The sequence below is a fragment of the Anolis carolinensis genome, chromosome 4 (genome assembly GCF_035594765.1).
Source record: "Anolis carolinensis isolate JA03-04 chromosome 4, rAnoCar3.1.pri, whole genome shotgun sequence".
In the NCBI taxonomy this organism is placed as follows: domain Eukaryota; kingdom Metazoa; phylum Chordata; class Lepidosauria; order Squamata; family Dactyloidae; genus Anolis; species Anolis carolinensis.
In genome coordinates, this window is record NC_085844.1 from 128,385,994 (window position 1) to 128,458,082 (window position 72,089).

Below are 72,089 nucleotides of genomic sequence, written 5' to 3' on the forward strand. Positions count from 1 at the left end.
GATAGATAGAGTGGGTGCTCTCCTTGTTTCCTTTATTTCTATGCTGTTCCCTTTCTCTGCTCCGATCCTGAGCTCGCTGATAAGAACACACTGGTCAGAAAGGAGGGTAAATATAACCGGATCAATGGTCTTTCTCTCCCTTTTGCTCTTGGCCTTCCGGGCAGAGAGGGAGGGCTCTTGACCTTGGCGTTCCTTCGCTTCCCTTCCCTCCCTCCTTCCTTCGTTCTATCCGTCCCAGCCTTTCCTGCCTGCGGAGCCATGGAACTGGGTCAGTGGGTTGGATGGCAGGGAAAGGGAGAAGGAAGAGGCCTCTAATTGAAATGCATGGACTCCATGTCATGGGGTGCTGGGATTTGTAGTTTGCATCCAGTCCAACCCCTTTCTTTCTTTTTGTCATGGAGGAAGACCCCACCCAAACCCCTCAGACAAATGGCCATCCGGTTTAGTTGTGTTGTTTTAGTCACGATGCATTGTTGTGAGTTTTGTGGGTCCGGATTGTGGTTTTGTGGTGTGGTTGTGTTGTTATAACCGGGAGGCAAGGCTTTTGCGTTGTGTTGCCAAGTTTCATATTTCTGGGACATTTAGTTTTGTTGTTATAGTCACTGTGCAAACAACTTTATCCTTTTATATATATAGATGGCATCATTTAGGTTACTTTATGGATTAAAAAATATCATAATATCAACATCCCCAGCGATGTAAGGTCAGCCTCCTCCCTTTTGGCCTTCAGAAGGAAAATGAAGACCTGGCTTTGAGATCAAGCTTTTGGATAACTGCGCAGTGCAAGAATGGATGTCTAATATGTATAATGACCTCGGAATGGCTTTAGACCACGATTTTTTTGGTTGGCGTGATTTTTAACTGTTGTAATGTTTAAATTTTTATGTTTTTCATTTTTAAATATTGTATACTTTAAGCTTTGATTTTATATGTGTTTTGGAGCATCAAATTGTGCCATGTGTAAGCTGCCTTGAGTCCCCTTCGGGGTGAGAAAGGCGGAGTATAAATGGGGCAAATAATAATAATAAATAATTTCAAGCTATGGAAGGTTGAATCTGTGAATGCAGAACCCACGAAAGGTAAGGTCAACTGTGCCAGAGAATTCAGTTGTTTTCTGACTCATTCCTGCACCATTCGTGTGCAAGAATGGGTCAGAAAATAGCACAATATGGCCTGAGCAATACACAATGGTGATTTACTGTTGTGAATGAATTCTCTATCCTGAACTGGATCACATTACATTGCAACTCTCTGTAGTAGGTCTCAAATTGTTTCTTCTTATTTCTAATATTCATTTGTGAGAGTGGTTACATAGATAAAGCAGAATCAACAACATACAAGGGAAGATATATTGGAGTGGGGGAAACAATATTTTGCAAAATTCCAAACAAATTGAGGGCCCATCTACACTGCCATATAAAATCCAGATTGTCTGCTTTGAACTGGATTAAATGGCAGTGTAGACTCATATAATCCAGTTCAAAGCAAATAATGTGGATTATCTGCTTTGATAATCTAGATTATATGGCAGTGTAGAAAGGCCTGAGAGAAAGCATCCCTAAAGGGACAACCAGAAAAAAACAACAATTTAGACTATGCCTTGGTCGCTGACTATAAGTGGGGAAGAGACCTGGATGGAAGAGGAAATGGAATGGAATATTTTGGAAGGAGACAATGGCTGGCTGGTTGACAGTAAGACATCAGAGCATACTGCATGTTGCTGCAGATCCCATTTGTCTTCAAGTCCCAATTCCACTAAAATAATATCCACACTTTGATGATCTCCTGGAGCATCCAATTTTGTCCCACAGTTTCTTTAAATATGTAGTATATTCAGTAGAATTTCACTGAACAGCCAAAGTGGTAAGATGGAAAACTCTAAAAACGAAGGGAAAGTTTTTGATCCCCCTAAACCTCATGTTTGTATTCCTTCTATTCACTTTTCTTAAAAAACTAGCATAACTCAAAATAAAATGCCTTGGATTAGGGCCACTGAGATCTGCTCTTAGCTGCCTTACTTGGTTTATTTCCCATGGCTCAGTAGCAGAATGTTTACACCATTTAGTGCTGAGTGAAAACTTCAAAATTTCAATTTCTGCTTTGTGATTAGAGATTCGAGAGCAATATTAGACAGCTGGCAAGGGAACTGTCCTTGCACAGAGCTCTAGTCTGGCTTTGTTTTTTGCCATCAAATTGGCTTAGATTTATGGGAAAACTATGAATGAAAGACTGCCAAGATCCTCACCTTGATATGGTTTTCCAGATTCAGGGCCATAGGCATCCTTGATGGAATTACTCCACCTGTAATGTGATCTTCTGATTTTCCGTTTCCTATTGACAACCATTATCATCTTTTCCAATGAACCATGTCATTTCACTATATGTCCAAAATACAACTTCTAATGAGAATTCAGACTTTATTTGCTCTAATAATTATCCACTTATCTTCTTAGAAGTCAATGGTTCCAATAGAATACATTTCCAGTACATTTCAAACTCCAGTCTGATGTTCTCAAAAATATCAGATAGAAGGCAATAAGCAGATGTGTGTATTTCACTGTTTCTTGCATGTGTCTACATCAGTGTTTCCCTGATGTAGGCACAGGGCCTTTCCGCACAGCCCTATATTCCAGAATATCAAGGCAGAAAATACCAAATTATCTGAGTGTGGACTGAGATAATCCAGTTCAAAGCAGATATTGTGGGATTTTCTGCCTTGATATTCTAGGTTATATGGTTGTGTGGAATGGCCCACATACAAAAGATTATGTCCATGCTTTTAGTGCATTTTAATTTCTCATATACTGTTTATTACAATCAGATCAAATAGCAGGAATATAAACCAATCAAGCAAAGGCAGCCACAGCAAAGAGATATCATCTACAAATGAGACATTCCTATTATTCTAATTTTACATGGGTGTCTATGTTTGAGTAAGAGTGTCTGGCTGAGTACAACAGGCATTTGATCCGCTTGTACACCTCAGAAAGATGTGCTCAGCTGTGCTCTGCGTGCAGCCGTGTGTGAATTTAGCCTGCTATGACACCAAAATGATGAGTACAGCATAAACGAAATGAGCAGAGAGAAAGATTACATTAACCCACCATCTCAACCCATTGTGTTGCTTGAATGGTGAGTCAATTTTTAAAACTGTTTTCCTAGCCTCAGGGCAGCCAGCCTTATGAATTAGCAATCAACAATCTTCCCTTAAAATGTGTCTGGCACAAATGAATACGGTTGGCAAACACTGCTAATCAGTTACTCTATTATTGTTAATCCCCCACTCCATTTTTATTTTTATTCTTTGGCTTTTTTATTTTTCTGTGTTTTGCACTTTTATTCTTTGGCTTTTTTATTTTTCTCTGTTTTGCACTGCCGAATTGGTGTTTTTGCTCTGCATCCAAAAAAAGCGGCTATTTTTGGCCCATTGGCGACAATGGGGAACTTACGAGGCTCCCCCTTCCCCTGGGAGCCTTTCCTGATATATTTGCACTTTTAGCACTTTGGCCTAGTTCCTTTGAACCCAAGCCATGATTTTAACTCTTTATCTTGTATGTGGTTTTTTATGACTTGCTATTATTGTCTGATTGATTGGTTTTATCGTTTTGTTTTTATATTGTTCTGTTCGGGCTTGGCCCCATGTAAGCCGCCCCGAGTCCCTTCGGGGAGATGGGGCGGGGTATAAGAATAAAATTATTATTATTATTATTATTATTATTATTATTATTATTATTATTATTATTCCTTTCCTCCCTTCAAGGGAGCTTGGGTATCAGCAACAGGGTTAAGAAAGTACCTTATTTATAAAATTCGAGAACCTAGTGACTCGCTTCACTTCTGCCTGCTTATATCTTCAGCCTTTGCTGCATTTTAGTTGAATTTTAAATTGAGGGTTTTTTTATATGTTGTTTTATGTAAATTGGGTAAACTGACATTGTTATTGATTTTTATTTTTATGTACGTGCTGTAATTTTGTATATTGTTGCACTAAAGTTGCTTTTTAGGAGCTGCCCCAAGTCCCTTTGGGGAGATGGTGGTGGGATACAAATAAAGTTTTATTATATTAAGAAAGCACCCTATCCAGCCCATTATGGGGGGGGATTTCCCAAAGGCTCCCCTTCCATATCCTGCGTTAGGACCTAGATTTTAAAAAGCATCAGAATTAAGATACAACTCTTTCTGGATCCTTTCCCTTCTGTTTGTAGAGGAGACCAGGTTTAATGCTTCTTAAATCTGTTTCTGTTCTAGAGGAAGCCCAGGGAAGGAAGAGTGATTACATGGAGATACATTCTCTACACTACCTTAAAAAATCCCCCTCTGTTTTCTCTACTGTCTGAAATCTCTTTTCTGCTTAGATTTAATGCTTCCTTGGAGCTTCCTTAGGCATTCCTTAGGCATTCGGTTTAATGTTTCCGTAGAGCTGTTTCTACTTTTTACTCTAGAGGAGAGGTAGGCTTCTCTTTTTATTTGATGGCATTATTAATATTATTAATAATTATTATCTTTTAGAAGTATATTCTAAAGGAGAGGAAGGGAAGGAGAAAAAGAAGGCTAAGTAAAAGGGTGACTCTCAAAGCCTGCAAATGCATGCACACGTACCATACCCACCGTCCCCCAACTCCCAGTCAGTCCCACTAAATAAAAAGAATCAGGAGAATAAAGGAAAATCAAAAAGATTCAACTGTAATGCCAAATAGGGGAGGCTCCGAGCCATGATCGGCTGCCATGTAGTTCCTTTTCAGATGGGAATCCATGACGGCCGAACCCTTGTCATTTCAGGCACCTGAACAAAATGGATTGACTGAAGGAACAGCTAAAATGTATCCAGGCTCAAGTCTATTCTAGAGCAACATTAGACAGTTTGTGATTTCACTTGTGGTTTCACTTTCATCTGATTTTCAATTGATTATGGTCCATATGAATAGGGGTGGGGAGTTTATAGTTTAAAGCTGCCTGGTGTAGGTTATGAAGCAAAAAAGGACTTAAAATGTGAAACATGTTTGTGGGGTGATTTGAAGATCCAAAGAAAGAGTTGCACTTTCCATGACCTGTAATAATCTACTGTATATAGAGAGAAATGAAATATCTCCTATTTTAAAAAAATCTGGAATTAAGTAGTAGTAGGAGAGCTATTGGATTTCTGTGGGGAAATTGTGATACCATAAACCATTTTTTTCTTGATCTTCCACTCCCATCGGAGCTGATGCTTTCCTGCCGGAGATAGAGCAGCAAATGACACTCCTCTTCATTCCTTAAGGCAGGAGTTCTCAAACCTTTTCAGCTGCAGAGCCCTTTTTGAAGCAAAAGTTTTTTGTGGCATCCCAATAAATGTTTGCATATTATATTATATTATATTATATTATATTATATTATATTATATTATATTATATTAGGAACCCCGGTGGCGAAGTGTGTTAAAGCACTGAGCTGCTGAACTTGCAGACCGAACGGTCCCAGGTTCAAACCCCAGGCAGAAGCTGTTAGCTCCAGCTTCTGCCAACCTAGCAGTTCGAAAACATGCCAATGTGAGTAGATCAATAGGTACCACTCCAGTGAGAAGGTTACGGCCCTCCATGCAGTCATGCCGGCCACATGACCTTGTAGGTGTTTACGGACAATGCCGGCTCTTTGGCTTAGAAATGGAGATGAGCACCAACCCCCAGAGTCAGACATGACTGGACTTAGCGTCAGGGGAAAACCTGATGTTATATAATGTATATATATCAGACATGGGTTGGGCCAGTGCCAGATGGATGGAGAGTGTTTGTGTGAACTAATTGATACACTGCAAAAAAAGAAAGAAAGAACAATACAACATTTAAAACGAAGAACAATTTTAACCATCATAAACTTAACAGTATTTCAATGGAAGACTCCAGGGCCTATCCTGTCCTGCCATACAGGAAAATCACAATGAAAGCACCCCCAACAGATGGCCACCCAATAATAATAATAATAATAATAATAATAATAATAATAATAATAGCAGAAACCCCAAGGGCTATACAATCCAACCCCCTATTGCCATGCAGGAAAAACACAATCAAAGAACCCCCTGAGTGATGGGAGTTAATTAGGATTTTGGAAGCAGAGAAAGAAGAGGGGGAAGGGTCTGGATGGCGGGGAAAAAGATTCTGGGCAGCAAGGATATGGGGAAGAAATGGTCTGTGCCTCAGGGGGATGCTGCTGCTGCTGTTGTTTCTGGCAGCTGAAAACTTTAATTTCCCTGCATTTATCAGGAGAAGGAAAGAGGAGGAGGAGGAAATAGTATGGCTTTGCAGAGTCCCTCACTATTACCCGGGGAGCCCCAAGGGCTCTGTGGAGCACAGTTTGAAAACCCCTGCCTTAAGGGGCACAGGGATCTGAAGAGAAGGGCCTCATCTATATATGGAGACTCTCTGTGCAACCAAGAACCTTTCAAAAGCAATGAAATCCTGTATGAGGATTTCCCATACAGGAAGGGCAATGGCATAGGGAAGTGAGGCTATTGTTCTGCCTTCTTCATGTGTTAAAAGCACATGACATGATGTCTAAATAGGGGCCTAGAGAAGCATTTATTTGATTCATATATTCCTGATACGAAATTTTCATCAATTTTAAAATATACAGCAGCTTTGTGAAGTGAAATGACAAATTACAAGGTATGCTGATTATGAAGATATTGGATATCTTCTATTCCAGCCTTCTTCAGCCATGTGCCCTTCAGCTGTATTGGACTTAGAAATGTGAAATTGTAAAATCTTGTAAAATTGGTACTCTATCAAGACTGAAAGTTTATTTATTACTTTATTGTTATATACCTTCAAGTTATTTCTGACTTATGGTGATTTTAAGACGAACCTGTCTCGGGGCATCCTTGCCAGAATTTGTTCATGAGGCAGTTGTTGTCAAGGACAGAACGCCACAAGATTCAAAGTAACAGAGTTTATTAGATTACAGAACTCAAAAATGCCCGTAAAAACACAAGGGCCAGGCAGTTTTTGCCTTTAAGCGCAAAAAGGGACAAAAGTAAATGTTCAAAAGATAAACCGGATTAAACCGGAGTTTAATCCGGGTAAAAACAAACTGCTTGCTTCAGCCTAGGTATTAACAGAACGAAAGCCAAGGAACAAAAGATACAAAGAATGCAACTAATTGGCAGCAGATTCCTCTCTGCTGCCAGCACTGTGCTTAGAGTAACTTGCGTCGCTCCCACACACACACAGTAGACAGGATCTCCAACACGAGCAATTCAGCCAAGGATTGTAGAAGTAGAGTAGACCAGTTCCGTTCCGTAGATCAAAGCCAGAAGCAGACGTTTGTAGTTTTTCCAAGTCCAAGAAGGGGGGGAAGACAAGCCGTGGTCAGTTCAGTCCGGGTTCTCAAAGCAGGAGATGGCGTCCGTCAGAAAGACGACGGAAGGTCAAGCTAATAAGAGTAAACACAGGTTTGCACAAACAAATGCCCACACAATCCCTCCCGCCGTCTGACCTTGGATTCCAATCAACTTACGTCTCAGCACAGGAAAGCACACAAGTCTTCAGGGAAGCGTCCCACACACACACGGATCCCAAGCGTTTGCCCAGATTACCTTGCCCGACGCAATTTGCAATTGCTCCCAAGCCCCATTTTATGCCAGTTACAAATCTTCATCACTGTCAGCTGTCCTCCTTAACCCGGGCGTTTCCTCATCACTTTCCTCGTCAGAGCTGGAACACCTCTGACTACGCCCAACAGCATCTCCAGCTGTGGATCCCGTCCCATCCCTCCAGCTAAGCCATGGGTCTAATCCTGAAGGTCCCCATTCATCTTCTGTCCCATCATGGCCAGTGGCCCCCAATTCCTCCCTTACCCGAGTCCAATCCATCTCATCCTCCTCTGAGCTAACCAGCCCCTCCTCCATTCTCTCCGTAAACCCTTCGAAAGATTCTTCGTCAGATGGTGCTGCAAATATGTCTCGCAGTCTTTTTCTCTCTCGCTCCTCGAGAGTATCTGACTCCCGAGGAGTCTTACGCCCACGTCTGTCAGTAACAGAGCCATGAGGCTCAATCATAACAGTTGTCCTTGCCTTCCTTTCAAGCTAAGTCACCCTATGGGTTTTCCATGGCCTAGCAAGGATTTGAACCTGGTCTCCGAGCATCCTAGACCAACACTGAAACCACTACATCATGCTGGGTCTTTCATAAAAAGTTATATATAATTCAGCAGCACGTTCTCATATGTAGAATATTAAAAGTGCAGTTTCTTCAGTCAATAGATACAAATTGAATTTTCTTTTAAAAATGTTTAGTTTTTGTTGACAATTGAGCTTTAAGGTCCTGAACCTGAACTGTAAAAAAACCTCTTTGCTTTTGTCAATTTATGAGTAGCAGCCAAAAAACCCCACTAAAATCAGAGGAAACCATCAACACTAGCAAAACAAAGGAAATTGTTTTGCCCTTTCAGTCCTTCATAGCATCAAGCGGACATAAGCACCATCCCATAAAACGACTTGAGAAAAGGCAATCAAGGCCAGGAATGCTCATGACTTGATCTTGAACATAGTCTTACATAAAAGTATTCCTAGTACATGGTCTTTTAGAAATAATTTTGGGAGACTTTATATATTGGTTTGGAAAATGTATTAATTTTCTAAAATAATATACAGTATTTGTAATCAACTTCTGCATTTTTTTCAGGAAAATTATTCAGAAAAAAACCAAGTGAATGGATACCCCCTGTCGTGCCCCATGAAGAGCCTCACTGTTTACCCCTAGTTAAGCCCTTTTTTAGTTAGAGGGATTCATATTTTATGTACAATTTCTGGGGGGTCAGTCTAGACAGCTTCTTTGCATTTGAAGCCTCTGTCGCCCTGCCCCTTTAAGAATCCCCTCAGGGGCAGAGACTCAGGCAAGGCACTTTTGGTTCTTGGAAGAGTCAGTTTCTTTCATGACTGGAAGGTGAAGAGAGAGGAAGGCCGGAAGGTCTACAAAATAGCTTGTCCAGTTGGAGCTGTATTCAAGTCCAATCAGAGCTGTATTCAAGTTCAGTCATATCTATATTTAAGTCCAGTCAGAGTTAAATATTAAGACCATTGAACACAAATGGTTTAACACCATATAAGAAAGAGACAATAAGAAGAAATAAAGATTCAAGAGCTTCAGGTCAGCCAGAACTGTGTCTATCTCTGAAAGACTACCTCTCATCAAAAAGACTTTGTAGTGAGACTCAGGAATAGAGAAAGTCTAAAATTCTTGTCAGTTAATAAATTCTTGTTTGATTCAACTATATAGTCTCCGATTGTTCCCTGTGCAGCCAGTTCACCTTCCAAGTAGTTAAGATAGCGTGGGGGCAGAACACCCCTATTTCCAGATAGTTTTGGTCCTTCATGTTTCTAGTTAGACTATGGCACCCATTGGCTATTTTGTCTGAAGGTAAGAGGAGTTGTAGTTCAGCATCCCTAGAGAATGCCAGATTGGGTAAGGCTGATTTACTTGAGTAAATATAATAGCCCAACTTAACAAGGAAGGGTGGCAACAACGCTGGCTAAAAGACTGTTTCTCTTCTTTCAGTGAAAGACTGCCTTGAAAATATCTGTTCACAGTTTTTTTTCCCTCTTCTCCTCTTCCTTATCTCTTCTTCCTACCATATTATCTGTGTTCTTGAGAACAGCTGCTGTTTTACCTGGATTGATCTTCATATTCCAGCTGTTTCATTCCCAAGTTGACAACTAGTGTTTAAAGATTGGACATGCTGGCCAAATACCAGACAGCTGGAAGTGCTGCCAAACAGAATATGGAGGGTGTTGTCCAGATGTTCTGCCTTTCCTTTATAGCTATGTAATTTGAAAGTATTTCTTTAAAAAGCATGCACATGCTAATAACAAATCTTGAACTATATGTTAAATTCCTATATTTCATGCTATCCTTAAGTATTTCATTTAACAAATCCTTACATAATTAAGGATAACCATCCCAGTAATCATCTGGAGGCCAGATAACCTCAGAGAAGAATTCCATTGTAAATTAGCACCTGCATTTTTGTAAGTATAATTTACTAAAAGAAATGAAATAATTTGTCCTCTTTTTAGAAATCCCACACCAGCTCCTGATTGGCTGAAAACCAGCCCAACTAGGATCCGTACTCCCCTTGGCTGACAGCTTCGTGGACTGGCTCCAGTGATTGCCTTTCCTAGTGGCAGGAAATCCAGTAATGTAATTTGTTGATTTGAAGTGTCAACCCTTTTAATGATCTGCCCCCTAGATGAATGTGGTATGGCAATATGCAAGAGTCTATGGTGGACCTAATGGTTCAGTCAAAGCGAGCACAATAGAGTAAGACCAGTATGTTTTTGTTGATTCGTTTAGTAACTTCTGACTCTTTGTGACCTCATGGACCAGCCCATGCCAGAGCTCCCTGTCGGCCATTGCCACCCCCAGCTCCTTCAAGGTCAAGCCAGTCACTTCAAGGTTACCATCCATCCATCTTGCCCTTGGTCGGCCCCTCTTCTTCCTTCCATTTTCCACAACATCATTGTCTTCTCCAAGCTTTCCTGTCTTCTCATGATGTAACCAAAGTACTTTATCTTTGCCTCTAATATCCTTCCCTCAAGTGAGCAGTCGGGCATTATTTCCTTGAGTATGGACTGGTTGGATCTTCTTGCGATCCAAGGCACTCTCATATTTTTTTTCAGTGAGAACAGGAAACTTCTCAATGTGGTCTGGAGATCTGTTAATGGCAGCTAGAGATTTCCAATGGGACCAGGAGATTTCTCAATGAGAGCAGGAGGCACTCTGGCATACATTCATCGAATGGCTTCCCCTCCTTTTCCCAACCCATTGTAAAAAGGATTGTGGAGATTTTGTTGGGTGTGTCAGAACAACATTCCAAAGATGATTCTATGGAAAAGATATAAGAAAGACAAAGGAACAGCCATTTATTAAGTCATTTATTGAAATCGGGTAAAACACAATGAAGAATTTGCATGTTAAAAAGTTGAAACTTAACCCAATAGGCTCAGAATTGGTCCCCACCACTGAGAAAGTGATGACAACTCATCTTGTTCTTCCTAGCTTTGTTTTCCTCTGTGTTTACTCTTTTAAAGGAACAGTACGCAACAAGTGATGCAGTCTGCTACCCTGTCCAAGCCCAATTTCAACTATATTACTATTTGACAAAAATACATGTGAATGACAAATTCCATGGTAATTTGACTATTTTCTCTAAATTTGAATCTCTGCATGGAAACTGTATGCTAAACAGATCCCTCTTTTGGGTTGGTTCATTTCATCCTTTTGTTTGGAAGCATGCCCAGCGCCTGCCAAACAGAACACCAGAGCATGCAGGATTGGTAAATGTACATACCAGTTGTATACGGAAATAATGGTAGTAACTAGAAATTCTTGATAGGATTCACAGTTTGTCTGGTTATGCTGGTTTGTGATGACAACTACTGTACAGTATATAATAAATGTTTATTTTTTTGTTCAACAATAAATGTGAATTCTTCTTCATGGAAAAATAAGACAGCCCCTGAAAATAAGACCTAGCAAATCTTTGGGAACATAAATTAATATAAGACATTGTCTTATTTTTGGGGAAACACGGTAGGTACACACACACACACACACACTGTTTTGCTTCCATGAAAGACAACACATATAAATAATTCCCTGTAAACCAAAAACAAGGCAAGCACATATCTTGGAGCATAGGAGACAATCAAATTTGGGGAACATCCATCTTGCAATCCTGTGACCCTTTGGTTTGATCAGGCTCAGTATGTACCGGCTTTTCTCTAAATAGAATTATAAATGTGGGGAAGGAATTTGTTTTGTTAAAAGAAGATCAGCAGGTAGGCTCGATCTTCATAAAAATTTCATATACAATAGAGTAATTTGAATGTTACAAGTAATGGGGAAATGAGTGAAATTTGAATATGATTATTCTTCACTCATTTTGTAAACTTGCAAACTGTTTCCCCATATCGTTTGTATGATCTTTGTTATTGAACTTTGTTGTTTGAGAATTGGCTTCTTGCTTTCTGTCTTGCCATTTCATTGCCCATTTCACCAAAGTTCGATATGATGCCTTTCGATGTCTTCTCTCAATTCCTTGCCCTCGGTGGATGGGCACACTGTGTATTCTGAGTTAGTTTTCCATGTTGTTATTGCTAACTGAGAAGTCCAAAATTATAGCCTATTGAAGTGTTTGGGCCTGAAGTGCTGAATGAGATTCTATAAATCTTTGGCCCAATACTAAAGCTTTGACTGTTTAGCCAATAGACTGCTAAATGGTCTGCTGAACAAAATTGCGGTGTCTTTTATTCTGCAGAGCTGTCTTGATGAACACGAGCTGTTGACCTGGCCCATGCCCTCTGGGAAATGGCTCCACTTTTGCACAGAGGAGCAGGCAGGAGACCTTTCTGGATAGCGACTGAACTAGCGATTACCCTATTAGGGTCTACTAGTATTTATCTACCAATTTCTGTTCTGCCAAATACTAAAAGCTGTTTAATGATCAAGGGACTTAGAGAAAAGCACTTTAATGTTCTCTCCACTTAACACGCATATATCTTTCTGCCACCACTCCTTTCACACTTGAGTGAAGGTTTTTTTGTTTTAGAGAAAAATAAAATCTATTTGACCAGAATCTCCTTTGGCACGAAAATGTATGTCTTTGTGGTTTCTGATTACCAGAATTCACAGGACAGAAGAATCGATATCTGTGTGAAGCAAGTTGTAGCTCTTGATCTTATATGCAACAAATCTCTCTTTTTGCTGCTGCTTTGCAAGACTTAGCTGAAATAGTTTTGGAACTTTCTTCAACAGTGTTTTAAAAAGCTCTTTTTCAACATATGGTCAGCACTCCACTGCCTGTTTATTGAACTGTCCTCATTTGTGTTTTGGTAAAGCAGTGATCTTATGCTCAGATACCACTTCCCACGGGATTCTTTCTGCATCAACTCAAGAGTCAAGTTTCTTCCCCATTGTTTCTGTCTTGTGCTCTCATTTCTGGGACTCTTCCACACAAACATATAACTCAGAATAGCAAGGCAGAAAATCCCACAATATATGCTTTGTACTGGGTTATCTGAGTCTACACTAACATATATTCTAGTTCAAAGCAGATAATGTGGGATTTTATTCAGCTGTGTGGAAGGGGCCCTGGAGAGTTACTTGGTTAGATTACTGTATATACTCGAGTATGAACCTAGTTTTTCAGCCCTTTTTTTAAGACTGAAAAAGCCCCCCTTGGCTTATACTTGGGTGAGGGTCCTGGTTGGCTTATATTTGGGTCAGCTTATACTCGAGAATATATGGTATATTTATTATTTTTCTCTATTATTATTGGTACTATTACATGTATTATTTTTCTCTGTTATTGTTGCTACTATTACATTTATTTAACTCTATTTTTATTATTATAATACATTTATTATTTCATTCTGATCTTACTATTATTATTGCATTTATTATTTTACTCTATTTATTATTACTTGTATTATTTTCCTGTATTTATTATTATTATTATTACATGTATTATTTCACTCTATTATTATTAAAAGGATACATAAGCACATTTACATTGAAGATGAGAATAATATTTGATCAGCGTTGGACAGTCTTATCTTAAATTTGAGCTTTATGTAAATATTCAAAAACATTTAACCTACTGATGCCTCAATTAATGTAATTTTATTGGTATCTATTTTTATTTCTGAAATTTACCACCCTCGGCTTATACTGGAGTCAATGTTTTCCCAGTTTTTTTTGTGGTAAAATTAGGTGCCTCGGCTTATATTCGGGTTGAGTATATGCGGTAATAGTTTTTTATAGGATCTTGTAAAATTACTTTCTTTTGAGTACCGTTTGTAGTAATATTCCATAATCAAAGGCTTGGCCCACATGGGGTGAGGTGAATGATGGAGAAAAGAAAGGAAGAAATGGAGGTAACAACCCAGCTTTGCTAAATTCCAAAGACACATTTTACACTTTACATCTCTTACTCATGGGTGCTTTAGAACAGGGGTTCTCAAAGTGTGTTCCTTGGAGACCTTGGGGCTCTGCAAAGCATACTGAGGGCTTTGCGCTTCCCTCTTCCTCCCTCCTCCTCCCTGCCCTCCAAGCTTTTTCTCCTTTTTCCTGCTCCCACCCTTCCCCTGCTTCCCTTGCTCCCAAAAACCTTTATTTCATCACCTCCTTCACTGCCCAGCTCTTGTTCCCCTCGCCTTCCTTGCTTCCAAAATCCTATTTTTCCTCCACTGCTCAGGGGGTGCTTGATTGTGTTTTTCCTGCATGATAAAATGAGGTTGAACTGGGTGACCCCTGGGATTGCTCCTATTATTATTACTTCTACAAAGGCTGGGTGGTCATCTGCTGGGGGTGCTTTGGTTGTACTTTTCCTGCAAAGCAGAAGGGGGTTGGACTGGATGGCCTCTGGGATATTCCACTAAAACACTGTTAAATCCATGAGAAACTTTTGCTTCATAAAGGAAGCAAAATGTTTGCAGACCCCTGCCCTAGGGCATAGCTTCTGAAACTGTGAATTGTGACCACATTTGTGGTATTCTTATTTAATTTGATAGGGGCCATGGTGGCAAAGAGGGTTAAACTGTTAAGCTGCAGAACTTGCTGATCAGAAGGCTGGCGGTTCAAATCCACAGATAGAGTGAGCTCCCAATGTTAGCTCCAGCTTCTGCCAACCTAGCAATTCGAAAACGTGCAAATGTGAGTAGATCAATAGGTACCGCTTCAGCAGGAATGTAATGGCGCTTCATTCAGTCATGCCAGCTACATGACCTAGGATGCATCTACGGACAAGGCTGGCTCTTCGACTTAGAAATGGAGATGAGCACCACCCTCCAGAGTCAGACTCGATTAGACTTAATGTCAAGAAGAAACATTTACCTTTAACTGAATTAGAGTATCACAAAAAATTGTGTAGCTTGCCTCCTAGTGGCTGTTTCAGACATTGATTTGAATCTGTTACAAATTACATGCAGCAAATGCTTAAGCTGCTACTTGAGGCTGTAAACCAGTGGTTCTCAATGTGTGGATCCCCAGATGTTTTGGCCTTCAATGCTCAGAAATCCTAACAGCTGGTAAACTAGCTGGGATTTCTGGAAGTTGTAGAATGTAACAGAATGGGCCTACCTTGCCAGGCTAGTGTGTAGGAAAAGTTCTAGGCGTATCTGCATAATAGTCATCATTCTTTAAGTCAGAGTTTCCCTTCATTTGTGAGTGGCTCTGTGAACTGACTCTAGTGGTCAGTGGGCCAGTGGGACAGGGAAGAGTGAATAGTGTGGTCATAGACCAATACAATTAGTTTGGTGGCAGCAAGGTTATATTGTGATGTAACCGGGTGGTCGGCATTTGGGATCAACCGTTGTATAGGCCAAAACACCTGGGAGCCCACAGGTTGAGAATCACTGTTGTAAACCAAGCATGCCAGCATGGCATGAAAAATATTGAAGATTCAGTATCAAATATAGATATAGATAAAGTGAAAAAATGTATGCAAAATGTATCCAAACAGACTTGATAGATCTTGACCAAATTTGGTACACATACCAACCCCAGGTTGGACAGCAGAGGGTATGTGTACCAAGTTTGGTCTAGATTCATCAAATGTAGGAGATTTTGAGATACATACATATGTATGTGCATACATATTTTTTTTACTTTTATATATAGATTGTGGTTGTGCAAAAATGTATTGGGTAAAAAGGAGTCATAGATGGAAAAGACTAAGAAGCCCTACTCTAGAAAGGTTGGAACATACTCTTTGCTCTGAAGGAATCACTTCTGGAGGACAAGAAAGAGCAGAAAGAGTTTAAGCAAATGGGGAAGATGTATTATGCCCTCATTCCATATCTGGCTATACTTGGCTCATTTTTTTTTTTTTTTTACAAAGAACCGATATCTGAGCTCTGCCTTGACCACCAGTGTTATGATCTATCTAGTCTACTTTTAAAGTGTATTTCATTCAAAATATCTGAATATTACTTTTTGAAGACTGCTTCTTCCAGAATCCCCCACCACTGACTGTACTTACTAAGGTGTCATGAGAGTTATAATTTTTTTAAAAAATGTTTTCTAAACTTTCTGCTGGCTTTTACACCATTGCCTGTTTGCTACATCTTGTGGACATCTTGTGGTTTGTGGACAACAGCCTGATGTGAGCTGGGAGTGAGATACCATGAAGTCAGGATCAAAAGACAAACCAGCAGGGAAGATAGAGAAGCTAACAAGAAGATCAAAATAAATAGCAAGTCAGAAGCTAAGGAAAAACAGTCAAAGTCGGAACATTCCAGAGTTTCAGAAGAATTCTTAACTAGAACCAGAACTGTATTGTCAAAGGCTTTTGTGGTTGGAATCATTGGGTTGCTGTGAGTCTTTCGGACTGTATGGACATGATTCAGAATATTTCTCTCCTGACGTTTCACCCACATCTGTGGCAGGCATCCTCAGAGGTTGTGAGATACCTCACAACCTCTGAGGATGCCAGCCACAGTTGTGGGCAAAACGTCAGGAGAGACAGCTTCTGGAACATGGCCATACAGCCCAAAAGACTCACAGCAACCCAGTGGAACCAGAAAGCTTCTTATTACTTTTCCTACCTAGAGTGTTTCAATGACTTTGGGTGAACTAATTCTAGAAGCAAAACATACTATACACCTATCCAAAGGTTCCCAGGTTTGCCCTACCACCTCCTAACATTTTTTGTGTGTTGGGGTGGGGGTGGCTTATCTATTAGTTTTTCTTGACTTCAAATTTCCCCATGCTTCTTCCTACATGAGATCCAAGGCCACATCATGAGAACAATGAGAAAGTCAAATGCCCATGTACGGCTTGCAATTGTGTGTGTTTTTTTGTCTGATGATTCTTTATTTCTTTTGAGAAAGAACTGCAGTTTTGAAAATCTCTTTTATTGTACAATAATAAAATAAAATAAAATAGTAGCTCCTCATCCTCCCTCAAGAATGCTGTTGCTATGGCAACCAAAAATGTGGGTGCAAGAATGCAACCATTACAAGAGGATGTGAGTTTCAATTCGAAAGATTGCTGGAGGGATAAAAGGATACTTTGGGAGAATGCCACCGTAATGAGGCCATTGCAGCTTAATTGATGTCTGTTTGTCTAGTTCAGCACTTAGAGAAGAAATGGAATAAAACACCACTGGAAAGAAGCTTGGATGATTTTCGCTGTTATGTATTCCATAACAGCAGATCAATTGATGATGTGTGTTTTATGGATGAAAAACATTCATTTGCCAACCTCTAAACCACAGTTTCTCGGCAAAGAAATAATAATAATAACCTGCTATTGAAAAGGAACAGCCATTTTAGCTGTTGAAACTTCTTGTGGATGAGTGTGCGGAGGTGTTGTTTTCTTCCCCTGCATTCTGGTGATGCACAACTTGAGCCATCTGTATATGTTGTTATTGATGTTTCAGGAGACTGTGGGACAGACACCAGGAGCTGAGAAGTGGTGACATCATATAGGAGCTGCGAAAGCATAAAGTGGTTGAGGTAGGCTGGAAACTCACAGCGAAGTAAAAAAAAACTGATTGAACTTGAAAGTTGGGGTTTGGTGGAAATTGGTATCCTATAAAGAGGACAGAAATATGTGTTCTGAGACCAGAGACAATGAAAACTGCTTTTTGTTGTTTGCCTTCAAGTAATTTTTTCACTTATGGTGACCTTAACTGATATTCTTGGCAAGATTTGTTCAGAGAGTGTGCATATTGCCTTTCCCGCCAGGCTAAGAGAAACGGTGACCTGCCCAAGATCACACCTTTTTACAGCTAAATTAGGCATTCCACTCCATCACATTGGCTCTGCATTTTGGACTATAAGAATCTCATAGATACCATATTATGGAGGATTCTGGAAACTGTAGTCCAAAACTAACATTTGTTTCAAATTCTAACTTAGAACCTAATCACATGGAGGTCTTAATCACATGGAGGTCTACTCCCATTTTTAAGGAGCTCCACTGGCTGCCATTCACCTTCCGGACCCAATTCAAGGTGCAGGTGTTGACCTACAAAGCCCTGAATGATTTGGGACCCACTTACCTTTCTGACCGCATCTCCCCCTATGAACCCGCACGATCTCTTCGTTCGTCGGGGGAGGCCCTCCTCTCGCTTCCGCCTCTGTCACAAGTGCGGTTGGTGGGGACGAGGGAGAGGGCCTTCTCCGTGGCGGCCCCCCGGCTCTGGAACGCGCTCCCCAGGGAAATTAGGCAAGCTGCCACCTTGGAAGTGTTCAGGAAGAGCCTGAAAACCTGGCTCTTCAAACAGGCCTTTGAAGAAGTACCGCTCACTGTTTGCTAAACCCTGGTACCAGCAGGTTCTTCTGATCAGTTGTACCTGTTGGTTAACTCCTTGACATAGCCTCAGAGTTCACCCCAGTTTAAGGCTCTTCCCATGACCTTGTAGCACCTTAACTTCCTTCTTGTTCAGTGCACTTTGCCCAGCTCATTTTATGTTTTTATTGCTGTGTTTTTCATGTGTTTTATAATGATTGTGATTTTTAATGCCTTTTAAATTTATTTGTGTGTTTTTGTAAAACTGTATACTGTATGCTGGTTTTATATCTATAAGCCGCCCCGAGTTCCTCTGGGGAGATGGTGGCGGGGTACAAAAATAAAATTATTATTATTATTATTAGTATTAAGCCAAAACACAGCAGGAACATCCTTGGGGTAGTATGGTAAATCCATCGGGTAGCAGGGTAAATCATTGGGCAATGCCCCGCATCATCCTCTTACCATCCCATGCTGAAATCCGTCTGGCCCTGGCTTGATCCCACACTGTCCCTGACTTGGTGAATGAGAACACAGGTAGTCGCCCATGGCTGTCACTTAGCACACTGCTGAGACATCGTGCACACTGAGTAGCCCTGAGTCATATGATGGGTTTCAGCAGGCTCCATCCTGGCTGTTTTTCGGCAGCATTCTAGAATGGGGCTGAAAGCCCATGCAATGAAGTTCTAAGACTATAGGAATTAAGAAAGATTTCCTCTTAAGGCAAAATTGATTGGCTTAGCTAGAGATTAGCTTCTCACTGTAACAAAAAGGACTATCTATCTATCTATCTACAGTAGATTCTCGCTTATCCAACGTAAACGTGCTGGCAGAACGTTGGATAAGCGAATATGATGGATAATAAGGAGAGATTAAGGAAAAGCCTATTAAACATCAAATTCGGTTATGATTTTACAAATTAAGCACCAAAACATTATGTTATACAACAAATTTGACAGAAAAGGTAGTTCAATACACAGTAATACTATGTAGTAATTACTGTATTTACGAATTTAGCACCAAAATATCATGATGTATTGAAAACACTGACTACAAAAATGCGTTGGATAATCCAGAACGTTGGATAAGCAAGTGTTGGATAAGTTAGACTCTACTGTATATATAGGTTTTGTACTGGCTTTTTGGATTGAATATGTGCCAGTGTATTATTAAAACAAATAACAGGAAATGCATATTGTCCTCCTAGTGTCAGTTGGGATGGGGGAGGGGGGCAGAGTTTAATGGACAAGTCTCAGTCATGTATCAAAAACACCAAGTTGTTCCTTTTCCATCGATTAAAGATATATTAAAAAAATCCAGGAAACATATTTTATACACTTAGGGCTTCATCCCACGAGAGTAGAAAAGCAGGCAGGAGTGGGGGGATAGGGTACTTCAGGATGCCCCATTGTGAAATTAAACAAATGTTTATCCTTATCCCCATCACACATTTTTTGTCCATTCCGCTTCCTTTAGAAATTAGCATAATTTCAAAATTGTTCAATTTAGGAAATGGTAAGAACATAAATTACCAATCCTTCTTCTGTGGTGTTCAAATGGTAATAGCAGAAGCAAAGGAGCATTACTGGGCATCCCAGGACTGCTCACACGAAGACATCATCATCATGATTGCAATTGGACAAATAGGATTCCCACTCCATTGTCATTTGCCATTTTAAAGCATCTCTACCTGGGGAAACAAAAATAAAATCACTTGCCTTTCAAGTTCAGAATCATTTGGCTTCAGAAACAGGGACTGACTTGGACCCCAATAAATGACCATACATCATCCGATGGGCTCTGTGGATGGTTGTTTCTTAATTGGCAGAGAAAACAATGTGTGAAGAGGTCATTATTTACTATTTTTTAATGTTTTTTTTAGCCCAATCCATTGTCAGTCTGGTTCATATTTCTAAAATCATAGAAGGGAAGACTTGATAAACGAAGACAGAACATGGCCAGGTGCTAAAACAGATGAATCCATTAAATGTTTGACCTCTATCACACAGACCACTGGCCCCTGTAAAAATGACTTTAAACCTTTTTGAAAAAAACACACAGTACAGATTGAAGGTATATTTTCCAGTTTCAACAGTAGCAAAAATTGTTGAAGGTCTTACAGAGGAGCTTCCCAGCATGTATAACACTAGGGCTTGGGAAAGTTATTTTTGGACCATTGAATCCCCAGTGATCACTTTGGCTGGGAGACATTGAAAGATGAAGCCCAAAATTAACTTTCCAAAGCACTGTGAAGATCACATGGGTAGGAAACCACAAAGGTATTGTGTGAATCAAACCTTTCCAGTAGAAAGAAATCACATTTTGTGTAAGGAAAAGGACATGAAGGAGGAGTCCGTCTTAACTACGCGTCTAGTCAGTGCAATTCCAGAGTTGGCAGGCTCATTTGATTCTGTGTTTTTCTAAGAGGGGGATAAGAAGACTTTGAAAAGCAGAGAAAGATTGAAAGTAAAACAAAGCCTCACTTTTAGACCAATCAGCTGAGCTCCTTTTGAAATATTAGGCTTATTCCCCATTGTGTCATGCAGTGTAGTTCCCGCTTGCCCTGTCCTGCCTATCAGAGTATTCCTTAATCTTCTCATACTCCCAAATTTCTTCCTCCAAGATATGAGAAACCAGAGAAACCCAGTAACAGTAGGTGGGCCCGATGGGTGAACTCCGCTCAGCTTGATTTGGAATCAACTCATTAATTAGGAAATTTCCTAGGGAGCATTTGGCAGAGATGTTGCATGTGTTTTTTATTCATCTGAACTTTAATGAAGTCTGTCATGTACCAGCTTTATCAAAAAAAAAACCCCCACTTCGTAATCCAACCATCCTTCATTACTAAACCAACACACTCAGATACTGTATGTAGGGCAACATTTAAAAAATGACTCAAGCTGAGTAAATTCTGCTTAGAAAATGACTCCTTTTAAAGAGAATATGCTTCTGGGCTTGATAATATCAGTACATGATTCAGAGCATTATAATTATATCTATAAATATAATGGAATTTCATGAAAAGTAAGGCTGTACTGTTTGTAAAATGCATGTATACCTAAAAACTATTTTGCGGTGCCATTCATGCCATTTCTCAGCAGCTAGTGATAGCTATAGCAAAAGTAAACACTTAAATGTTTGTGCTTGTACCTCCAGAGCAACTGGACACAGATGATGAGACCAAAACATTTTGTGCTGTGACCTGTGCGGAGGAACATTTTAGGAGAATTGCTACTCAGTTGATAATACAGCTGAGCATTAATAGCCACACAACGTCATACTCCAAATCAGGGTAATTATCTACTCTGGCAACATCTCACTACATCGCACCAGAAGAACTAATTATAACTATAGCTGAAATTGATCTCAGAGGTTATGAGGCTCAACTGCTAACACAGTGCCAAAGCATACCATACTAAAGGTACTTCTGACAGACTCCTCTCAAGCCTTTTGTTTCTGCCTTTCCAAGGAAGGAAGCTCTGGCCTTCTTGAAATATTTGCATATACTCTTATAATATCTAGATGAAGCTACTGTAGTTTTTTCTTTCTATGATGGAAAATTGCTCTTCTATTTTCATGGCATATGCATTATAAAGAACTTATATCATCTTTGAAACAAAAGATTGCAGTAATTTGCTTTTGCATCAGCTAGCTGGGGGCCCTTCTACACTGTCCTATATCCCAGGATCTGATCCCAGATTATCTACTTATTCCAGATTATATGGCAGCAGAGACTCATATAATCCAGTTCAAAGCAGATAATCTGGGATCATATCCTGGGGTAACGGGCAGTGTAAAATCAGCCTGGGAGGGATTATAGCTTGTCTTTCTCCTTCCTGCTATTGTGCTAATGGAGTGCAATCTACTTTGAAAGTTGAACTCATGCTGTCATTGAAGGAGACTGAAGAAAAAGGAAAAACCAGCTGACATAGAAATGCAGGGTAGCTGAAATTAATAATGATGTATCTAGAGCCTTGAATAGTGGAAAGAATTAACCAAATATTTTTAGGAATCAAAATAATCTTTAACTAGCCAATAGGGTTGTGCTTTCAGGGTAAACCTTGACCCGTTTCATGTTCTGGCTTTCAGTGGAGGCCCCGATTTCTTAGAGCCACCTGAAATTGGGAGGTCAGATATCTGTTTTTGCTCTGGGGTGCTGAAAGATCCCATTACCCATCCATTATGGGGGGAGGGGTCTTCACAGGTTCCCTTTCTGGTCATTTTAGACATTGAAGCTGTTTTACTCTAGAGAAGAGATGCTCAGATGCAGGCAGGCGCTCGCTTTAAGAAGGTTTCTTACTTGTTTCTACTCTAGAGGAGGTGCTCGGCTGCAGGCAGGTGTGTCTGCTTTCGGGCCTGCACACCACACACCCTCTCTCTCTTTCCAAGACAAAGAAGCAAGTTCTCATTCTTATTCTAGAAGAGGTGCCTGGCTGCAGGCAGGCATGTGGGCTTTTGGGCCTGCATGCCATACACACACACACACACACACACACACACACACACACACACACACTCTTTCCAAGACAAGGCGGAAAGTTCTCATTCTTACTCTGGAAGAGTTGCTTGACTGCAGGCAGGTGTGTGGGCTTTCTGGGCCTGCATGCCATACACACACACACAAACTCTTTCCAAGGCAAGGAGGCAAGTTCTTATTCTTACTCTAGAAGAGGCGCTTGGCTGCAAGCAGACGAGCATGCATTTTGGGCCTGCATGCCACACACACACACACACACACACTTTTCAAGGCAAGGAGGCATGGAGCTCCACATGTTCACGAAAAGCAGGTGAGGAGCCAGGATCAGCACCCGCTTGCTTTCGTGGCGAGCTGATTTTCATATAGGGAGGGATCTTCCCATTATGTGCACCCGAAGGTAACTAAAGTAACAAAATAATGGATGAAACGAAGGAAACTGGTTCTGCACAGTTTTGTTAATGCCCCCCCCCCCCCCCCCCCGATTGTATCTGACACTACTGACACTTTCTTTGGCCCAGTTCCTTTTAGGAGCCAACCCAGGATTTTATCAAAGTATGTCTATTTTATGTGATCTCATTAGTTTTATGATTTGTTTTATTGTTGATTGATTTGTTTTATTGTTGTGTTTTGTATTGCCTGTTTGGCCTGGGCTTGGCCCCATGTAAGACGCCCTGCGTCCCTTCGGGGAGACGGGGTGGGATATAAAAATAAAATTATTATTATTATTATTTTATTATGTCACAGCAAACAAGATAGATATGCTGGATTTCGTATCACAAAATCACAAGTCGAACACTTCCCAAGTGTCTAGGACTGTGTGATGTATTTTCGGATGATGCGTGCAGATCCCAGTAGGGTGGCCTTTTGCAGTTGGCAGATCGTGATTTTGTCAATGTCTATTGTTTCCAAATGCCGGCTGAGATCTCTTGGCATGGCACCCAATGTGCCCATCACCACCGGGACCACCTGCGCTGGTTTCTGCCAGAGTCTTTGAAGTTCAATTTTGAGGTCTTGATAGCAGCTGAGTTTTTCCTGTTGTTTTTCGTCAATGCGACTGTCACCTGGGATGGCAACATCAATGATCCAAACCTTTTTCTTCTCCACAACTGTGATATCTGGTGTGTTGTGTTCCAGAACTTTGTCAGTCTGGATTCGGAAGTCCCACAGTATCTTTGCGTGCTCATTTTCCAATACTTTTGCAGGTTTGTGATCCCACCAGTTCTTTACTGCTGGGAGGTGGTACTTGAGGCATAAGTTCCAATGAATCATTTGGGCCACATATTTGTGCCTATTTGCAGGGCCGTAGCCAGAAAAAAATTTCGGGAGGGGTTTTGAAAATTTCGGGGGGGGGGGGGGTTTAACCCCTAGCACACACCCCTCCCCGCTACAAACCTGTCAATATCTGCTTGAAATAGTGCCTGGAGGGACTCTTAATGTTTTGTGTCTCATAGACTTAGCATGGGGATTTGGTTAACCAGTTAAAATTCATGAGTAAACCAGGTTTTTTTTATAACCTGAAAAATTTCGGGGGGGGGGGGGGTGTGTTTGAACCCCTAACCCCCCCCCCCCCCCCCCCCCGCTACAGGCCTGCCTGTTTGTAGTCTGTCTGTGTGATTTTCTTACAGCAGCTGAGGATATGATCAATGGTTTCGTCAGCTTCCTTGCACAGCCTGCATTTTGGGTCATCAGCTGATTTTTCGATCTTGGCCTTAATTGCATTTGTTCTGATGGCTTGCTCTTGGGCTGCAAGGATCACACCTTCTGTTTCCTTCTTCAGTGTCCCATTCGTGAGCCATAGCCAGGTCTTCTCCTTATCAGCTTTTCCTTCAATTTTGTCAAGGAACTTTCCATGCAATGTTTTGTTGTGCCAGCTGTCAGCTCTAGTTTGTAGTGCGGTTTTCTTGTACTGTTTCTTTGTCTGCTGTGTTTTGAGGAGTTTCTGATTTTTGACTTCAATCAAAGCAGGTTCTTCTCTTTGCTTTACATATTCTGCCAGGGCATGTTATTCTTCTTGGACTGCTTGTTTTACTTGTAAGAGTCCTCTGCCCACAGGTGCCACCTTGACGTGGTGGTGGTGGTGGGGGGAGGGGGGGCTTAACTGCTCCAATGATGACTGACGGCTGTGCTGGTGGTAGTGTAACTACCAGCAGGTCCAACCAAGTCAGAGAGACCTCAGCTGAGGAGCAGAACTAAGGGCACCTAACCCATTAGCATTATGGAGAATCAAACCAAAACGAAGTCTATACTGGCTCAGTCATCGCCCAGGATAAAAAGGACCACGGTGGATGCTGCTGATTCTGGACATCCATCGACAAGTGCGCTACGTAATCAAAATACAAATGAACAGTCATAGAAGCGGCAGAAATATACAATGCCAGAAAACTGCACTATGATGATGATGATGATGATGATGATGATGATGATGATGATTATTATTATTATTATTAGCCAACTTTAAATCTCTGTGATGCAGGAATAATCATTCTACCAAGATTCATAGTTTTACCTGCTTCCAAAAATCTTAAAGCTGATTATTGTGCAGCTTTCACAAAGTACTGTTCCAAAGAAACAAACAAGTTTAGATACAACAAAATCCCAGATCCTCTAGAAAATGATACCTTTATTGGCCAACCAAAATACACAAAATGCATAATGCAGGAGTTTGAAGTTCCACTGGTTTCTTCATTAGGCAAAAGATGTTAAAAACATATAAGAGAAGAAACGTAATAATTATAGTAGAGTCACAGGCCTAAATTTTATATCAGATTCAGTTTGTCTGGAGCAGGGCTCCCCAAACTAAGATCCACAGGCCAGATGAGGCCCTCCAAAGTAATTTACCTGGTCTCCGCCCTAAATTTTATACTTAGGGTTATCCTAAGTCTGAAACGACTTGAAGGCACACAACATCAATCCTAACTAACTTGACTCTCAGATCAGCCAAAAGCAGGCCCACACTTCTCACAAATACTGGAAAGTTTATCTTGGTAAAAATTGTTCTTAATTTTAAATATTGTATTGTTCTTTCGTGGGATTTTTTGCACTGTAATAAGATATGTGTAGTGTGCGTAGAAATTCATTCATGTTTTTTCGAACTATAGTCTGCCCCCCAACAGTCTGAGGGACTGTGAACCATCCTTTTGCTTTAAAAGTTTGAGGACCCCTGGTCTGGAGGGATCCCAATGCAAACACATGCAATTCCTCTTCTTGGCCATAGAGGAATTAGAAGACAGTAATATTTAAACTCCATTAGAGCAGTAAAGGAAATTAAATTATTTTAAAAGCCTCAAGTTAATAACAGTTAATTAAAAAGGGAATTTTAACACACTCTGTTACTTTTTGGTACAGCTATACCTTAGCATAAAATAATATTTAATTCAATTAAAGTATCTTAAAAATTTATAACAAGCATGGATTTTGAGCTCATAGCCAGTCTAGAAAGTGGAGCAGTATTTTTTTATTTTAAGTACTGCTCTACTGAGTTGAAATGAACAGTGTTTCTCTTTTGGGAGAAGACTTGGGCAAAGAAGGTGTTGAGCAGCTCTACCTTTCTCTGTCCCCTATGAGCATCAGTTTTACACAGCGGCCCAACCATTTCCTTGTTTTTCCTTTTGCTATGGGCATAACCTTGAAAGCCCTTTTTATTGTTTTTAACCCCTGGCCTCAACACAGTTGACCTGCCCAAAATTGCAAATATCATTTTCAAACTTCCTGAACTAAGGTTTTTATATCACATTTTTCAAAAATGAAACACTTAAAAAAAACATTTGATAGTTATCATCACCAGTGCTCTTCTCAATTCTTTCCTGTCTCACAGAGCCCTTCCACACATCCATATAACCCAGAATATCAAGGTAGTTTGCCCCCCCCCCCGGTTCTTTTTTAAGGAAGAGTCCAGGGATTGGGGGGCATTGTTGTAGCCTGATCAGATTCTGACTGCTCAGAAAATGAGGAAGGGGATGCTGGGATAGATTCAGAGAGCTCAGAAGAGATAGAAGTGGCCCAGAGAGAGTTGTTTTGGAATCTCTTGGTAGTTCCCACGAGACTGAAAAAAGCAATATCAATTTTCATGGAAACCTGCCAGAAGTGTAGGTTGAGAGAAATGTGGGAGATGAATGCTTGTCTAGGTCAGGGGTCCCCAAACTAAGGCCCGGGGGCTGGATGCGGCCCTCCAAGGTCATTTACCTGGCCCCCGCTCTTAGTTTTAGACTTCACCTCACCCAAAGTCTGAAATGACTTGAAGGCACACAATACCAACAATCCTACTTAACTTGACTATTTCATTGGCCAGAAGCAGGCCCACACTTCCTATTGAAATCCTGATAGGTTTATGTTGGTTAAAATTGTTTTTATTTTTAAATATTGTATTGTTCTTTCATTTACTAATACTGTGCTATGGTAATAATTGAATATATTGTGTATACATATAATATTGATACTAATATTATAATTAATACAATATAATACTAATAATTATATAATATAATAATATTAATTATATATTATATATTAAATGTAATGTTACTAATAATATTACGGTATAGTGGTATAGGACAATATAGTAATATATAATGCTAACATTGTGCTATGCCAATAATATAATATATTGTATGTACCTACATACTCTGAGTTCCCTTCGGGGTGAGAGAGGGTGGGGTATAAATGTAGTAAATAAATAAATAGGGGTGTTTTTTTTTTTTTTTTTTGCACTACAAATAAGACATGTGCAGTGTGCATAGGAATTTGTTCGTATTTTTTTTCAAATGATAATTCGGCCTCTCAACAGCCTGAGGGACCATGAACCGGCCCTCCACTTAAAAAGTTTGAGGACCCCTGGTCTAGGTCAAGGTGATTAGAATTGCGGAGGCAGAACATGCAAGAAAGGCAGACTTGCCTTTCCCAGAAAATTAGAGATAAGGAGAGGAAAAGCAGGTGTGTGAGAAATAATGTTATGGGCAGGAACAAGGCCTTTTAAAGTGGTTCCTGCTGGTACAATCCTTTGTGAGAGCAATGTTGTATACAGGTGAACAGTTCTTGGTTTTTGATCCTATGCTTTTGGAATTCATGTATTCAAGTTTCTAAGTGTGTTCTTGCTTCTAGTTCATATGTGGCATAGGTTGCCTGCCTTGGATTCATGCTATTTTGTTTATGTAGATGTGTGTATGTGTGCGTGTGTATACACATATATATACAGAGCCGGCCCTAGGTATTTTTCAAGTGTAGGCGGACAGAATTTTGCCCCCCCCCCCCAACCAAACCAATCACTGAAAAATAAAAGCATTGGATAAGCGAAAATGTTGGATAATAAGGAGGGATTAAGGAAAAGCCTATTAAACATCAAACTACATTAAGATTTTACAAATTAAGCACCAAAACATCATGTTTTACAACAAATCAACAGAAAAAGCAGTCTCAAAGCAGACCGCTTAATTCGCCTCATTATTGGACCGGCTCTGTATGTATGTGTGTGTGTGTGTGTGTGTATATATATATATATATATGTATATATATATATATATATATATATATATATATATATATATACACACACACACACACACACACACACACACACACACACACACACACTTTTCTTTACATAAACTTCTACTTACTGGATTACCTGGACAGAGTGTGGTTTGTGGTGAAAAGGTGTTTCAGGACTCTAGTACAACAGGCATTCAGATTCATAATTTGGAACCCTGGGTTCTGTTTCCGTTTCGGGAAGAATCTTTCCGAAAACAGTATGGGGCATGGGGCACCTGAAAATAGAATGAAGACAGAATGAAAACATGATGAAAATAGAATGGAGTTCTGCAATGTTAGGCACACCCCAACTGCTCACACAAGACTTTCTTTAAAAGGATAACAAAATCAGCAGGGGGAGGCAGTGATTCTGAAAAACTCTTTCATACCTTGCTCATTCCAGCTCAGCAGAGCAGTACTTAAAAGTTTTTTTTTTTTTAAAAAAAGCACAATTCCCAATTTTTCCTGGTGCTCCACATACATTACCTCAGTAATCCTTAAAATAATGCTGTAAGGCAACCCGCCATGCTTATCTTCATAGTTCAGGTGGGTGGCTGAGGCAGAAAGATAGTGGTTTACTGTAGGCCATCCAGTGGTTTTATAGCTGAGGGAAGATTTGAACTGGGAGTTTAAAGCTGGCTTACAGTTCAGTCTATAATTACTATCCCAGACACACTTACCCTTATCTTCCTTATAGGTCTTCTTTGAATCATTTGATTTCCCATGCATCAACCTCCACTTTAAGTAATGTTCTATTTTTGAATATATTTGAAATTACCATGATATTATAATAGATCAAGTGCTCTGTGTCAAGTAGGGAGGCCTGTGTGGCCATTGAGTTTATTGGCTGAGATTGCACCATTCACTATCTCTAAACCAAAGTTTAGGAAAGTTATGTTTTGTTCTACAAACTCCCTAAACACACCAAACAAGCTGGACAATGATTATGTTGCCTGAGGGATTCTGGAAATTGCAGTCCCTCCTAATAACATTTCTAAATCATGCTCTAAAAATAATCTGCTTTACAGAATTATTGGGAGCATAAAATACAAGGATTTAAGCTAAACTACTTAGCAGAATAAATGACAGACAATTGTAGGGAGAGAAAATTTACTTTTTAAAAGTATCTTTTCCTGTCATTTATTATAATGAGAGGAAAGTAACCCATTGAAGTTACATGAAATTGTTAAAAAGTTACGCATGGCATCCCTTGCTGTGCCATTCATTTCTTTTTGGTTACTTTGTGTTAGAATTCTGGCTTAGGACTGGCCAGAGTGACATAATATTTCAGAAATTCCTTGCAAAATCCTCCAAACGTTTCTCAAAATGTTCTTAAAGGTTTGCTTTGAACCAAGTCTACTGCTGGGATCCGCAAAGGCAACTCATTATCAACTTTTCTAAATAAAATGTATCTTTCCTATCACTACAATATGTCCTCTTTTATGGCCTTCTTAATATCTTCATTCCCTTGCTCTGCCCCATTCTATATCTTTGTTTATTAGTCATAAGTAAGTACCCACTGATCCCAAGATGCACACATGCATGGGGCTATCAGTCAGCAAAAAGGACAAAATACAACTCTCTCAATAGAATATGTCCAGTTTGAGCTACAGTAGAGTCTCACTTATCCAACATAAACGGGCCGGCAGAACGTTGGATAAGCGAATATGTTAGATAATAAGGAGGGATTAAAGAAAAACCTATTGAACATCAAATTACATCATGGTTTTACAAATTAAGCACCAAAACATTATATTTGAAATCCACCTGGAAGATCAGCGTTGGAAACACACTGATATACCGTAGATTAACCGTCTCTAGAATCCAATATAGAGCATAGAGGAATGGCAACACTGGAAAATCAAAGTTTGCTAAACACTGATATTGGTCAACTGTCTCCGGAATCTCATCTAGAGCTGGGTGGCTCTGTGTTGGGAAGGCTTGTGCCTTTCAGCCTAGTAAAATGGGGCTGGACTGGATAGCCTCTTAAGGGAGGAGAACTCTTCCGTTTCTAGGATTCTATGCCTCTAATTATCCCTGCTTGGGTTAGAAGAGAAGGAGGAGGAAAAGAAGGCCAGAACTGCAAGTTGCTGCAAGGCTGTCAGAGGTAAAAGAGGGAGGAGGAAGAGGAATAGAGAGTGTGTGGGGGTGAAAAAAAAGGAAAAGGGAGAGAGAGAGCATCTGGAGCCAAGTGTGTATGTGTAGGAAGAAAGGAGGGGTCCTCTGCCCACCTGGCCAGGTCAGGAGACAACAGAAGGCAGCCAGCCCCCCACCCCACTAACCAGCCCTGGCTCCCTTTCCTAAGCTCGGCGGCTGCCTTGCCTTCTCCCCCCCTCCTTCCTTCCAATCATGAGCCCTTTCCCCCCATTGATTTGAAAGCTAGGCTGGGTTGGAGAGATGTCTCCAAAGCAGGAGACCGAGGCTCTGCGTGCACCAAGAGCAGAGACAGACAGACAAGAACCATCGCATTTCCTTTTTCCTCTCCTCCTTGCATACAAATGGCCCCCAATGGGTGGATTCACTCCCTTCCCTCCAGAGATGTGTTTTCCTCCTCCTCCCCATTTTTTTCTCATGGGAAAGAGAGCCCCAGCTCTCACTCTGCATTGAATGAAGGAGCACCTATCAAAGGGTGCAATACTTCCAATCCGCTACCAGATGGTGTCGGATAATACGGAGTGTCGGTTAAACGGAAGTCGGATAAGCGAGACTCTACTGTATTTCAAACAGTTCATATCCCTTTTCTACTTTTTGCTAAAAAAATATTTTATTTTTGAAAACATTAAAGAAAGACAAACGCTATTGATGTCTTCACCCCTGCCTGACCCAGGCCAGGGACAGTAACCTCCAGGAATGTTCATGCTCTGCCCCAGGCAGTGAACACAGCCTAAGCAGCCCATCCCACCATTATGCACTAATGACGCCAGCTGATAAGCTCCCTGGTTGCCATCTGGGACTGACCCAGGTGTGGGCTGGCTATTAGTGGACAAAGCCCAAAACAAAAGGACATTTATTTACAGTATTTATATTCCGCCCTTCTCACCCCAAAGGGGACTCAGGGCGGATCACATTATAGGGCAAACATTCAATGCCCATAAACACATCAAACAAAGACCGAGACAGACAGACACAGAGGCAATTTAACCTTCTTCTGAGGGGATGTTCGATTCTGGCCACAGGGGGGAGCAGCTGCTTCATCATCCACTCTGACGGCACTTCCTCATTACAACGTCGTAAATTAGTTAAACCTGCCTCCCCACTTTTTATGAGTGGTACCTTATTTCCTACTTGATAGATGCAACTATCTTTCGGGTTGCCAGGTCAGCAACGAGCAGGGGCTATATTTTATTTTTAACTGACAGATGCTCACCCCGCCACGGGCTGGCCTCGAACTCATGACCTCATGGTCAGAGTGATTTATTGCAGCAGCTGTTTACCAGCCTGTGCCACATCCCTCATACACACCTATGGAGCTTTCCTTTATTCGCCCAGTGTGGGACCAGACCTAGAAATCATCAACCTTTGTGTCATGCATCGTGGACTCTACATTTCCAAAATCCGATCATTTCTATACTTGGATACCCATTGTTTTCTGGATCATGGACTTAATCCTTCCAAATATGGACCTTACTTCCCGGGAAACTCCCTCCGCTCAGGAACATGCCCCCAGCCAGCCGATTGGGCAGCCCCAGGCTTCCCCGCCAGGCAGGGAGGGGATTCCCAGCTGTGTCACCAAAGCCTGCACCAACCAGAAGGTGAGCCAGCTTGATCCCTTCCCCTGACCAATCAGAGATGGAGGTGTGGCAAGCTGGCTCCTGTGCTTAGCCAATCGTGAGCAGAGGAGGGAAAATTAAACAAAGGCCATGTTAGTGGATGGGTTTTTATTGTATAAAATGGTCACAAACTTGAATATGGTTATGCTTGTACATCTTGACATCCATTGCTGTACATTGTGTCCCTTTTGCAGATTGTATAAATGCCTCTGTTGCTTGTCTTCATTGTTGGTCAGTCTTACTTCATCCAGGAACATTGGCAGTTAACTGGGCTCACGGGGCATGGATCCTTCTTATCTGCAGTCCATACCTTTTAAGTTTGACTTCAAGACGATGTGAAAGAAAGAAAAAAGAGAAGCAAGGAAAAGAAAGGAAAGGTATGAGAGGAGCGGAGGAAAAAAGAGAAAGAAGGAAAGAAATAAAAAAGAAACTAAAATTAATTTGAAAGGAAGGGAAAGAAAGAAAGAAGAGAAGGACATGTAGAGGGAAAGCATGAGAAGAAAAAGAAAAGAAAGAGAAGAGAGAGGTAGAAATATGAAGGAAATGGAGACATGAAAGAAAGAGCCTGCCCACCACTGCCAGAGCATTGCATGGAGATATTGTAAGGTAGGCCTTCTCTGATAAGGGGAAGAAAACAGGTGGGCAGTGACCACTCCGACATCTGGACAATGCTAGGGATATATAGTACAGTAGAGTCTCACTTATCCAACATAAACAGGCCGGCAGAATCTTGGATAAGTGAATATGTTGGATAATAAGGAGAGATTAAGGAGAAGCCTATTAAACACCAAATTAGGTTATGATTTTACAAATTAAACACCAAAACATCATGTTTTGACAGAAAAATTTGACAGAAAAAGTAGTTCAATACGCAGTAATGCTATGTAGTAATTACTGTATTTACAAATTTAGCACCAAAATATCACGATGTATTGAAAACATCGACTACAAAAATGCATTGGATAATCCAGAACGTTGGATAAGCGAATGTTGGATAAGTGAGACTCTACTGTAGTTGTAAAACAAATGAACAAAGCTCCAGTAACTTCCTTTTGAAGAAATCAAACACACCCCAAAAATACTCTCTAGAATAAGTATGGGAAACTCAGGCCTGGGTGCCGGATGCGGCCCCTTAGGTTCTTTTATCAGGCCCTCCTCTCTGTCACAATCCTATCCTTCCTTCCCTCCTTCCCTTCCTTCCCCCATCCCTTCCTAACCTCCCTCTCTCCCTCCCACCATTTCATCCTTCCTCTCCTCTTTCTCCTTCCTTCCCTCCCTCCATTCCCTTCCACTCTTTCATTCTCTCTTCCTTTCTTTTTGTCTTTGCTTCCTTCTATCTATCTTTTCTCCCTCTCTCCCTCCATTCTCTTTTTCCTTCCTCCTTTCCTCCTGGGGCACGTTAGCTGGGGGAAGGGATGGTTGAGGGGGAACATGAGAACCAAGTGTTAAATGAGTGTCCTAGTGAGGAGGAGGAGGGAGGGGGAAAATTGACTTTCTGCTGCTCTAGAGACAAGGGCACAAGGAAGCAATAGGTTCAAATAGCAGGGAAAGAGATTTGACTGAAAAGATTAGGCAGAACTTTCTGGAGAGTGGCATAGGCTGCCTTGGAGTGTGGTGGGAACCTCCTTCTCTGATGGCTTTTCTGCAGAGGCTGTTTATTGGGAGTGCTTTGATTGTGCCTTCCTGCATGGCAAGGGGTTGAACTGGATGGCCCTTTGGGGTCTCTTCCAGCTCTAGGATTCTATATCAGGAGTAAGCAATACAGGGTCTAATGGATACACTTTTTCTCTCCCGTCCAACATCTCATCCTGACCAAGGCCAACCCTTTTGGGATCCAAATGTTTCCCATCTTTCCGGCCCACCCACCCCACTCTGACCCTCAAGTTAGAAAATTTGCCCATGCCTGGTCAAGAAACACCTGAGCACTCATAGAAGTTTGGAAAGTGAAGATGCCTGGCTGTTTATTCTATTCTACTCAACCCCATTCTAGCACAAGATCTTAGAGTTCCTCAGGCAAGAGATTACAGTTTCTTAATCCAGTGTGACACAGACTTATTTTCCCTCCGTCTTGGGATTCTAGATATCCAGGATGTAGTCTAGAGAGAACAGAAAGCTTTGTTTTGAAACTGCTGGGATTTCATCTATTATGAACGTACACTGAGAAGTTTCTAGTGAGAGCAGAAAGAGAAAATACACTTAGACACATACAGTCCATAAAACTGCAGTCTGTTTCCCCTCTAATTGGTAATAAATGTAAATGTTTAGTTATGCCTGGCTGGGGAGCTATGAACAACACATCTGTCTGGCTGTTTTCTCTGTCTTCACAAGGACTGTAGCGTTTATGCCATCTGTAGCTGAAGGTAGGGGGAAGTAGGCAGGCAGATGGGAGTGGGGGGAGGAAAGCCAGTCTTTCAAGCGTATAAAGCATATAAAGAAGGGTGAGCATTGGTTTGGAGAGGAAAAGAGGGAATAGCAGGCAGGAGATAAACAACTACAGGAAGTACAAAGATCTGGAGAGTTGCATGAACATAATGGCAGAAAGCAACAGGATGGGTAGTGATGCAGCTAAGTGTCAAGAAAGAAGGGGGCAAGTGGAAAAATTGGATTTGCAGTGGAAAATGTCATTATAAAGACAGAGAAAACAACGGGAGAGATAATGGGTTGACTTGTTTGTTCTAAAGTTAAGGAATATCTCCTTCAAAAGCCAATCAGTATATAGACAAATATATAAATACAGCATGCAATAGTAGAAACAATATCTATATATATAAACTAGCTGTGCCCGGCCACGCATTGCTGTGGCGAAGTCTGGTGGTATGGGAAATAAAGTATTGAGGAATTGGTGGTAGTTAAGGTCAAGGGTAAAGGTTTTCCCCAGACATTAAGTCCAGTCGTGTCTGACTCTGGGGGTTGGGGCTCATCTCCATTTCAAAGCCGAAGAGCCGGCATTGTCCGTAGACTCCTCCAAGGTCATGTGGGATGACTACATGGAGCGGCGTTACCTTCCCGCCGGAGCAGTACCTATTGATGCACTCACATTTGCATGTTTTCGAACTTCTGGGTTGGCAGAAGCTGGGGCTAACAGTGGGGGCTCTCTCTCCGCTCCCCCAATTCAAACCTGTGGCCTTTCGGTCCAGAAGTTCAGCAGCTCAGCGCTTTAACATGCTGCGCCATCAGGGGATATTATTTCCTAAAGGTTGTGAATATACAATATTTCTGATTGGGTTTTTTTGTTTGTTGGAGGCAAGTATGAATGCTGCAATTAGGAAAAATGATTAGGATGTAATGGCCTTGCAGCTTTAAAGCCTGGCTGTTTCCTCCCTGAGTGAATTTTTTGTTGGGAGGTGTTAGCTGGCCCTGATAGTTTCCTGTCTGGAATTCCCTTGTTTTCAGAGTGGTGTTGTTTGCGATATTTTATGTGCTTCTACTGTCTGTGGCCCTGAGAAAACAGAGGATGTGCCAGACTTTGATGATGGGAATACTTTGTTGGGAGGTGTTAGCTGGCCCCGATTGTTTCCTGTGTGGAATTCCCCTGTTTATTTACTGTCCTGGTTTTAGAGACTATATTGTTCTGCATTATTCTATCCCAGTAATTATTTCATATTAAAGAAGAATCTCACTTATCCAACATTCGCTTATACAATGTTCTGGATTATCCAACGCAGTCTGCCTTTTCATAATCAATGTTTTTGTAGTCAGTGTTTTAAATTCATTGTGATATTTTAGTGGTAAATTTGTAAATACAGTACAGTAGAGTCTCACATATCCAACATAAACGGGCCGGCAGAACGTTGGATAAGCGAATATGTTGGATAATGAGGAATTAAGGATAACCCTATTAAACATCAAATTAAGTTATGATTTTACAAATTAAGCACCAAAACATCATGTTAGACAACAAATTTGTCAGAAAAAGTAGTTCAGTACACAGTAATGCTATATAGTAATTACTGTATTTATGAATTTAGCACCAAAATATCACGATGTATTGAAAGCATTGACTACAAAAATGCGTTGGATAAGCGAGTGTTGGATAAGTGAGACTCTACTGTAAATACTACATAGCATCACTGCGCATGGAACTACTTTTTCTGTCAAATTTGTTGTATAATATGATGTTTTGGTGCTTAATTTGTATAACGATTACCTAATTTGATGTTTAATTGGCTTTTCCTGAATCCCTTCTTATTATCCAACATATTCACTTATCCTGCCGGCCTGTTTACGTTGGATAAGTGAGACTCTACTGTATATTGATAATCTTAAATTATCTGCTTAGAACTGGATTATATGAGGCCCCTTCTTCACAGCTGTATAAAATGCCCACTGAAGTGGATTATATGGCAGTGTGGAGTCAAGATAATCCAGTTAAAGCAGATAATATAAGATTATAAATGGGTTATATAGCTGTGTGGAAGGGCCTTGAGTCTACACTGCCATATAATCCAGTTCAAATCAGATAATCTGTATTTTATAGGCAGTGTGGAAGAGGCCTAAGTGAGACCTAACTCTGCCTGTCCCCTAACTGAAACCTGGCTGTCCGTTGGTTGCTAGGCAACCAAGTGGGCAGAGATTAGCCCTCTAAACTGGCAGCAATTGGATAAATAAAATTATTGCTCTCCCTCTAATTAGGACTTTATTTTTCTTTTCTTTTTGTTGTATCAACCTTGAGGCATGGATGATGGGTTGTGTTGTCAAATTTTGAGGTTGGGGGGCCTGTACTTTTGTTGTTTTGTGAATTGCCGTGATGCCATCACTCTTTTATATATATAGAAGGGTAATGAAATTTCGGCCTAGGACAAAACAACAAAACTACACATCCCAGAAACACTAAACTTGGCAGCACAACCCATCATCCATGCCTCTACGTTCATACAACAAAAAGAAAACAAAAATAAAGTCCTAATTAGAGGTAGAGGAAGAATTGTTATTATCCAATTGCTGCCAGTTAGAAGGCTAAGCTCCGCCCACTTGGTCTCCTAGCCACCCACTCAACCCAGGGGACAGGCAGAGTTAGGCCTCACTTAGTCCTCTTCCACACTGCCTATAAAATACAGATTATCTGATTTGAACTGGATTATATGGCAGTGTAGACTCAAGGCCCTTCCACACAGCTATATAACCCATTTATAATGGACTTAATGTAAGGTAAAATCTTTACCCTCTACCTTAATTACCACCAATTCCTCAATACTTTATTTTCCATACCACCATACTTCACCACAGCAACGCGTGGCCGGGCACAGCTAGTGTTTTATATAATTGAAGAACAACCTAAATCTTAATTAGTTAGGAAAACATTATCATTATGGACACAATATACTGACTTGTTTGTTGTCAAAACTGAACTGTGAATAATAGTCTGAAGTAAGTCAGGAACCAAAAAATGGAGAATTGTTGTAATTATAAGGGTGTGCAAGAAATCAAGCCCTAAGAGCAGAAGTAGAGGAGAGCAAGTAGGATTAAGGAGCAAGCCAGGATTAAAGAAGAGACTAATATAAGGAGACAAGTCTAAGGAACACATTCAGACTGGAGGACAAACCGAGGATCAGGTCTTGAAAAGCTCAAATAGATCTGTTCTTCAAAGAAGGAGGGAGGGAAAGAGAGAGAGAGAAAGAGAGAGAGAGAGTCAGAGAAGAAACTCTCTTGTCCAGGGATCAATGGGTTTAATACAGGCGTTTCACGAAGAAGTTGTAATTTAGTGGTTTCCCACACAAAGATAATAGCTATAATTTGAAATTCTTGACAATCTTAAGGTGAGCCTATCATGTTTTCTTAAAAATATTTGTTCAAAGGGGAGTTGCCTTTGCCTTCCTCTGAGCCTGAGAGACTGTGACCTGTCCAAGGTCACCCAGTGGGTTGCCATGGCCAAAAATGGATTTGCACCTGGTCTCCACAGCTGCAGTCTACTTATTTATTTGCTTTATTTATACTCTGCCTTTCTCCCTGTGGGGACAATCACACACTTTGGTCATAATTTAAAACAAAACAAATACAAAAATGGGAGAAAATAACAAAACAATTAAACAACACTGTGTAGATTTAGGTCAAAATACAATTAAAACATAATAAATACACTTAAAATAACATTTAAAAATCACAATCCCCCCCCCCCCCCCCCAGAATCCCACTCACAACTTCTCCAGCTACTTTTGAGGATTTCTAGAATACTGTTCCAGTAGAAGAGTGATCAAGGTGAAGAAAATGGAATGGGTTTATGCAGTGAGAATTTAGAACTGGGGCAAGTGCCCAGTGGTGGTGGTGTGGATTAGGCTTGTGTAATCCAAGTAAACAGCGATCCGTTTTGGTGTCTCAGGTTTCAGTGGGGCCTTGATCCATTTTTTTGAAAGCCTCCTGAATTCAGAAGGGCAGACATTTGTTTTCACTCTGGGGAGCCACAAGATTCATTTTCTATCTGGCCCTTTATGGGAAAGACATTCCATTCTTGTCATTTTAGGCATTTAAGCTGTTTCCTACTCTAAAGGAGGAGGAGAGAGGCATTGCAGACAGCTTTCTCTCCCGGGCCTGCACATCACACACACACTCTTTCCAAGGCATTTAAAGAAGGCAAGTTCTTAAAGCTGTTTCCTACTTTAAAGGAAGAGAGGCGCTGCAGGCAGGCACATACGCTTTCTCTCCCAGGTGCCATGAACTCTTTGCAAGGCATTTTAAGGAGACTTCCCAATTTCAGGTAAGGAAGAGTGATGATCTCCTGGAGTTATCCTTCTTGGCTACTTTTTAAAAACCATCTTTTTTCTTGGCATACTTCAATCTCCTTTCTGCTTTGGTTTTAATACTTCCTTGGAACTGTTTCTACTTTCTAGTAGAAGAGAGGTAACTAGGTGGTAGTAGTTTTCAGGGAATGAGGGTTTTCTTTTTGTTTCCTGGTATTAATAAACAAGATTAAACTGTGATGCCAAATAGGGGAGAAGGAGCCGAGATCGGCTCCCACTTGCTTTCTTTGCAGGCGGGTTTTCGTACTGGGAGGGCCCTTATCGTTACGTGCTCCCAAAGGACAACAAATCCGTGTACAACTCTAGTGTGGATATAACAACTGAGCTAGTAAGATTGACCTGTCGCCTTCCACTAATAGTCCCGTATGTACGCTTCTCCTAGCACTTTTGATGGCTATGACACTTTGGATAACCACTCCTCCCTGATGATAGCGACATAACTAGCACTTTGGCCCAGTTTCCTACAGATCTTATCTATGATTTTATCATTATGTATTGTATGTGTTTTTATAACTTGTTTTATTGTTGTTTGATTTGTTTTACTGCTTGTTTTTATATTGTTGATGTTCGGGCTTGGCCCCATGTAAGCCGCCCCGAGTCCCTTCGGGGAGATGGGGCGGGGTATAAGAATAAAATAATAATAATAATAATAATAATAATAATAATAATAATTAAATGTGAGTGTCAGCAATTAAAGTAATGAATTTCATGATACTATAAGTTCGAGGACTTGGACAACGGTTTGTTTTTAGGCAGACATTCACATGTAAATGTTCAATCATTCATTCAAATTTTTAACCCTGATGCCGCCCAGATTTACCACGGAGGCTGGTGAGTCACAATGCTGGACCTCATCTATGTGATGAGGTTCTCTGATTTTGAAAGATGGGTGGATTGCAGCATCTTTTTTTTACTTGATCAAAACCAAAATCAAAATCTGTACTGATCAGAAAAGTGGTTCTAATATGGAACCAACTTACCATGGGCTGTTTTGGACCCTGTCATCCAGGAGCCCTCTGAATTGTTCTTTGGATAGGTTCCCTAGAAAAGAATGGTGTTTGCAATTATTTTGACTAGAAGAGATTACAGGGACAATCAATCCTCTTCCATGAGACCATTAAAAAGAAAGATCAGCTGTTGACGCCAGGACTGAAGCATTCCCAGTGGAACTCAGTGACAGCCTTCAGTTCATTATGCAGAGATTGGTTGTGCTTTCTGTTTTAGTATCTGGCACCAGTCACTTCCAGAACAGACCCTAGGCCAAGGTGGCATGGACTAAGGCCTTAATGAATGTCCTTGATTGATTTAGCAGAAGGGTGTTTTTAAATGATAGATAGCAAGTTAGAGATTAATGTACAGTTTGATATAGGGTATTGCAAAACATAACAACAGAGGTAAAGAGAGAGTATCATAAACTTTGTTTTCAAAACAATTATTTTAATGTTTAAAAGGGTTTTTTTTAAATTCCAAAATGCAAACAAGTTGTTTTATCAAGATGTTGTCAGTAGTGACAAAACACCACTCTGTCCAGAAGCTCCACTATCCTTTTTAAACATGAATGATATATTGTAATTCCTCAAAAGGAAGGGAAATAAATTTGGCATCTATTCAAAGTAATTTTATATAGCTTCTATTTGTGTCTTTAAACAATGGCACGTGCTTGCATTGGAGATGAGGCCCGCTGTGAACAATATCTGCAAATTGAACAAGTCTGCCTGACTTGCTGCTTGATTTAGCACACAGTTTCTGTGAAAATAGAATGGAAAGAGTGTTGTATACTGCTTTGAGATCACTAGAGCAGGGCTGGGGCACAAATGGAACTAATAAAATAAATAAAAATAAATGATGAGCATCTATTCACTTTAATGCTCAAAGTGGCCTGGAGGTCAGCTCATCAGACAAAACAGGCTCCAGAATTCCACAGGGTTAGTAAAGTATATTTACATGGAGCCATTTGGAATTGGTCTTAGTCTGTCAGCATTATTATGAGCATCTATGGTTAGCCCCCAAGTTATGAACAAGATACCTAAAGGTTTGTTATCGGTTTGCTCTTGTTGAGTTTGGATGTCACTCCAGCCAATAATATATATTTTAAAGCTTTTGATTGTATAGAGAAAGGTTAACACTCCTGTGGTTTTTGTTTCGCTGTCTGTGCCCCTGTTCAGAAGATTTCACCTCAGTTTCTGTTCTTGTGATAATTGGATTTTGAAAAAAATTGGCTTGTTGTGGAAACAAGGATTGGTAAGAAAACTTCAGTGGAGATATCCTTTCCCCATGATAACTCTTTCAGTAGTGAATTTCCCTTCCGAGTGGTAGATTTCTCTCACTTCCTGTTGCCTCACTCCTGTTCTAAACTATGAGTTGTTTGTAAGTCAGATGTTTGTAATTTGGGGACTGCCTGTATTTATAATGTAAAATAAAAAAGGAATAGAATTGAAAATGGTGGGGGAAAGGAATATCAAGCACCATTAATCTCCTATGAAAGTATCAAACAACCACCTTTCTCCAGACCCATAGGTGCTCCTCTAATACTACAGAGAGTAGCCTTTTCTTGTCATGGGGTAAGGAATGTCTGGAGGCAGGGGAGGCATTTGATGCTGGAATATGAATTAAAGAAGGAAAGACCGACTGGTCACAAAAGCAACATACTGTTTGCACAAGCAACATGGCAAAGGTGAACAGAGCACACAGTAGTAGTACAAAGAGTGCAGAATCCATGTATTGTAAAAGGCTTTCATGGCCAGAATCACAGGGTTGTAGTTTTCCGGGCTGTATGGCCATGTTCCAGAAGTATTCTCTCCTGATGTTTCGCCTACATCTATGGCAGGCATCCTCAGAGGTTGTGAGGTATACCTCACAACCTCTGAGGATGCCTGCCATAGATGTGGGTGAAATGTCAGGAGAGAATGCTTCTGGGACATGGCCATACAGCCTGGAAAATTCACAACAACACAGTCTAGGATCACACTCTCAGTGAAAGGAATCTTCCCCATTAATCACTAGGACTAATTTGCTCCTATTCTGTTTAGAGGCTGGAATCCAAGTAATGGTATTAGTCATTCTGGGAACAATGCACAAAAGAGCTCATTACTTTTTTGCACCAGCAGCTTCCCCCTATCTATGTGATGGGTATTGGATGGTACAAGGGCAAAAACAGCCATTTGTTGGCTTGTGTGCGTGAGAGAGAAGGTTTCTCTTGCATTGCTTTCTAGCTTACTGTTTTGGAATTCCTTTACTGTTTGGCATCAAACAGGATTACAGCTAAAGTGCATTTGTCACTTTGCAATCAGTTAGTGTCTCCCTCCTTTCGTAGGCATGAACAAGTTAACGATTGGATTATGCTAGAGAGACTTTTCTTCTCTGATCAGTTCTTTCTCCTAGTTTTCTTTTCTTTCTCTGCTGTTTGTTTGGTTTTCCCTTATTATTTTCATGTTCAAAGATGATAATCTGGATTTTATATGGCAGTGTAAAAGGGGCCTGAGTCTGAAATCTCCTTGGAACTCAGTATGACCAAACTGAGCTTATCATAACCTGGCCATATCATGAGACAGCATGACTCACTAAAAAGGATGATAATGCTGGCTAAAGATGAAGACAGAAAAACATAAGAGCACATTACATGGGAATACATCCATTTAAGGATGTTACGGCCCTGAGTCTACAACCCTAAGACGTCCAGAGTGCTGTGAGATTATACATTTTGCTATAATATTTGAATTTTGCAAAGCTTAGTTGAGCTGGTCAGAAGGTCTGGTGGCAGTTCTCCTTAAGAAGGCCTGATTTCCTCACCTTAGCATGGGGAAATAATAATAATAATAATAATAATAATAATAATAATAATAATAAGAAGAAGAAGAAGAAGAAGAAGAAGAAGAAGAAGAAGAGGAGGAAGATCCTTGCTGCTTAGGAGCAAGCCATCAGAACAAATGCAATTAAGGCCAAGATCAAAAAATCAGCTGATGACCCAAAATGCAGACTGTGCAAGGAAGCTGACGAAACCATTGATCATATCCTCAGTTGCTGTAAGAAAATCACACAGACAGACTACAAACAGAGACACAACTATGTGGCCCAAATGATTCATTGGAACCTATGCCTCAAGTACCACCTCCCTGCAGTAAAGAACTGGTGGGATCACAAACCTGCAAAAGTATTGGAAAATGAGCACGCAAAGATACTGTGGGACTTCCGAACCCAGACTGACAAAGTTCTGGAACACAATACACCAGACATCACAGTTGTGGAAAAGAAAAAGGTTTGGATCATTGATGTCGCTATCCCAGGTGACAGTCGCATTGACGAAAAACAATAGGAAAAACTCTGCCGCTATTAGGACCTCAAGATTGAACTTCAAAGACTCTGGCAGAAACCAGTGCAGGTGGTCCCGGTGGTGATGGGCACACTGGATGCCATGCCAAAAGATCTCAGCCGGCATTTGGAAACAATAGACATTTACAAAATTACGATCTGCCAACTGCAAAAGGCCACCCTGCTGGGATCTGCACGCATCATCCGAAAATACATCACACAGTCCTAGACGCTTGGGAAGTGTTCGACTTGTGATTTTGTGATACGAAATCCAGCATATCTATCTTGTTTGCTGTGTCATAATAAATAATATAATAATAAACTTTATTTGTATTCCACCCTATCTCCCCAACATACAATGGCAAAGATTCAATGACTCCGTAAAACAAACAAATACAGTACTGACATAAAATCCCAGAGAAATCCCACACATGAAGATAACATTAAAACCTAACATCAAATTAAAGCTTGACATCAGTAAATTAATCCTAACTTCAATAAATTAAGCTACACATAATAATGGCTGATATCCAGTATTTCCCTTCAAAACTCAATACAGTAGAGTCTCACTTATCCAAGCCTCGCTTATCCAAGTTTCTGGATTATCCAAGCCATTTTTGTAGTCAATTTTTTCAGTATATCATGATATTTTGGTGCTAAATTCGTAAATACAGTAATTACAATATAACATTACTGCGTATTGAACTGCTTTTTCTGTCAAATTTGTTGTATAACATGATGTTTTGATGCTTAATTTGTAAAATCATAACCTAATTTGATGTTTAATAGGCTTTTCCTTAATCCCTCCTTATTATCCTAGATATTTGCTTATCCAAGCTTCTGCCGGCCCGTTTAGCTTGGATAAGTGAGACTCTACTGTAGTAAGAATGGTTGTATATTTCTTGAACATAGTAGCCATTGAGGCTTGAGAAACTGCAGTCATTTTAAAAAGGTGAGCTGTGTATTTAACTGAAAATTTCTAATGCAAGGAATAAAAGAAATCTACAGGTGATTAATACAACTTATGAATGTGTCTTTCTTGTGTACAAGTCTCAATTAAACTAAATACGTTTTATATGGGAATATTGCTTGGAGAAATGTATATTAAGTCTATAGTCCAGGTATTCTTAAGCTTCTTAGCAGCAGCTAGAAGCTGGTTTCAAGTATTCTTAATTCTAAGGACCTCATTACATGGAGGCCAGAAGCTGGGGAACAGCGGGGGACAGCTTCATCTCCTTAACATGGTTGGTGGTGGGCTGCCATCCCACAACTTTTCTTGGCTCTCTCCAGCTTCCTCCTGTGCTGTCCCCAACTTCATTGAAGATATGGGTAGTCATTCATATCCTCAGGACTCCCTCTTAGCGTGCTGCTAGCATGCTGCTGGGATGGAGCCCAAGAGAACCCCACAGCCCTGCATCATATGATGGGCTCCAATGGAATCCATCCTGGTAGCATGCCGGCAGCATGCTAAGACAGGGAAAAGCCCAAATCTGATGAGATCGTAATTCTACGAAAATGAGACAACTGAGTGAATGAAGATAATTTAATAATGAATGACTCTAACTTATCAAGAAAGCTCTCTATTCTTTTTTGACAGTCACTGCCTCTAAGTGCAATTTAATAGGGGACACGCAGTCACTTGGCATGGAAACAATTGCTTACTACAAGGAAGACGACCCAGCATTTCCCCCAGCAAGCTGACACTATTTTCCAATGCAGCTCACAATTAAGTGTGTGTATGTCTCTTTATGTGTGCACTCCAGATTCCCTACAGCAGCAACATAGCTTCAGTCTCAGTAGTTGAGATGTGATTAAAAATAAAAGCAGCTTTGAGAAACCTCATGACAAACTGGGCAGATATCTGCAGACAACAGTTGGTGTCTAAAACCTCGCAAATTGGAAATGCTTGAAACTGCACAACAGCAAAGTCCCTCTAGATGTTAAAATGTGAATCTATGTCTTAACTGCACTTCTCTGGTAAACTGGAACTTAAGGCTCAGTGCCACAGTCCATACAGGACTAAGGGCAGGATTAATTCTGATACTTGAGTACTGCTGAAATTATTTTCTCCATGTTAGTCCCAACATCTTCTTCTCCTTTAGAGGTCAGGAAGATTTATTCATATTATGATGCCATCATGTTGTGGGTTTCCTCAGTTCTTGGCTAGCAGAGAAGTGCAAACACAGCATTCTATTACTTTGCCTAAATATTATAATTAGAAAAGAGATAAATGGATATGGATCTTCCATGTTTGAAGGAGTCCTATGTCTACCTTTAAATGGATTTTACTTTATGACAACAAAGTACTTTTGAAGATGATATGAAGGACTGCCCCTCAGTACAATGCCTTTTGTCTGAAATGCACTAGGGCAAATGTACCCGCATCACTGGTTAGGGATATCCAACTACCACTGTGTGCATTAAAAAGCAAAAAAAAGATTTCATCCTTGTTGGGAGCTGGGGGGGGGGGGGTAATGGCTGTCTGCTCTTCCACTGGTGCTTGGGGGCTTTCTGAGATGATACAGGCACTACCACCCACAGCCATGAGCTGAATCACATTGTGTACCCAAGTCTGATAACCAAGAATAGACCAGGGATTCTGTAAGTATACCATTCACTCAGTTGGGGAGATAAAGCGGGGTGTAAATAAATATAATAATAATAATAATAATAATAATAATAATAATAATAATGATTCATTAGAACTTATGCCTCAAGTACCACCTCCCAGAAGCAAAGAACTGCTGGGATCACAAACCTGCAAAAGTATTGGAAAATGAGCACGTAAAGATACTGTGGGACTTCCGAACCCAGACTGACAAAGTTCTGGAACACAACACACCAGACATCACAGTTGTGGAAAAGAAAAAGGTTTGGATCATTGATGTTGCCATCCCAGGTGACAGTCGCATTGACGAAAAACAACAGGAAAAACTCAGCCGCTATCAGGACCTCAAGATTGAACTTCAAAGACTCTGGCAGAAACCAGTGCAAGTGGTCCCAGTGGTGATGGGCACACTGGGAGCCGTGCCAAAAGATCTCAGTTGGCATTTGGAAACAATAGACATTGACAAAATTACGATCTGTCAACTGCAAAAGGCCACCCTACTGGGATCTGCACGCATCATCCGAAAATACATCACACAGTCCTAGACACTTGGGAAGTGTTCGACTTGTGATTTTGTGAAACGAAATCCAGCATATCTATCTTGTTTGCTGTGTCTAAAATAATAATAATAATAATAATAATAATAATAATAATAATAATTCTATCCCCAATGCTTTTTAATATTTACATGAAACCGCTGGGAGACATCATCCATAGGCATGGGGCAGGGTGTTATCAGTAAGTTGTTTGATACCCAAATATACTTCTCTCTACAAAACAGAGGTACTTGCCATCAAGAGGCCTAATCTGGGGATGGAGATGTGTCAGCCAGTTCTGGATGGGGTCACACTCCTCCTGAAAGACTTTTCATAGCATGGAAGTGCTCCTGGATCTGTCTCTCCAAAGTCAACCCAGGTGGATGTGACGGTCAGGAGTGCTTACTACCAGCTTCAGCTGATGCACCAGCTGCGCCCCTTCCTATATTTGGAAGACCCAAAGATGGTGGTGCATGCACTGGTAACCTCAAGACTGGACTTCTGCCGTGCACTTTACACTGGGCTACCTTTGTACCAAGTTCGGAAACTGCAGCTAGTTCAAAATACAGCAGTCAGTTTGGTTGCAGGAACATCCAGGATTGAACATACTACACCTATACTAAAGTCACTCCACTGGCGGCCAATTAGTTTCTGAGCAAAGTACAAGGTGTTGATTTTTACCTTTAAAGCTCTACATGGTTTGTGCCCAGGTTACCTACAGGATTACTTTCTACCATACAATCTTCCCTGAACACTGAGGTCCTCTGCGGGGCGGCTACTCCAGTCTGCCAAAACCAGACTGACAACTGTCACCCAGAGGAGCTTTTCATTAACTGTCCCACGATTGTGGAATGACCTGCCAGAAGAGTCCTGACAGCTAAATGACAGCTGTCGGAATTTAAAACACATTTGAAGACCTATCTCTTTCAGCAGACCTACACAGCCAGTTTTAATCACGAATTTTAAATTCAGGACCTATGTTTTAATCGTTGAGCTGTGTATTTTAATATGTATTTTATATAAATACATTTTAATATAAGTATTTATAGAATCTTTACAATTATTATATGTTTTACCAATGTTGTAACCCTCCTTGAGCCATGAAGAGCGGTGAATAAGAAAAGTGGGATGGGTGAAAAAACGATAGACACAAGTGGGAGATAAAGGTGGAATTAGCAAGGATAATTTCACTAAGAATATATCATTTGATATGTATATTGAAATGGTGATGGATTTTGATATTATTCTTCCTGTGTTTACAATAAAAACATAATAAAAAGAAATAAAATTATTATTATTATATTGTATGACACAGCAAACAAGATAGGTATGTTGGATTTCGTATCACAAAATCACAAGTCGAACACTTCCCAAGCATCTAGGACTGTGTGATGTATTTTCGGATGATGTGCGCAGATCCCAGTAGGGTGGCCTTTTGCAGTTGGCAGATTGTAATTTTGTCAATGTCTATTGTTTCCAAATGCTGGCTGAGATCTTTTGGCATGGCACCCAATGTACCAATCACCACCGGGACCACCTGTACTGGTTTCTGCCAGAGACTTTGAAGTTCAATCTTGAGGTCCTGAGTTTTTCCTGTTGTTTTTCGTCAATGCGACTGTCACCTGGGATGGCAACATCAATGATCCACCTTTTTCTTTTCCACAACTGTGATGTCTGGTGTGTTGTGTTCCAGAACTTTGTCAGTCTGGATTCGGAAGTCCCACAGTATCTTTGCATGCTCATTTTCCAATACTTTTGCAGGTTTGTGATACCACCAGTTCTTTACTGCTGGGAGGTGGTACTTGAGGCATAAGTTCCAATGAATCATTTGGGTCACATAGTTGTGCTTCTGTTTGTAGTCTGTCTGTGCGATTTTCTTACAGCAGCTGAGGATATGATCAATGGTTTCGTCAGTTTCCTTGCACAGTCTGCATTTTGGGTCATCAGCTGATTTTTCGATCTTGGCCTTAATTGAGTTTGTTCTGATGGCTTGCTCCTAGGCTGCAAGGATCAGGCCTTCTGTCTCCTTCTTCAGTGTCCCATTCGTGAGCCATTGCCAGGTCTTCTCCTTATCAGCTTTTCCTTCAATTTTGTAAAGGAACTGTCCATGCAATGTTTTGTTGTGCCAGTTGTCAGCTCTAGTTTGTAGTGTGGTTTTCTTGTACTGGTTTTTTGTCTGCTGTGCTTTGAGATATTATTATTATTATTATTATTATTATTATTATTATTATTATTATTATTATTGTTGTTATTATTGTTATTATTATAAAACAATGTAACTGAGATTATCATAATTACATCTGACAATATCACTTTCCCAAACCCTAGTTCTGCCACGTGGTAGAACCCAAACCGAATCATTTCCAAAGTACTGTGGGATACTGTTGAATGATATCTGTAGTGCAATGGAGAAGCCATTGAAAAGACCTCTTGGGGTCCTGCTGCAATTGTTTACTTCGGTGTGTGGCCCATGACAGGGAGAGCATTGCAGACATAAATCCCTCAACCCCAATCTGCAGTGCCCTGAAAAGCTTTGGTTGCAATGCAATGCATTTTGTTCAAGCATTCACAATTGTAAACATGAATCTCCAGCAGTTACAAGCTCCTAACTCATAGGATGTAGGATAATAGCACTCCCTTACTACTCCAAGATAAAAAAAACCCCAAAAATAAATTCTTCCTTTAGCACATAACACAACCAATTAAAATAACACAACCAATTAAAATCCCAGATACATGTTTGGCAGAATATTCTACTATTTCAATCTGCAACCTTGCTGATATTATTTCTGAATAGTCATGGAGTGCAGACAAAAGCATTTTCTCTAATCTTTTTCTCACAATAAATCAAATGTGGACTAAACATGACTTCAGGCAAATGAGATAGGAGGGAAAAGAAAAATGAACAGTCTAGAAAAGTTTATGAAAGTAGTGATAGTCTCTGTAAATGAATCTGCCCTAATCTTGTGTCAGTACCACGAGGCACAATGTCTGCAAACTCAACTCAGTAGGGCTGAACATTGAGTGATTTGGCTCCTGGCCCAATTTGGTCTGACTCAACCTGATCCAGACTCTAAATCCAAATAGGTTTGTGAATCAAGATCTCACTGACTCACAACAGAAAACAAAGAAGTAGACATATGGCAGCTTTTTATTTTTTTTTCCATTTACTCTTATAAAATGTAAAGATACAGTAAACCAGAGGTCCCCAAACTAAGGTCTGTGGGCCAGATGTGCTCTCCAAGATCCTTTACTGCACTGAACTTTAGGGTTGCCCTAAGACTGAAACAACTTGAAGGCACACAAAAACTACAAATCTAATTAACTTGACTATCTCATCAGCCAAAAGCAGACCGACACTTCCCACTGAAATACTGGAAAGTTTGTGTTCTTCATTTAAAGTATTATTGTTCTTTCATGGATTTTGCTTTTGTATTACAAATAAGATATGTGCTGTGTGCATAGGAATTTGTTCATGGTTTTTCAAACTATAGCCCAGCCTCCCAACAGTCTGCTTAAAAGGTTTGAGGATCCCTGCTCTAAAGTGTAGAGTGGGAACCAGGTAAACAATCTTGGAGGCTGGATCTGGCCTGTAGGCCATAGTTTGGGAACCCCTGCTTTAGTGTCTGTGTGTGTGTTGTACTCTACCGGAAGAATGTTGGTCATCAAAATGAACTTAATTCCACAAACAAACAAACAAACAAACATATTCTTCCAGTGTGGTACAGACCGTAAGAAGGGTTGGGTGGAATTAGATCAGGACAAAGTATGAATCAGCCTGATTCAGCCAAATTTATTGCACAAACTCTCTGCTGACCAGGTGCTATTGTGCTCTTTCAGGAACTCTTCATGCTTGGTTGTCTTGTTTTGCTTTCCCATGATATAATCTGTGCTGCTGATTTCTTTCTCCTTTCTCCTTTGTCCTTTCAGTTAGTATAGCTGGTTAGATTTTCCTATTTCTATCAGTTATACTGTAGCAATGACACTTATCCCACCCTTGCGTCATATCCTCTACTTTAAAAATTTGTACCTCTTTATTTTTATAATCTGCCATATTTACAGATGCACCACATCATTGTGTCTTTTATGTTAATTTGTACTCTGTCTGGATTTTTCATTTATGTGAATTTTATTTGTCAGTACTTTTGTATTTTTCGGTCATGGTTTGGAAGAAATTTAAATGTACCAATTGATCCCATTCTTGATCTCAGCATGCAGCTTCCTCTTGCATTGGTGGACTTTTTCACCTTTAGTCGTTGCTCTGCTTTCTCAATCCAACTTGTTTGCTATGCTCTTCATATTATTTTTTCAGTCTTATATATTCACATCAAACTAAACTGAAGAGAACTAGGGCTAAGGCAGTGATGAAAAAATACCAACTAGGACAATGTGCAATGATCTCCTGCCTTCAGCATTTGATAGGATAAGAAAACTGAAGGTTTTTGGACTTATAAGGTTTTTGGATTATAAGAAAGTTTTTGGATTATAAGAAGGAATGGCAGCAAGCCTCAACAAAATGACTTGTCTGGTTGTTGTAATGGCTAACTGGACATCCCCACCCTGACTAATTTTCTGAAACAGAAACTCTCAGGATCCTTGAGAAATGTAGTTTTCCCAGAATGCCTGACAATTAACGACTCTCTGTCCAGCCTTTATTTTATTCTTCCATTCCTATCTCTTTCTGCTTGGGCAATGTTTGGAATTCTTTTTTTGACTTGCTCTTTCACTCTAGACAATCTTTCTTTCATTTACTGAAAGAAAGATCATGTTATTGATGCTCTTCTATATAAACAGAATGGCTTATTTTCAGCTCATTTATTGGATCTTCATTGCTTTATCATGGATCATCACCACCACCACCATCATAAGTAGAGTATGATTGCCTTCCAAGTGTAGGGTCTTGTTGGTGAATCTGTAGGTGACTGTGGAAACCTATTCTGGATCTGCATATTCTTTCGCAGCAAGGACATAGATTTCCAAGAGATTTGCAGGATTTTTCAGAGACAACACTGATGGAATCATTCCAGAAGTTGAGTGTGACATCTGTAGATGGTCCACATTTCGCAGGTATTGGGAGGAGAATTGCTTTATAAACTAGCATCTTAGTCTCCCTATGAATGTCCTGATTTCCAACACTTTCTCCTTTATTCCAAAAATGCTACACCTCCAGAGCTCAGATGATGTTGTATTTTAGTGTCGATGTTGGCTTTTGTGGAGAGATGGCTGCTAAGGTAGTAGAAATGGTCAACAATTTCCAATGTTACATCATTATTTCTGTATTTCTGGCATTGCAGATGGATTAGCTGGTGCCTGCTGGAAGAGCACTTTGGTTTTCTCAATGTTCAGTGAGAGACCAAGCTTTTTGTATGCTTCTGCTAAGCTGTTTACAGTGGCTTGTAAGTCTTCTTCTGAATGAGCACAGACTACATTATCACCAGCATATTGGAGTTCTATAATAGACGTTGTTGTGACCTTGGCTTTGGCTTTCGGTCTGCTGAGGTTAAACAGCTTGTCATCCGTCCGATAGATGATTTCCATGTCAGTGAGAAGCTTCCCAACAACAAGGTGCAATATCATAGCGATGAAGATGGAAAATAAGGTTGGGGCAATAACACCTCCCTCTTGGCACCTGATTCCACCTTAAATGGATCACATTGAGAGCCACTGCTGTCCAAGACTGTTGTCATCATGTTATTATGGAGGAGCCACAGGATGTTCACGCATATGTCAGGGCATCTGACTTTTTGGAGAATAGTCTAGAGAGCACTGCGATTCACTGTGTCAAATGCCTTTGCAACATCGATGAATGCCATGTACAGAGGTTGATTTTGTTCCCTACATTTTTCTTGGAGCTGTCGTGCAGTGAAGATCATGTCCACTGTTTCTATGGAGGGGCAGAAGCTGTTCTGAGATTCTGGGCGGGTGTCTTCTGAGATAGGTAGAAAGTGGTTTGCAAGGATTCTTGCAAAGATTTTCCCAGCAGAGGTTAGAAGGGAGATATCTTGATATCATGGATCACCCAACACTTTATCTTGAAGTTCAATCTCCGTAATATCACGTTTTAGCCTGGTTTTCTTCTACATTTTCTAATTGTTCTTTTTGTGCTTTATTTTCTAAATATGAAGTCTCCTGATGAATCCTTGCTGTATGCACTATAATCATCCATTACTAGTTAGCACTTGATCATCTCATGTGCTTTTTTTTAAAACTCTCACTTTTATACAAATTTGAAGATTTTTTAAGTTCTGACTTGTATCTGTTTAGCCTATCAAACTGATAACCATTTTTTGTCTTTCTTCAATACCTTCTTGGTGGCTTCCTATTTCCTTCAGTTCAATTTCAGTTGAATTAACTGCCAGTAGTGTTATTTTCTTCTTTATCATTCATGGTTGCAGAATGATTCCAGAAACCTTAAAAATAGATTGCTGACATTTTGATTATTTTTCTGTTTTTAAATACATTTGATTCTTTTTTTTCTTTACTTTGTATAAAAACACTGGTCTCTTAATTTCTTTGCCTCAAATGTGTTTCTTATTTTCTTTTTCTTTTACATTGACTTCTACACTTACTGTACTCATCTGAAAATCTTATGTCTTATTTTTAAACATTCCGCTCTGTTACTCCTATATATCTTCCTTCTTTTATGTCTCTTACTACTTGTTTTAAATCTGCACATTCCTCTGAAACCAAAGATCACATCTGTTGCTTTCTGCCTCCATCTGTTTGGCAACACCTTATCTCTCGCACTCATTACTAGACCTTCCTATGACCTAGCTTCTCTCACTCTTTAAAGAAATGTCTCAGGAAGACATATCTGTTCCAGTTAATGAACATTCATCTAATTAATGTTGGATATGCATCTTTACGCAGTACACCTCTCCCACCACCATCTTTATTCTAACCTCTTCCTTTTCTAAACTCTTTGTGACATAGATTGTCTTAATTAACTCACAATATTGTGATGATGTGGTTTCCAACAAAGGTCAATCAATACTGTCTATCTACACTACCATATAATGCAGATTGAAATTCCATTATCTAGTGTAGATGGTGCCACCTATGGAGTCTATACATTGCAGATCAGAGTGCTGGAAAATGATATCTGCAACACTTTCCTAGTTGTAGGATACATTGAGAACAGGCAGCTGGAGATACCATCATGGTCCTGCTCAGAAAACCATTTGGGTGCAATGGTGGGTTTTGAGGATTACATAAAATTATTAATGATTACTAACATAAATCACCCACAGTTACAAGACTGAAAATCCAGCTTATGATCTTATAACTGCTGATCAGAATGCCAGCTTTAGTTGAAAATGTACAAAAATGAATAAATTAAACTACCATATTAACAATATTTTGAAGGTAAAGCACAGGGGTCCCCAAACTAAGGCCCGGGGGCCGGATGCGGCCCATCAAAGCCATTTATCCGGCCCCCATGGCACAAGGGCAGAAGGGGGTTGGGCTAAATGACCCAAGGGGTCTCTTTTTCTCTTACAACCCTTTATTATTATTATTATTATTATTATTATTATTATTATTATTATTAACATTGAGGCTGGGTGGACATCTGTCAGGGGCAATACTAATGGCTTTTGTGTCACAAAGGCAGAAGGGGATAGGACTAAATGGCCCAAGGGGTCTCCTCCAACCCTCTTTATTATTATTATTATTATTATTATTATTATTATTATTATTATTAACATTGAGGTTGGGTGGCCATCTGTCAGGGATGCTTTGCTTGTGCTTTCGGTGCACAAAGGCAGAAGGGGATTGGACTCAATGGCCCAAAGGGTCTCTTCCAACCCTCTTTTTTATTATTATTGTTGTTGTTATTATTATTATTATTTATTGCTCAGTGGCCAACTATAGTCTGGCCCCAACGGTCCGAAGGATCGTGAACCGGCCCCCTGTTTAAAAAGTTTGGGGACCCCTGGTAAAGCATACAGCATTCTCTTTCCTTGAAAGCTTTCACTTCTAAAATGATGATGATGATGATGTGTTGTTGAAGGCTTTCATGGCCAGAATCACTGGGTTGTTGTGAGTTTTCCAGGCTGTATGGCCATGTTCCAGAAGCATTATCTCCTGACATTTCACCCACATCTATGTCAGGCATGTGAAATTTCAGGAGAGAATGCTTCTGGAACATGGCCATACAGTCCAGAAAACTCACAACAACCCAATAATAATAATAATAATAATAATAATAATAATAATAATAATAATAATAGCATGTTCCTATCTGTTGTAGTGGTTGGTCTTAAAGAAGGGCTTTTCTGAGCATTGTATAGGTGGGTATAATGCATTGTACAAAACTAGGTATACAATTATTATTAATTATTTATTATTATTATTATTATTATTATTATTATTATTATTATTATTATATTTGTGGCTGAAATTGAGGGACCTGCAATATTGTTGGGAGCCATATGCAATCTGATCAAACCTCTACGTCCCTGAGATGAAATCACTTTATACTGAGTCAGATCTTTATCAATTCTCCTCTCTAGACCTAGAAACATTACGCTTTGGACCATAATTATAGAATTACCAGGTCATGCTGTCTGATGAGGGGAAACTCAGGAGCTTTAGCACAACAAGAAATATTTCTGCACTTTACTTGGTAGCAGCTTTGGGTAATGTTTTCCCCAGCACTTGTATCTGAGGGCACTTCCGCACAGCCCTATAGCCCAGAATATCAAGGGAGAAAGTCCCACATCTGAGTGTGGACTCAGATAACCCAGTTCAAAGCAGATATTGTGGGATTTTCTGCCTTGATATTCTGGGATATAGGGCTATGTGGAAGGGCCCTGAGAGCCTTTTAAATTTCAGATGCAAAAGATTATATTTGAAACTTTCTGGAAAGAATGCTCCACCACAGAGCTGTGGTCCAGATTGCTGGGATCCAGTATAGCCAGTTGAACAAACATAGATAGGAACAATATGGCAGGGCCCTGCTTAAGAGAGACATCTGCAGAAGTTCAAAGGAAGCAGAGTTTGACATGTCCGTTTAGTCTGCTTTTAAACATGATGTTGATAAAAATGAATTTATACATATTTATAACAAAGGAGTAAAATAAAATGAGTGAGACATTTAAGTGTTTATATATCCCTGGTTAAAATATGTTAATCAATTGTCTTACTGGTGCCATTCATGATGTACAGGATGCACACAGGACACAGCACTAGTATGCACTGACGCATCAGGGCAGCTGCATCATACAATGTAAAACACCACACTTCTTCTGATCCTTCTCAAAATAGCACTTGCCCTTTGAAACAGCATCACATCGTTGGCTCATTTATGGTCCCAGGGATGCATCTTGGCAGTGTTCCTGCTTAACAAGTTATTCCACATCTTGTATAAACTGGTGTGCAGTTTGGCATCAACAGGCAAAGCTTTCAAGCATTTTAATTTTGCCAGAGGCGGTCAGAAAATTGCCATCATGTTCTGAATCAATAATGAGCCCTTGGAGCAATATAAAAAATGCACATTCATATGCACTTACACATACATATGTCTCTGAACTCACGTGGACACACAGCTTTATCCAGACAAGACAGAGGGCCTCCTGGTCAGTCATGGGGCCGATCAGGGTATAGGGTGGCTACCTGTGCTCGATGGGGTTACACTTCCCCTGAGGACACAGGTCCGCAGTCTGGGAGTCCTCCTGGACTCCGCATTGACACTTGATGCTAAGGTGTCAGCGGTGGCCGGGAGGGCCTTTGCATAGTTAAAACTTGTGCACCAGCTGTGACCGTAACTTAGCCATGGTGGTCCACGCCCTGGTTACATCTAGATTGGATTACTGCAATGCACTCTACATGGGGCTGCCTTTGAAGACGGCCCGGAAACTGCAATTGGTGCAAAGATCGGCGGCCAAGAGCTAGCTACAGGCAGTGCACAACGGCCCTTTTGAAGCAGCTCCACTGGCTGCTGATATTTTTCCAGTCCCAATTCAAAGTGTAGGTTATGACCTACAAAGCCCTAAACAGCTCGGGTCCTGCTTATCTGCGTGACCGTATCTTCCCCTACAAACCAACACAGATTCTTAGATTTTCTGGGGAGGCCCTTCTCTCGCTCCTACCTCCGTCCCAAACACGTCTAGTGGGGACGAGGGAGACCGTCTTTTTGGTGGTGGCCCACTGGCTCTGAAACTCTCTCCCCACGGAGATTAGATTAGCTCCCACCCTAGCCACGTTTAGCAAAAATTTGAAAACTTGGATGTTCCAATGTGCTTTTGAACAATAGGTCGGTTTTTATCACCACCCAGTCTTAATTGTTTACTGCCCTAACCTCCAGCACTTTATTCCTATTCCTAATTTTATTACCTTGTGTTTTTGCACATGCCTGCCTTCCCTTGCAATTTTTAATAGTTCCACCTTTTGTTCTGATATCCACTGATGTATTTTATAAACGTTTATTTTATTGTTAATTGTTTTAATTGTACAGTAGAGTCTCACTTATCCAACATTCGCTTATCCAACATTCTGGATTATCCAACGCAGTCTGCCTTTTAGTAGTCAGTGTTTTTGTAGTCAATGTTTTCAATACATTGTGATATTTTGTTGCTAAATTCATAAATACAGTAATTACTACATAACATTGCTGTGTATTGAACTGCTTTTTCTGTCAAATTTGTTGTAAAACATGATGTTTTGGTGCTTAATTTGTAAAATCATAATCTAATTTGATGTTTAATAGGCTTTTCCTTAATTCCTCCTTATTATCCAACATATTTGCTTGTCCAACGTTCTGCCGGACCGTTTATGTTGGATAAGTGAAACTCTACTGTATATGCTGTTACTGTGTTCTGCTTTTATCTGTTTGATTCTTGGGCTCAGTCCCCATGTGAACTACTCCGAGTCCCCTTGGAGAGATTGAGGCAGGTTATAAATAATGTTGTTGTTGTTGTTGTTGTTGTTGTTGTTGTTGTTGTTGTTATACATGAACATAACTATATAAATATTGTTACAGTAAGACGTAACAGGATCAAGTATGTGTTAAAGTAAACCTTATGATGTTAATTATTATGTGCAGCTGCTGATGTAGGTCAGCCAGCAAGTTTGGACCGCACCCGGTGGGGTATAACTGTATGGATTACAACATTCACACTGGCCTCCAACTGACAAGAGTTCTTCTCTCACCCTGGACTTTCCACAGATATATAAACTTTCCTTGCTTAGTTTCTCCATACCTCACAACCTCTGAGGATGCCTAAAACAGATGTGGGCGAAACGTCAGGAGAGAATACTTCTGGAACATGGCCATACAGCCCGGAAAACATAAAACCACCCCACAAACTGTATGGATGTTAGAATACAGTTTAGAAATGCTGAATTAAAAATGCTCTAACAGTGATGCTCTTTACTATGGTAGAATAGCTATTTGTTTTATGTTTTGTTTTCTCCTTTGAAGCCTTATTCTGTGTTACTAACAAGGACTATGTAAGTTTGTTGGGCTGTTTGATTTTGTATGCAGTACTGCAAATTTATATATTAACTCTGCTGACAAGAGTAAATTTTCTTCTGTTCTGCCATCAATAGACTTTTGGTCATTGCTCTTGCCCCCCCCCCCCCAATGATAGAACTACAAAGCAATTCTGAAATTGGGCAGATCTGTAATTACGGGAAGAAATCATTAATTTAGCCAAGTTAGCTCTAAGGGCCCGTTATTTTGAATCAAAGCAACATGTGATTGGGTCCGTGACAGTCTCTGTTCTGTTTCAGAGCTTGCCATGGTGAAAAGGGGTGTTCTGATGGGCAGTCCTTAGCAGCAAGCTGTCATCTCTATTTACAGAAGGGCATAATAATGCAAATTTCTTCTTTTTTAATTATTAACAACAGATATAGCATAATAGAGGCATTCTAGAACAGAGAAAAGGCCGTTTTACTTTGCTGGTTTGTTCCAATTATAATATTGTACTTAGCAAAGAGCTTTCATCTCTGTTTATAGAAATGCATGATTGCTCCTTCCTAAGGAAAGCAATGGTTTAAAACAGCATCCCTGTCTCAAAGGTCCAATGGGTTTACATGCAGAACTATTGCATCCCATGGAAAGGGATTCTAGCAGATTTTCAGGAAGAAGAAAAATCTGGGAGTTATTGACTATGTGTGATGAGAAAGATAGTGGGTGCCTATGCGGAAGCACTAAAGGTCTGAGAGGAGAGTGAATGAAAATGAGCGAGGGAGGACTGGTACGATCAGCTCCCGATTCCTCTCTTTACTTAACTTATCAATGCTGTTGTCTGATAAGGTCCTAGAACACATCAGTGTCATCTGAGAGCCTGCAACACTTTGCCTGAGTCTACAGGGAAGGGCAAGATCCTGCTCCCCTCTCCTGCCTCCCACGAAGTGTAAACCACTTTTGTGCTTAAATTTCATTTCCACCAAAGAGAAAAGTGAGAGAAAGGAAGATAAACCAGGACATCTGGGGGATAAGAAATAATTTTTTGAAGTGGTTGAAACTAGAGGTACTTAATCTTCAAATTACATCTATATCTAAATGTAATAAAAGTGAAAATATATATGTCTGGATGGATGTACTTTATATGCGTATGCATTTTGCAAGATGACTCCCCCACTTCCAGAGAGCACTGTGACTCCTAACAAGAGATCTGAACCAAACTTGGCATACAGATCCCCTGCAATAGCCAACAGAAAATACTGACAGGTTTTTTGGTGGGGGAGTCTGACTCAGGATGATGGGAATTGTAGGCCTCCCCGCATTCAGAGAGTGCTGTGAAGCCCACCAATGACAGATCTGGATAAAATTTGGCACACTGACTCCCCATGACTAACACAAAAAACTGGAGGGGTTTTTGGGGGGAGGGAGATACACCGATCAGCATGATGGGAGTTGTAGTTCTTCCTGGATCCAGAGAGTGCTGTGAACATCATCAGCAATGTATCTGGACCAAGCTTGGCATACAGACCTACAGAAAATACTAGTAGGGTTTGGGAAGGATGGACCCAAGTTGTGGTCCACCCTCATCCAAACACCATTGCGAACCCCACTTGTGATAGATCTGGACCAAACTTGCCAGAGAGACCCTCCCATGTCCAGCTGAAAATACTGGAGGGTTTTGGGGTTTATTGGCCCAGCATGATGGGAGTTGCAGTCCCTACACACCTAGGAAGCCCTGTGATGAATCTCAACCAAACTTGGCATGTACATCCCATGACCAATTTTGGGTTTGGGGAAAATGTCAGAAGATGATGGGAGTTGTAGGTTACCCAAATTCTTATGCATTTTCTTAATGGGACTATTCATAAAATCCAAAACTAAACAATGAGTACTTCTAATGTTTTTCCTTACAAAATCCTTAACCCAGGGATCGACAGGTACCCAAGCTATTATATACTACAAGTGAAAATGTGTTTGTATGCTTGTATATGGATGGCTGCCACATCTAGAGAGCAAGCACTGTTAACCCCACCAGCGATGAGTCTGGACCAAACTTGGCACACATGACTATTGGGGCTTGGGAGAGGATGGACCCTGGATTATGGGATTTGCAGTTCACCCACATCCAGAGACCACTGTGAACCCCACCAACAGTGGAACTGGACCAAATTTGGCACACATTATCACCTTTAAATACTAGTGGGGCTTTTTGGGGAGATGGACCTTCATAAAATCCAAAAACAAACAATGATTTTTTTCTAATAAATATCATTACAATTAGCAGACATCACTAGGTGTAACTTAACAATTAAAACCTTTATCTTTATCTGTGTTTGTTGTTTCTAGGCATTGAATGTTTGTCTTGTGTCTTTGTTTGCTGGAATCTGCCCTGAATCCCCTCAGGCAGATAGGTCAGAATACAAATAAAGTATTATTATTATTATTAAATTTATTTATTTACCAGAGGGTTTTTTAAAAAAAAATGATGTATATTTTAGCTAGCATCTGTGGGGTCAAATACCATAAATGGTGGACTTTATAACAGATTTCTTTAAGATCACTAGAACACATAAAACTCTCTATGTCTTTCCAGGCTCTTTCCCATTGGTCAATGTGAATTACCCTTCCAACTTTTATTTGCCTAGGTCAGCATACTTCTTTTACTGTTCTGTTTCTTGCTCATTCTATATTAAAATTGCATATATTTTGGAAATAGTCATTTCTCCTTATCACCTATCAATTTATCCCAATCTCAAAAGCTAAAATATATAAAACCAGGAAAGGCTTATGCTGGAAATGTGAGAAAGAGAAAAATACACCCTATCGTATGTTTTGGAACTGTAAAAAGGTTAAGAATTATTTGAAGAAGATGCATAATTATTTGAAGAAGAGACATATAACAATTAATAGTATTTTACAATTAGAATTAGGATTTACGCCACAGCTTTATCTTCTCAACATGATAGATGTACAAATCAATAGACTTACAAGGAGAATAATTATCTACATGATTACAACAGCAAGGATAGTATTGACAAAAAAGTGGAAAATAACTGAAGTACCTTGCATCTAGGATTGGCAACTGAAATTAAGAGAAATTAAGAGAAGCCAGAACTAGAAAAATGACAGGGACCTTTCTAAACAAGGTGCAGAAAGAGAAGTATTTTAAGGAGTAAGTAGTCTCTGTAAACAAAAAGAAGCATTGAATATTGAAGTACAGTAGAGTCTCACTTATCCAACATAAATGGGCCGGCAGAATGTTGGATAAGCGAATATGTTGGATAATAAGGAGAGATTAAGGAGAAGACTATTAAACATCAAATTAGGTTATGATTTTACAAAGTAAGCACCAAAACATTGTATTATACAACAAATTTGACAGAAAAAGTAGTTCAATATGCAGTAATGCTACGGAATAATTACTGTATTTACGAATTTAGCACCAAAATATCATGATGTATTGAAAACATTGACTACAAAAATGTGTTGGATAATCCAGAACGTTGGATAAGCGAGTGTTGGATAAGTGAGACTCTACTGTATCTCTTTTTATCAAATGGAATGCAAGAACCTCTGCTTCAAAGGGAGGGAAGGAAGTAGTATCCTTGCTCGTATTTATTGTTTCATTGGATTATGTTATGTTTGCTTGGTTTGTGTGTGTGTTTTCTTCTTTGTATCTTATGGCGTTGTATAGTTTTTCTTCCTTTCTGAAAATCAATAAAATATCACCAAAAAGTTTTTAAATGATTTATAGTTTTTTCCAAGGTCCTCCCTGAAGTAGCCCATTATTGTTACAACTTAAGTTTAAAAACATCCTTCAGGTGGCATCAACGGACGCTTAGGTGTCTGAAAAATAGATCTGGAGTCTAGCAACACCCCGATGGAAAATATAAAGAAACACAGTATCTAGCAATTTTGCTGCTTCTCTGGAACAATACATGTTCTGTATTATACATTCTGAAACTGGAACAAACTGTACGAATGAGACAGTCTGCAGAAATGTTTTTATATAGGTACTTAAACAAGTATAAAATAAACACACATACACGCAGAGATAGTATACTGTGCAGTATAATGCTACACAGAAGAGGTGTGCAATTCAGCCAAAAGGCATGCCGTTTTGGGGTCCATTGTCAGCTGACCCCTCATTCTGTTTATCGGGAAGTTACTTGAATGGGTTTGCTGTTTTCATTTGGCAAAGATTCAGCCTATTGGCTACAATGGGAAACTTAAAGGCTCAATCCTCAGCCATTTTAAGGCCCATCTGCATGAAACGTACCTCAGTTGTAGACCCCAATTACAACCTCAGGCCTGCCAAGTTTCAAAACAATTCACCAATCTACTATTATTTGAATTATTTTAAGTTTTAACCACAACATTTTTTAAAAATAAGACAAATTGCAAGAGAGGATTCTGGGAAGTGTAGTCACCGGTTGTGTACATTCTCAACCAAACAGAGCGTGGACACAACCAGGCTTTTTACTGGCTGAGAAACATATATAGAGAAAAACTTCAACTCCCATAATGCTCCGAGAGGAACTTTTCAATGCCTCACCTATGCAAGTGCTGCTGGGAAAGCTAGTTCCCAGGGCCCTCTCTGGAGGAGGAGGGAACTTTCCAAGAAAAAAAAATGGATGGAGGCTGCTTTTGCCAGGGAGAGGGAAAAGAGCAGCAGACTTAAGTATATTGCAGACATAACTCCTTCCTCTCCAGAACCTATAAAATCTGGCTCCCTTAATCTGTCCTGTCAGGCTTTTTGTCTCCCTTCTCCACAGTCTGTTTTCTGAGCTTATACAAAATGGCCCACAGAAAACTACAAATAATTTTCATTCAAACTGATTCGGGCCCAAGCCTACTATAGAGTATACTTGATCTTTTTTGAGAAGTTTGCCCAAACTTTCCATTTAGGTTCACTGAATAAACAGCTTCCTCATCGTCAAATTTATTAATACCCTGCCATTTCACCAAAAGTCAAGGTATGTGTCACTATAGTCAGTTCTGACATTTCCAGGAATGGTCACAATTTGCACACTAGTTTTAACTGTGAAAGCACATACCAAGGAACTGCCAAACCTTAAAAATTCAGGAATATGCTTAAACTGTGGACCTGAAATTTCAGGGAGATTGTAACGCCACCTAGTACAGGCTGAATCTGTATTCCGTGATCTGCCTTGTGATTGACCAAGAGCATTCCTGTCTTGTCTGGATTAAGTTTGCTCACCCCCATTCAGCAAACACTCATTACACTAGAACATGGATCCACTTTAAATCCAGTTTCCACCTCCTGTGGAATTCTGGGGCTTGTAATTTAATAATGAGGAGGAGGAGGAGGAGGAGGAGGAGGAGGAGGAGGAGGAGGAGGAGGAGGAGGAGGAGGAGGAGGAGAAGACCTGGCTCTGGCTCATAAAAGGGTCCCTGAAGAAGGAGACAGAAGGCCCCCCATCACGTCAAGGTGGCAGAGGACTCTTACAAGTAAAACAAGCAGTCAAAGAAGAAGAACATGCCCTGGCAGAATATGTAAAGCAAAGAGAAGAACCTGCTTTGATTGAAGTCAAAAATCAGAAACTCCTCAGCAGACAAAGAAACAGTAGAAGAAAACCGCACTACAAACTAGAGCTGACAGCTGGCACAACAAAACATTGCATGGAAAGTTCCTCGACAAAATTGAAGGAAAAGCTGACAAGGAGAAGACCTGGCTCTGGCTCACGAATGGGACCCTGAAGAAGGAAACAGAAGGTGTGATCCTTGCAGCCCAGGAGCAACCCATCAGAACAAATGCAGTTAAGGCCAAGATTGAAAAATCAGCTGATGACCAAAAATGCAGACTGCAAGGAAACCGACGAAACCATTGATTATGTCCTCAGTTGCTGTAAGAAAATCACACAAACTACAAACAGAGGCACAACTATGTGGCCCAAATGATTCATTGGAACTTATGTCTCAAATACCACCTCCCTGCAGTAAAGAACTGGTGGGATCACAAACCTTCAAAGGTAATGGAAAATGAACACACAAAGATACTGTGGGACTTTTGAATTCAGACTGACAAAGTTCTGGAACACAACACACCAGACATCACAGTTGTGGAAAAGAAAAAGGTTTGGATTATTGATGTCACCATATCAGGTGACAGTCGAATTGATGAAAAACAACAGGAAAAATTCAGCCACTATCAGGACCTCAAGATCGAACTGCAAAGACTCTGGCAGAAACCAGTACAGGTGGTCCTGGTGGTGATTGGCACACTGGGCCAAAAGATTTCAGCCAGCATTTGGAAACAATAGACATTGTCAAAATTACGATCTGTCAACTGCAAAAGGCCACCTTACTGGGATCTGCACGCATCATCCGAAAATACATCACACAGTCCTAAACGCTTGGGAAGTGTTCGACTTGGGATTTTGTGACACGAAATCCAGCATATCTATCTTGTTCTCTGTGTCATACTATGTCGTTGTGTCAATAATAATAATAATAATAATAAACAACTTTATTTCTACCCCGCCACCATCTCCCCGAAGGAACTCGGGGTGGCTAACAAAATACAGCAATATAGACTATACATAAACCTAAAACAATAAAACCATAGAATTACAATCACACACATACATAATTACAATGTAAAATTCATAGCTGTGGATAAACACAGCCAGTGCCGACGTGATGCCCACAGTAAGTCCTCAGACTAATTCTTGAAAACCTACATAAGATCAAAGGATTCCTTAAAAAGCCATGTTTTTAAGCTGGAACAGAAGGCTTGAAGCAAAGGAGTTAGCCTGATCTCTCTAAGAAGGGCATTCCAGAGCCGGGGTGCCACCACCGAGAAGGCCCTCTCTCTCTCATCCCCACCAACCGTATTTGAGACAGTGGTGGGACTGAGAGAAGGGCCTCCCCAGCAGATCTGAATGCCTGTGCCAGTTCATAGATAGAGATGTGGTTTTGAAGATAGGTTGGACACAAAGCGCATAGAGCTCTATAGGTAATCACCTGCACTTTGAATTGGACCTGGAAACTTGTCTGGAGTCAGTGGAGCTGCTTTGGGGGGGGGGGGGCATGGCATGCTCTCTAAAGCTCGCCCCATTTAGTAATCTGGCTGCCGACCTTTGTATTAATTGCAATTTCTGAGTCATCTTCAAAGGCAGCCCCAAGTAGAATGCATTACAGTAGTCCATTCTGGATGTAACTAAGGCATGGACCACCATGACCAAGTCAGGGTTTTTGAGGTATGGTCTCAGCTGGCACACAAGTTTTAATTGTGCGAAGGCCCTCCCCGCCACCACTGACACCTGAGCTTCAAGCGTCAGCTATGAATCAAAAAGGACCCCCAGACTGTGGACCTGTGTCCTCAGGGGGAGTGTGACCCCCTCGAGCACAGGTTGCCACCCTATACCCTGATCGGCTTCGTGACTGACCAGGAGGACCTCTGTCTTGTCTGGATTAAGATTCAACTTGTTGGCCCTCATCCAGTCCGTCACAGCTGCCAGTCACTGGTTTAGAATCCGGGAAGCTTCCTTGGAATTAGGTGGAAAAGAGTAGTAGAGTTGAAGGTGGTCTGTGTAAAGATGACACCCAACTCCAAAACTCCGGATGACCTCACCCAGCAGTTTAGGGAGAGGCCTTTAAACTGTTCCTTAGCCTCACTAAACTACAAACACCAGAATTCTTCAGGAGTCAGAAACCGGATTTAAAGTGGATCCATGCTCTAGTGTGATGAGGCTATTAGTATCAAAACAGCATCCTTGGGAAGGAAAGGAGAAATAGAATTGGCTGTAATTGGTACTCCAAAACTCCAGATGATTTCTCCTAGTGCTTTCATGTAGATATTAAACAGCATGGAAGGCTGAACCTGAGCCCTGAGGGTCTCCATCAACTAAATGCCAAAGTGATGAACCGGAGGTTTGTTGTATGTTTTTCGGGCTGTGTGGCCATGTTCCAGAAGTATTCTCTCCTGACGTTTCTCCAACATCTATGGCAGGCATCCTCAGAGGTTGTGAGGCATGGATAAACTAGGCAGGGAAGGTAAAAATATATATCTGTGGAGAGTCCAGGGTGTGACAAAAGTCCTTTGTCAGTTGGAAGCCAGCATTAATGTTTCAGTTAATCACCCTAATTAGCATTGGAAAGGTTTGTCTCTTGCCTGGGGGGCATCCTTTGTTCAGAGTCATTAGCCGTCCTTGGGGCTCCTCTGCTCTCAGAGTTTTGCTTCCGATCTACTGTTCTGTTTTTTGAGTTTTTTAATACTGGTAGCCAGATTTTGTTCATTTTCATGGTTTCCTCCTTTCTGTTGAAGTTGTCCACATGCTTGTGGATTTCAATGGCTTCTCTGTGTAGTCTGACATGATAGTTGTTGGAGTGGTCCAGCATTTTTGTGTTCTCAAATAATATACTGTGTCCAGGTTGGTTCATCAAGTGCTCTGATATGGCTGATTTCTCTGGTTGAGTGAGTCTGCAGTGCAGTGCAGTGATGAACCGGAGTCTGTCAGCATCACCTTTGGAGTTTGTCATTCTAAATAATACAAAATATTCTCTGGTGGGGATCCCAAATTCAGAAATGTATTGTTAACATGCTGCTATCAATATGTTTGGAATTAAAATGGCTCTGTATTGGCCTGAACCAGTCAGTCCAAAGCCTTCCAGAACTTACAGAAAGCGTTATGGGTATGAATTTCAATAACTATCTTGGAGAAAGGAGTTACATATTTGAATGCCAAGATGCCATGAAATCCTGTGTCTAAACCGTGTTTTTAAAGCATGAATAATTGTTGTTAAGTAAGCCACATTGAGTCCCCTTCAGGGTAGAGAAAGGTGGAGTATAAATGTGTAAATAAATAAATAAATAAACCTGGTGGATTGATTAGTATTTTTTTAAAAAAAATTCTGTTGAGCTCAAAAGCTATAAAAAGAGTCTATTGCTTCTGCAGTATATGCCTGTCATTCAATTTTTAAGATGAAAATCCAGCCCCCTGAATTGTACCAGGAAGATAAAGGAAATAAGTTTTCCAAGGAAGTACCTTCTCAGGCTCTGAGGTTTCAAACCAAAACTTGAGTTCAAGGAAAAGTTTTGGAAATGACATAGGAGGCAGTCCCAGGTGATGTTTTGAAGAGTGACACAGTGATGCCACAAGGAGTGGGCACTATGAGATAGCAGCTACTCACTGTCATACAAAAATACCACCCCAGGCTATGAGATATTCATAGAATGGATAGTACTTGTAGAAAGGAAACTTTTTCGAGCTTCACATTGTGTGGGGGATTTACAGAAGTCATCAAACCACCTGTTGACTTATGGTGTCATCATTAATTTCACATGCCTCGCCCTCTTTAGTTTCCAAGATTACATGAGATCTGGCTCCTTTAGACTATTTAGTCCCCAAAGCTTTGTATAGCATAGTTGCAGTTTCTCCAGATTTGGCTCTATACCCCATGTTTCACTGATCATGTTTGATTAGTAGCACATGAGATGAATGGGACATGTAGGAAATCCTTATGCAAGCTCCAAAGACTTATGGGATTCTATTTATTCCTTCTAGTTTGATGGTGAATTTATGATACAAGGGGCAATTATACCATCCATTTATCTGTCATTTGATATTGATTATTTTTGTTAAGAGCAAAGCGTCAGATGTGCTAGGATAGTAATGTCCCCCTTTAAAAAAATTAGCAATATTTAAATTGGCATGATTATCCTATATATTGGAAACAGTTTGAATCATATAAAGAAAACAACAGTAAATGGAATGAGTCCACCCTCTGTCAAGAATAGCGCACTGTGAGCTTGGTTTACAGTTCTGATCCATCTTGCTCGCTTTGCATTCTAGTAGGTTATGATTGGTTCAAAACTGACACATCTATCAAACATCGAAATGGAAGGAAGCACAGATCACTAAGGTCAATGAAAACCAAAAATGAGCAAATTAATATGGCTAAAGAACAAACCAATGGGAATTTTTCTGAAAGACTATGGATTTTTTGAACAATAAGAATCTAATAATATAGCGATTTGTGGGTATGGTAATTAGTAGGTAAGAAGTAAGATTGTGCAAGTGGATCAGTAATGGTAAAATATATTTTTTTAATTTTAATTTTCATTATAGTTAAGATAGGGGGTCAGAGCGCTGTTGCATTTCAGTTATATGTCTTCTCCCTCTCTCTTTTATTTTTCTCTTTTATATCCTTTCTGATTTTTTTCTGAATGCATATTACAGTGGAACTGTTGCATAAGAATGTGTCAACATAAGTATGTTTTAACTTACAAATCCTCACTCGGAATGATGTTTTGATATCTGAATGCTATTTTGACTTACAAACAGTGTTAAAGAGGCCTCTTTGCCCCCTAAACCAGTTCTAACAGCAAGGCAAAAAGGAAGAAAACCTGGACTGGATTCCTAGCCAGAGCAGCTCTGGCTCTTCCTGCAATGCAGAAACTCCAGCTCCATGTTGATTACCTCCCCTGAACATTCTGGGAGGAGTCCAATCCAGAGATTCCACTCCAGAGATTGCAGAGTCTCAGCCTAAACAGCGGTACAGGACTTCCAGAAGACTGGAGGAGCCATTGTATCTTGTGAATCAGTGCCTCAGCCTGTGTGCCTTTGCCTGCATGTTCTTCTCCACTTTGAATTTCGGTTAGTTTTCTTGTGTGCTTTTTATTCCTGGTACTGTATATTTCACTTCAAGAAGAGAGAAAAGGAGGGGGGGAGAGAGAGAGAGAGAGAAAGAGAGAGCAAGAGAGAGAGGAGTGAGGATGGAATTACACTATGAAGAAAATGATGCTGTTTTACCTTGCTGTTAAACTGGCCAACACACATTTTGTTGCCTCAAATGTGCTTCCTTGCCACAGTGGCTGGATGGAATCAAGCGTTACCTATCTCTGAACATTTTATATATTTTTGTTATTTATAACGTTCATGTTTTAATTTTAAAACACATAAGAAAATTATGGTGGTTTTCAGGGGGACAGAACAGATTGAAATTAGGCTAGCCTCCACCCTCCAATGTTTTGGTCCAACGTAAAAACTTGGCTCTTTAACCAAGCTTTACAATAGGTATGGAGCCCAAAAGTTTTAAATTGTAGACCCATTGGTTTTTACTGAAAGCACTTTATATGACTGGTTGTTATTCATTTTATGTCTATAATTAAAAGGTAAAGGTTTCCCCTGACGTTAAGTCCAGTCATGTCTGACTCTGGGGGTTGGTGCTCATCTCCATTTCTAAGCCGAAGAGCCGGTGTTGTCCGTAGACACCTCCAAGGTCATGTGGCCGGCTTGACTGCATGGAACGCTATTACCTTCCCGCCTGAGCAGTACCTATTGATCTATTCACATTGGCATGTTTTCAAACTGCTAGGTTGGCAGGAGCTGGAGCTAACAGCGGCCACTCCCGCCGCTCCCGGGGTTTGAACCTGGGACCTTTCGGTCTCTAGCTCCAGTGCTTTAACGCACTTCACCACCGGGGCTCTATAATTACTGTAATGTTTTATTGGTGTCTATTTTAGGAGTAATTGATTTTATTGTGGTATTGTTTTATGTATTGATGATGTAAATTATGTTTTCCTTTGATTTTAATGTATCTATATTCATTGTACCATATGCATTGTTCCATTACAAGTGCTTTGTAAGCTGCCCTGAGTCCCTTTTGGGAGATGATGGCAGGGTAGAAACAAAGTTATTATTACGTTGTTGAAGGCTTTCATGGCTGGAATCACAGGTTGTTGTGTGTTTTCTGGGCTGTATGGCCATGTTCCAGAAGCATTCTCTCCTGACATTTCACCCACTTCTATGGCAGGCATCCTCTGAAGATGCTTTTGGGACATGGCCATACAGCCCAGAAAACAGACAACAACCCTATCATCATCATCATCATCATCATCATCATCATCATCATCATCATCATCATCACATTTTAATGCATTCAATGGAAAATTCACTTTGAGATAAGAATCTTTTGACCTAAGAACACAGTCATAGAAAGAATTAAATTCTTATGTCAGGGTATCACTGTACTTTGTGAACTAGAATGTTGCTATTAAAATCAGTTAATCAATTAAGTGTTTGCAAATTGTTAAAAATACAATAAAGTGACAAATCTATTTGAAAAATGCATATATATCATATATGAAATACAATATAGGAGTTTTGCCACCAGTATGCTGCTATGTTCCTTACGATAATAGTGGCAAAAATAGTCAAGATTGATTGCATTATCCAATTACAAAAATAATTGCTGATTGGTCTTTTTGAAAAAGGATTTATGCTTGTATCCCCCCCTCCCCAATGAGCTCAACTTGGTCTACATAGATCTCTTCCTTCTCTCTTTATCTTTAAAACATCCTTCAGAAGTATACCACTTAGAGAGAGTAATTAGTTTTAATCCAGGTTGAGCAAAGTACATCCTATGCAAAGCCTCCAAAATAATGTTTCTGCCCCCCCAGGATCAACGCCAGGGTTGTCTCAAACTTTTTGGCAAATCTAATTAAACACATCTACGAAGCATGGCTCATTAGCATCTCCCTCACAACACAGATGGCTGCAAAGTTTGAAAATTATTAGAATAAACAATATGGAACTACATGGGGCCAAAATAAGCAATATGGGGTTTTATAAGACATTTTCTTATATTCATATTGACAAGACACTGACTTTAAAATGTTCATTATGGTGCTTGTTGTTAGAAAACTCTAAACCACCCACAAGCTTTTAGGAATTAGGAGGTGAAAAATCTAAATAAATAATGGAAGGGATGATGTATAGATTGATTTTAATAAAGTTTTACTACCAGCTGGTCTCTTGCTGTTAATTAACACACTATTGCAAATATGTTTGGGATGATAGTTACATTTATTGGGTAGAAATTTATTTTAAGCTCCAAAAACAAACCATAAAACTGGAAATACGTTTTCAAGCGTAAAACTAATTGCCTCAAGGATCCCTCAGGGATCCACTGGGAGCATGGATGTTTTCCTTCTTTCCTCCATTCCTCAATGGTATGCCCAAGGTTTATAAAGCAGTGCAATTAAAAGCAGATAATTGGGGCCTTCCAGTTTTGTGGCCTTGCCTCATCAATGTTACTCAGGCTCAGGGATTCATGGAAGCCCACCATCACCATTACACATGACCATCAAAGATTGGAAGTCAGGAGTTATAAGTAATAGAATCTGAACTTTTTACTTTTCTTTGATGAGGGTGTGAAATAATTAAAATGCATATGGGAATGTCACTGAGGGGACAAATGACTCTTAAAGTTACTATTGTCCAAAATCTTTGATCCTTCCCGTTGTGCGGCAGTTTCTAATCAGTCCAATGGCACACACAGCAGGAGTTGAAGGTAGGAATGAAATCAGTTTTATTCAGCTTTGGCCAGAGTGGACACTGGAGGCAGTTCCAAATCCAGGTACAAACATAGGCATTATATAGAAAAGGTATACATATTTTAAGCACATGAAGAACAAAGGAGATTGGTGTTCTAGGAGTTACAATTTCATTAATTCAAAAGTACATTCATTTACAGTTTATGACTGGTATGGAATTAACTGTCTTTGGCTGCATTTGAAGCTGTCTCTTGCCCGGTGTGTCTGGGAATGAAATGAGGGCAAGGTTGTGAGATAATGGATGCTTAAAAGGATTATCCCTTGGGGACACAGTTCCCAAGTTGGGATAATAGGATTCCTGGATGTCTTGATGGGTCCTGAGTTTGAAAGACAATGATGTTCAGGTGCCGTGATGTATTTTGCAGATAGGACAGGGGCGGGGAGGTGAGTAAATGGGTCTTTGGTTTCTGTTGGACTCAGATTCTTTGTGAGGTAGGGCAAGCCATCTGAGCTTATTTACCACTGGATAATTTGGACAAGAAGGGCAAGATGGATGGATGGTATCCTTGATGGGACTGGCTTGACCTTGAAGGAGATGGCGATGGCAATGGCCAACAGGGAGCTCTGCGTGGGCAGGTCCATGAGGTCACGAAGAGTCGGAAGCGACTGAACGAATAAACTACAAAAGCAACAACAACTTGGACAAATTGCAGATTCCCAATGTTAGAGGAAGGCAAAAGCAAACCCACTCTGAAGAAATCTTGCCAAGAGATTCCCCTGCTAGGTCTGGTATTACAAGTAAATGTAATAAACCTCCTCTCTGCCAACACTTTTAGTTCCCCCACCTTCTAGCATGTGTTAGAAAGATAGAAATTATCCCTTCCCTCCCCATTGCCTTTGTGGAAATCCTGTTGACAGTCCTCCTAATGGCAGCCCTTCTAAAGTTTTCACAACTCATTCCTCTGGGGGAATTGCTGAGCCTCTGCCCTAAAACTTAATCCACTACCTGCAAATTGGGATCCAGTCAAGGGGGCTAAAAGTCATTTCCACTCTTAGATGAAATGATAGTTTGAGAAATTGCCTTGATTCTGTTGTTTTCCTCTTAAACAGTATTGCAGAACTTTTGGCTCAGGAACCGGTGACAGAAATGA

The 72,089-nt window shown here is 40.3% G+C and overlaps 1 long non-coding RNA gene across 1 annotated transcript; it reads right to left on the reverse strand.

The window, feature by feature from the left end:
* Positions 1–19,260: 19,260 nt before the first annotated feature.
* Positions 19,261–29,286, reverse strand: LOC103278596 (uncharacterized). The gene is made up of 3 exons (XR_506191.3): positions 28,756–29,286; positions 28,367–28,505; positions 19,261–19,959 (listed from the first exon to the last, which is right to left on the reverse strand). It is a non-coding gene; the product is annotated as an uncharacterized LOC103278596 (long non-coding RNA).
* Between the last annotated feature and the right edge of the window lie 42,803 nt (positions 29,287–72,089).